The following is a 72,089-nucleotide window of genomic DNA, read 5'->3' on the forward strand; positions in this document are numbered from 1 at the left end:
AACGTTTCATGACCTCTACAAGCAAGCCTATCGTAAATTCTCGTTGTTCTCGAATATAAACCCTTTTCTAACTTGCATATATTTGTCTTTATGTAATATAGATGTGTGTCAATAAAAAAAATAATTAAAGATGTAACTTTATATACGATGTTTCTTAAAACAAAAACAAAAACCGATAACTCTTGAGACATTTAGGAATATAAATAAAAATATTTGGAGCGCCCAAAACATGCAAAAAAGAAATATATAATGAAAACCTACCTGAAACCGCTTGAATGAGATGGAAAGCCCCCTGAACTTTCAATGTGCTTAAAAATGAATTAAATTATAGACTCTGTATATATAAATGTTGTATTAGAAGGATTTCCAAGAATAATGTCGTCTTCGATATCTATGGAGGGCTTAGGTTGTCACTTTTCAGCTACATATCGTCAAAATTTTAGGACAAAGGGCACAGGGCAATGATTAGAGCCCCCTGATCTCTCAATCTTTCTAATATTATGCAGACATTTAGTTAATAGGTAGATACAAACATGATTAAAAGGAAATTGGGTACTCATCCTGTCTTCCATGTGTACGGAGCGCCCAAAGTACCAGTTGGATATTCAAAATATATAGTGAAAACCTACCTGAGACCGCTTAAATAAGGTTGAGACCCCCCTGGACATTTCATGTTTTTATATGTTCATAACGTATTTTTTGTCGCAGAAAGCTCGACATACGGAAAGTGACCCGGCGGAGGCGGCGTTAGCTTAGTTCTTAAAAGCTTTATATTTTGGAAGGTTGATGACCTGGATGATTCATACTTTGTATATTGACGCCTCATGTTACGAAGTTTCCCCCAGTCACATGTCCAATGTCCTTGACCTGAATTACACGGTTCAGTGATTACTTTTAATTCTCTCTTATTATAAGTAATAGGATAACTAGAATATTTGGTCTGTGCGTACCTTATAAGGTCCTCATACTCGATCGTCAGACAGTTTTCACTTGAGCTTGACCTTATTTCATGGATCAGTGAACAAGGTTAAGTTTTGGTGGTCAAGTCTATATCTCAGATAGTATAAGCAATACAAGTAGTACATGTATATTCGGTGTATAGAACGATTGTTAGGTGAACGTGTCCAACTGACGGGTGTCATCTGAACTTTGCCTCATTTTCATGGTTCAGTGGTTATAAGTATGTTTTTTTTTGTTTGATCTTTTTTTCTAATACTATATGAAATAGGTCTACTATATTTGGTGTATGGAATGGTTGTAAGGTATAGCTAGCTGGCAGGTGTCATCTGACCTTGACCTCATTTTAATGGTTCAGGGGTTATAGTTAAGTTTTTGTGTTTTGGTCTATTTTCATTATACTGTATGCGATGGGTGTACTACATTTATTGTATAGAATGATTGTAAGGTGTACATGTCTAGCTGTCCTGTGTCATCTGACCTTGACCTCATTTTCATGGTTCAGTGGTAAAGTTAATTTTGGGAGTTCTAGTCTTTTTTCTAATATTATATGCAATAGGTCAACTTTATTTGGTGTATGGAAATATGTTATGATTTATATGTCAGTTGCGCAGGTTTTACTTGACCTTGACCTAGTTTTTACAGTTCATCGGTCAGTGTTAAGTTTTTGTTTTTAGGTCCTTTTTTCTTAAAATATAAGCAATAGGTCAATTATATTTGTTGTATGGAAGAATTATTAGATGTACATGTATGCCTGGCATGGTTCATCTGGCCTTGACCTCATTTGCATAGTTCATTGCTTAATTTCAAGTTTTTTTAGTTAACGTTAAGTTAATGTGACAGTTGTAATGCAGCTCTATGTTTAGGACTATCAACATAATATCAATGATAAGTAATAAAGAAGGCGAGACACTTCAGCGCGTGCACTCTTGTTTAATATTGGCATGCATATAATTTATATTTGTAAAAGTCTAAATATTGCATTTCAAATTTCATTTCTAAAATATTATTATCTTCAGAATAAACAACTCCTCGTCTCTTATACTAATCCATTTATTACGTATTTGTAATACATTAACTTTAATAAGAAGGTCCAATCTGTTAGATGGCATGACGAAACAAACAATTCAACTTTATAAATATTTGACTTCTTTTGACCTGAGTTGTTTTTGTGTGTATTGTCGTACTATGTTTGTATATTCTACATTGTTTATATAAAAAGGAGGAGGAATACGCAATTTGGCGGCTGTCCAAAGTCAGGAGCCTCTGTTCTTTGTGATTTCCTACAAATGTTAGTTTATATGTAACTGAGGAATGACGTTCATATTCACTAAACTAATACCTTTTTTGTTTAGGGGCTAGCTGGAGCCCGTCTCCTCTTACATCCACTTTTGGTGGTTAGTTGTTTCATTGCCAATCATACTAAATCTCCTTTATCTATAGACACAATTTAATGTTCTTACCTTGTAACAAACTATAAACATTGAAAAAATTATTGCAACAGCTTGATATTTTAAAACTTGAAAAATCAGTCTCTTATTTTAGATGGAATATGATAAAATATTTGTAAAATAATATTGAAACGTAGTTAATGATAACATTGGCATTCAAACGAACAACAAATGTATAAACAAAAAAGGTTTTATCTAACCAAAACTTGTATTCAAAATAAGGTGTTTTTGTAAAATACAACTTTTACTGTAGTCGAACTTAACAATGTCAGACATTTCAAATTATAATTTTAGATAATTGTTCACATCATAGTTGATTGTTATACGCCAAAGAATTAGTACTTTGTGCGCAGTCTCCATTCAAATGGATGACCGCATCATAGCGTCTTCTGATTCCTGCCATGAGTCGACTAGTTTGTTGCTAAGGTAGCAGCAACCATTCCTGGCGAAGGGTATTGTTTATTTTATGACGTGTGTGAACTGAGGTGTCCTTTTGTGCACTGTACACCCAATAGTGTTCCAAATATTCTCGATATGGTTCAAATTCGAGCTACTATCGGGCACAGGAAGATAAACCGAATTCCATTGGAACAATGGATCTTCCTCCACGATGCTAATTTCCAACTTTGGCGAGCTCTGCACTATATTTTAAACGGGCAACTGTGTGTTTGTTCGTAGGCAAAGGTCCCAGAATTGATCTTTTCGCACGATAACAAGTAGCGATGAGCCGATCTCGAATAGTTCTTGTTTAAAGGCTCCTGTATGGTCATCACCCTCTTTGTAGTATTGTATTGTTTGTAATGGTTTCCTTCTGAACAACCTTCATATATTTGATTTTCCCTAGCAGATGTTATAGAGGGTCTTCTTGATATCGGAAGGTCTTTACATCGTTTGTTGCCTGATTTGTATTCTCAAAACGACTTATAGTGGAATGGTGATAACCAACAATTGTCACAGCGACATACCTGTTTCTCTCATGCTGATTATCTGCCATCTTGCTGCAGTTATGAGTTGTGGATGACCAATTATAAGGTGCCAATCACATAACTTTATAAACTTGGTTATTTAAAGTGTTGAAAACAATGAGGATAAAAACATCTGTTTTATTGTTTCCGAGTACAGTAGCTGAATGTGCAGATAAGAACTTATCGAGTCGATATTTATTGATTAAACTCAGTGATATTTAAACAATGTTTAACTAGTTCTATTTCAACAAATTATATCACAAAAAAATAAAGAGTGTTTTTTTAATTTGAATTTCAATTTGGTGTTGCAATACTTTTTTCCATGTGTATATGCTTAAATAACTATTGTAAAATGATAGATACATGTACACCATGTTAAATTTTCACACTTGTAATTGTTTTTTGGTTTTTTTGTGTTTTTTTTTAATTTTAGCGAAATAAATTTTAAGACCTTTAAATTTGCGGTTTCTTAAAACGATAATATACATTAGGCACGCATGAGATGTCGAAAAATTAGCAGTAATGAGATCAAATGAATACTTTATAGATTTGAAAAATGAAAAGAACGACAAATAAAATAAGACATTCAAAACCCAAAAAACGAGTACAGATGATAGAAGAAAAACGATAACCAAAGGTAAACATAAATTATAATTCAGACCACGAAAGAATACCATGAACTGCAACTGTTCTATAAGACGGTTTATAATATATGTCTTTTTGTAAAATAATTGATCAACATGTTAAAATTGAAGTAGTTACATTTTAACACTTAATTTCCATGAGGGTCTGGATGTCATTTATTTCTGTGTTCTTTTTTAAGCCATATTTCTAGACTCCAATCTTAATTGACTAGGATTGCCAGTTTTCCTATCGAAGGTCGGTGGTTTTCTCCGGGAACTCCGTCTTACTTCACCAATAAAAACTGGCTGCCATAAAATAGCCAAAAGTTGGCGCGTAAAAGTGGCATTTAAACACCAAAAGGCAAATCAAATGTATTATTAATGCTTCTTGTCTATTATTCTCTATTCTTTTTGGTCGATTTTTCTCTTTTCTTTATATGTTTTCCCTTTATTCACTCTTCAGTAAACCACCATCCACACCCTCTTTCAAATTTTATCAAAAGTGTAGAATATTTCTTAAAGAAATCTCAATAGGAAAGTATTGTTGAACTGCGCTCGTCATAACACATAACCTTTGTATTGCATATTATACATTAGAAGGTGTGGTATAGTTAACATGTGTACAACAATTCAAACGAAAAAACTAAAGGCCTAACTTGTGTACGAAATAATGAATGAAAAACAATACCAATCAGTTCTTCAGTTATTTGTTAGATTACAATATTGGTATCTGTATATTGTTGAAGACTGTGTTCTGCCCCTGACAGTCCTTTGTGTATTTGTTGTCGTTTAGTAGCTGTCTCATCGATGTAACTACACATCTTATGTTATTGTTAAATAATCTAGTGCTACATTGTACATAGTGGCTTTGAAAAATACGTTTTTTGTTCATATAGTAATAGCACTATTGCAGGAGTTAACAGTTATATACTGAAAGCTATGTGTGGAAGAACAGTAATATAAGGCATTGAAGGTGGAAGTACACTAAGATCTAAGTTCCTAAAATGCCGACTAGTCGATTCTGCGTTTATAACTATAACTTGAAAATCTTAGAAATAAAAGAAAAAAAGAACAATTAACAAATTAAATATAAGTGTCAAGATATGTTAATAAACATGATATAATTAAGAAGATGTGATATGAGTCTTAATGAGACAAATCCCCATGCAAGTCACAATGTTTAAAAGTAAACATTTATGTGTGAAAGTACGGCCTCAACATGGACCCTTAGCTCACACCGAACAGCACGTGATATAACTGGCGCCAACATGGATGAAGAATTCTTTATTTAACACTAACATTCACAAATGTAGTGTACTCAATGAGCTTTGTGGTTTATTTGACCTTTTTGACTTAAAACAAAAATGTTATTTTCACTGATGATTATAGAAAAAAAAGATGACTGTGGAGTGCTTACCAATGAAACGACTCTTCACAAGAGACCAAATGACAAAGAAATTAACAACTATAGGTTAACGTACGGCCTTCAACAATGAGGAGTTAATCCCATACCGCATAGTCAACAATACAAAATGACACAGAAATTAAAAACTATAGGTTAACGTACGGCCTTCAACATGGAGGAGTTAATCCCATACCGCATAGTCAACAATAACAAACGACAACCACTGAATTACAAGGTCATGAGAAAGGCACACATATATAATGTGTGTGTGTGTGGGAAGGGGTGGTAAACATATAAGCGGATTCCCCCTTAACTGGGAAAGTGGTTCAAAAGTACAACATAAGAACGAATTATGACAATCAATCCGTTGAAAAAGGCTTAACTCATCAGATGGATACATGTACAAGAAGTGCATCTAACAAAAATACGGAGTGGACGTGGCCGAGTACTTGTACACTCTAACAACAAAAAGACATTAGGTACAGATCTAAGAGTAAGTACTTGCAGTTACTGGCAGCTAGTTCAAAGCCACTAACAACTAATAACAAAAAATCATCTACTACACGAAACCCGCGTCTGGCGTAGAAAATTGAAATTCTGATACATTATTACTTTATTGTACATAATTCTAAATCAAACATAGATTTGTATGAACAGTCTTGAAACTCTTCAACATATTGGGCATCAAATTGTTCATTTTGTGCTACAGTGAAGTGTTTTTTCCAGTCTCCTACTATTCCTGAAACATAGTGATAATGAACGTATTTTCATAAAATATAACTTTGATTAATGAACATAAGTAAAGTGGATTTTTTTTAAAGGATAACATCACCATTCTTTTTAGTGTAGTATATGAAGAAAGTCTTAAGGTACCTTGCACCTATTCAGAATACATTAGCAGTCAAAATTTTTTTTTTTTTTGTTAACGATTAATTCTGGGTCGTCGTTTCGGTCGGCGTTCAATTCTTGTTGTTCTTATCCGATGGTTTGGAAAGCAAAAAACTTCTATTATCATCGTACGTTTATTTCTTATAAAAATGGAATTTTAATGTTACACGTATTCTGATTGGCTTGAAGTTTTTTGTCTATTAGTTCATAGATTGATTGACTTTTGGTTGATTAACGTCCAGTGTCTTCCAGTGTTTCTCTAACTAATAGACATAATTTTGTCATATGTCCGTGACGTCATCAACACTTTGCCAAGATGATACCGTTAAATATAGAATTTAGAATTTAATGAATAGAACTGACTGTTATAACATAACCTAAACAATGTGGCTTTGTGGGTTATTCAAGGTGCACACATTTCTTGATGTTATTTCTTCATAGCCAGAACAAATAGTACATGTACAATCATTACTTAAATGTTAGATTACAGGATAAATTATATATTAATCGTACATTGTAAAAAAATAGGAATTTCGTATATTCTCGCTATGAAACAAGAAAAACGCTCGGCAAATCTCCGTTTTGATTATTAATTGCTTACAACTAAATTCTACATATTTTCAGTGAACCAACAGGGCTTATCTAGCACATGAAACTGCAGTTTATTATTATTGTGAAGTTCGTTCAAAATAATCATTAGAAACCCAGAGGAATGGCTTAGAGATGTTAAACTAACAGTGGAACATGTGGAAAATATTACATACATATCAGGATAACTTTTTAATGTGATATCAAAATAGATAGCTTTATATTGAACGCAATGTATTAATTCGAGTAAATCTAAAAAAGATCTGCTTATCTGCAAACCCGAATAATCCAGTCGTTATATTACGCTTCCTATCGGTCACTACATTCCTCGAAAGGTAGAGAGAATCGGAGACGGTGAGGGCTTGAATTATTCGAGTTACTTATCTGCTCAAATCAAAAGATATTATCCTACTCGTTTGTAGTTTGTTGGGTTCAAGTTGCGGAGTTTTTAGTTTTCCATGTAATGCTTTGTAGTTTGCTGTTTTTTGTTTCGTCGTTAATTGTGTTTTGTCATGGTGATGTTGATTTTTCTTTTCATCCATTTTCTTAATTTTAAATTCTTTTTCATCCTTTATGATGTAAGCCTTCTCTGATTTTTTAACTTAAATATTGATAGGAATAGACATAACACTAGAATTACATGTACTCTTATTTTTTTCTATATTTGCATGTCTAGCACAAACACAACTGAAATGAGTTTTTATTAATGAAAATGTTTAATGTTATAAAAGAATATTTAAATTCGTGTTATATTGACTTCATGATTTTGGGTGCATAACATAACGGGAAAATGTTACTTTTAAAAGAAATGTCAGCAACGATATTAAATTTAATGCACAAAAATACCTTCAAGTTGCTTGTAAGATTAAATACTGAATTTCCAAATATTTTTCATTTATTAAACGATTATAATAAAAATACAGATTATTTAGAATTGGAGCAAAACAGCCTATTGCATACTCCGAAACAGTGACAATGTACATGCAGTCTTTTCTCCGAACCTCTGTCTTATGTAAATTTAGCGAAGAAACATCGCTGCTGTTTCAAAGTTAGCATGCGCCAATCAAAGAATACGTATCTGGCATATTTTTGACAAATATATTTAAGTTTCCTTTTAGATAAAAAGGAGTATTAAAGTTACCTTTTCTATATATGAATGTTATTCCGTCCTCAGCTTTTGAAAAATCAATCTTCTTTTCTTTCATGTTCTCAAATGATGTTGCTTTTACAATGTCTTCTATAAGTTTATCTGTGCATTGTACTTCTAGGAAGTCGGCTAGCTTTCTAATCTCTGTTTTGGGGTCCTTTATTATCCATTAAAAAAAGTAGATAACCATTAAAGTGAGAAACACAACACGTTTCAAGCTCACATGCACATACATTTTTTAAGTGTACTTCAAAATGACTGCATGTATGTATATTGAATTAAATATATATCATTGTGTTCAATTACTTATAGCCAGATATCAGTTTATGCATAAAAAATAAAACATGACGAACAGCATGTTATTTAAGTTTTTTAGAATTCATATCCAGCTCAAAGAGTTCTAAATACATAACAATATATTGTAAACTTAAAAAGAGCCGTCTTATTACGCGTATCTCATTTTGAAAATCTTGTTACATGTAAATCAATGAATTACAATAATGAAACACACAGTTAAAATTTTGTCGGGGCGAGAGATAATGTATAAGAATATATTGCTTTCACTACTGTCATCTGAAATAATGAACAGCAAACAATCGTGCTTTCATAAAAAAACAATTCTAACTGAGTGCAGATACAGGTTACATAATCATTTATCGACATCTTGTATGTGATTAGGCATAAACCAAGAATACAAACTAAGGTTATATTTGGTTGGAGATTAATTTATATTGATTATAAAATATACAATCACAAACCTTTTTCATTTCCTCATAAGAGCAAGTGAATATCATGCCAGGATAGTCTTTCTCTGCTTGTTCTATACCCTTTTCATAAGTGTACCATGATCCATATGCACCTACAAATATCCAATTGTATAAGGCAATCAAAATGCACTTATTATGTATAGTATCCACCTACATATAATTATTTGTAGTAGAAAATGCCTGCGAATTCGCAGTTCATTTGTAAAAGTAATGAAACAAAGAGTTTTGAAATTTCGCGAGTGGTACGTCGACTGCATGAACATGCACACAAGCGACATCAGGAACCTCCTGCCTTTTGTTAGTCTTGTTTTAAAAAAAATTTTGTTAATTAATTTCGCGGAATTTTGTCTGTCAGTGTCTTCCATTTTTGCTGAACTAATATATAGTCTTGTTAAGGGGTCACATGAAAACTAATTGGTGGCCTTTTGTTGTTTTCCGCTCTTTGGTTTGGTTGTTCTCTATGTTACACCTTCTCTGTTTCCATTTTCAATATATCACTACATTGTATCTGTCCGCATAGCAGTCACTTTTTTTTTTGGGGGGGGAAGGGGGGAGTAAAGCCAAGGTACCAAGAATTAACCACTGTCTTCATAGATTTCGATCAGTGTACTATAATAATTGCTAACACATTCGCAAATACAATTTTTATTCTTTTTATTAATGTATCAATAACTTACATTTTGCCGACATCCACAAGTCGAAAAACTCATTCCAAGTTCCAAAGAAGCTAAGAAATATATTGTCTTTCCTCGAATGGTGATAGTACGATGCGCATGTGTCTTTCGGGTTTCTAATCATGTGTATTATCTTGCCCCTTTGTACGATGTGTCCCTTCGGAAGATACCGGAACTGACAATGAGTGTTGAGTAGTCTAGGCGATGGAAGGTCATTCGTGACAGAAAAGTCGGAAATGGTTTCCAGCATCGTCGTAGCTTTGTCTTTATTATCGAGTTCTGCTGTTTTTCGGATTAACATACTGGTGATTTCGTTTATCCAATGTGTTCCTGGGAAAATGGATATTAACATCGTTAAATGCATGCATAATCATAATCTTTCAGTCAGTTTAATTGAAGTCTGGAGCTGGCATGTCAGTTAACTGCTAGTAGTCTGTTGTTATTTATGTATTATTGTCATTTTGTTTATTTTCTTCGGTTACATCTTCTGACATCAGACTCGGACTTCTCTTGAACTGAATTTTAAGGTGCGTATTGTTATGCGTTTACTTTTCTACATTGGTTAGAGGTATAGGGGGAGGGTTGAGATCTCACAAACATGTTTAACCCCGCCGCATTTTTGCGTCTGTCCCAAGTCAGGAGCCTCTGGCCTTTGTTAGTTTTGTATTATTTTAATTTTAGTTTCTTGTGTACAATTTGGAAATTAGTATGGCGTTCATTATCACTGGACTAGTATATATTTGTTTAGGGGCCAGCTGAAGGACGCCTCCGGGTACGGGAATTTCTCGTTACATTGAAGACCTGTTGGTGACCCTCTGTTGTTGTTTTTTATTTGGTCGGGTTGTTGTCTCTTTGACACATTCCCCATTTCCATTCTCAATTTTATGCATGTTTATTAAACTAGACAACATACAACAAGAGCTGTCAAAATGACAGTAAACCGGAATCTTTAACATTTGTTTGTGTTCTGGCATTTATCAATATTACAAGGACCAAAACTCCTAATAGGAAATTTTAAAAGGTTTGGTTGAACGGTTCATGAGTAAATGCACGGACACAACATTTTTTAAACTTTCAAGAACCGTAACTCCTGAACGGTAAAAGTCAAAATCGCCATTATTGAACTTGACCTCCATTTTGTTGTCAGTAACAACATATTAAAATTTTAAAAGGTTTGGTTGAACGCTTCATGAGTAAATGCACGGACAACATTTGGTTGCCGCCTGCCCGCCCTACTGCCCTACTGCCCGCCCGCCCGCCGTACATACCCAAATCAATAACCGACATTTTTGACACAAAAATCCGGTTAAAAATGGAAAACATATCTGTAAAATTTCAATAATAATTTCACAAACAACACAAAATGCACACAAAGCGCGTCGAGTCCGAATATAATACATGAATATTAACTCATATGACTCGAGCTTAATTTTAATCATTCGTGTTTGTTTAATGTTACAGATAAATACCTGACTTTGCATACGTGCATATCATAATGTCTGTATCTCTTGACTGGAAATTAGTGATATCTTTTAAAGCTTGTTCGGCTCCTTTCTCTCTGAATGGAAGGAAAGATGGATAACCAACTCCATCATGTTCCGGTAAGGGAACAGGTTTTAAACTCTCTCTAATTTTCTTTATTTTTTCCAAATCGAATGCCATATTTTAAGTAATATAATTCTGCAATCAAATTCAAATTAATTAATTTCGAATGATTTATTTTTTTATGAATAATATTCATTATATATCTACGGGGCTCGAAAAAGATACATGTAACTGTTGAGTCTATTGCGAAAAACATAATGTTACGTAATTAGATTGTTCGCGGTGTCAAGCTAGTTTGTGTTAAATTCGTAACTTCGTGCCGTCTGCCTACACTTGCAGAACAAAAATGTGAAGGAAACTAAACGGTCTTTCAAGCTAAAGCGTCGGTACTAAACTGACAAAGCAACGGCTTCGAAAGAAAAGGCCAAACAAGAGTACATAATACACAAGATTGATCAACAATGACCCTACATAAAACGGGGGGATATCAGATGGTAATATATTGTATATGAAAAGCAGATCCAGTTCCACACGTAAAAAATGGTGTTACAATTCGTGAAACCTTGAACAATACCATACCAGAAAATAAGAATATAATATTATAATCATGATAATGGTGCTATATATTAGAACCATAAAAACAACGATTGCGTCACTCTGTAAGATTTAAAGAGACAGGGCAGGAAAAACAAAAAGAATCCGTGTGTTCACAAACCTTAACTCGTGTCCAGACTAAGCCAACAATGTCAAAATGAAAACCAACTTGTAAACTTATTTACATACAAATAAAAGGATTACTATGAAATATTACGTTCTAGATGTTGACATAATTTAGTATGACTTATTATCACTTTCATAGGTCACGTTATCAAATGATAGGTTATGTAAGGTCAGTATATTGTAACTAAACTATGTCCTAAAACAAATAGTAGGTCATTAGCCACATAAGGACGCAAGGATACACATGGTTATTATCAATTGATCCAATGCATTTTATCGACTTTCCCACATCATTATTTTTATATTATACTTAAGCTGGGGTCACACATTCACGATTTTTACTACCGTCCTTGACAGGACCATTCCCGACTAAAATTTATTAAAAGTTTGATCAAGATCCTGTGAATCGTGGATGGAAATTCAAACTTTAATTAAAATTTGTTAAAAAAATAATTTGATCACGACAACAATCAGATAGTTTTCAGGAAGCGTCGATATTCAACCGTTTCCAAGCGAATATGTCCCGATAATCTCGTTCTGAATCCGCTTCTTATGCGATTCGTATTTTTCGCCAAGTAAAATTCGACCGAGTCTGTCACGACTGCGTCCCGACTCTGCCGAATGTAATTCGACAGAGATCAGACAGTGACCCGACAGTGAACCGACGCTGACGGAAGTTATCCGTTCAAAAACTGTCGGCATATTCGGGATGCTCAAGTACTGTCGGAACGTAATCCTATCACGGTCCGCTGTATCGCATTGCAAACAGCTTTGTACGGTCTCAGTCGTATTGTATTCTGTAATTGTCGGGACTCTGACGTGGGTATCATTGACGAATTTCGTATTAATAACGGGACTGTTTCGGAACGGTTTCGGCAAAAAACGGTTTGCAATCGACAAGATCTGGATGCAATCTGGACTCAATCGGCAGAAAAACAGCTATGAAAAATTACTCCAGATCATTCCCTTTCCACAGGACACCGGCCAGAATACACAAAACATTGTTCGGAATTCGATCCGATACAGCAGAATCTGTCACGACATAGCCACGATTGTAATCCGACTTGACAAAATCGGCTGAGTTGCCCCGAATGCTACGGGACGCACCTAAATGTCGGGGTGCTTTGCCGAACTATTCGCCCTTCCCGACCCGTAGGAATCTGTTACGAACTAAAACGACTGCATTCCGACAATGATAGGACATTCCAGATAATTGAGGATACTAATCCGACTTTTTCACTTTTCGTGTCGTATTGCTGTCTGATCTCAAACGGGAGCAATAATCGGCAATGTGTGAACCCCGCATTATGGCATTTTTAATACAAGGTATGGTCACAGTTTAGGCGTTATCCGTTTCATAAAAAAAGTGTATAAACTATACAAAACAATATGAAATTGTCAGAATTATAGTAGAAGACATCATAAATAGTATCATATTTTGCATTAAGATTTCTTAAAATAAATATACCTACAAAGTAGATCTAGAGCAATCTGATATGTCGGCATTATAACATCTTGGCCGACATTGCATTCTTTAATTATAACATGTTCAATACAAAAGAGTTTCCGCGTAAAACGACATTTGCAAGCAAGCAAACGAGAGATAAGCGAGATGTCGGAAAATAGCATTGCTTACTTACTACTTAATTTTCTATCGAAATGGACAAAGTAACATCAGAGTTGCTTAAATGCTTCCTACTACATTGTATATTATAAAACTATACATATATTGAGGTCTTCTGTCTAACATAGTATGACATTATACACACTCAAGCACGTGCTATTTGATTACTGTTTGCGACAATAGTTCTCAATAGTTAAGCAACTACCCAATAGTGTATAATGTCGAAAGACAAACACATATATGATAATATAAATGTATACAGAATTTCAAACCTTAATTTGATGACAATCTTATTGGTTCCAAAAAAGAATCATTTCTGTGTGTGATTATTTTAGGGTATGCTTTATCTCTCTTCACATTTAATCTATTGTGTGAAGCAAAGTTATAAGACTTACCTTGCAGTTACTTTTAAACTGATTTGAAGTCAGCACAATTGTTTTTAATCCAAGCTAAGTAGACGTCAGTGGTTATAATACGTGTTTTTTTTTTTTAACTTACAACTCTCGTTTCATGTGTTATAGTGTTATCTCACATATGTAAAAAGGTCAATTATAGTATGATTCGGGTATTGTACCTTGTATTTACATCGGACATTCTGATATTTAACCTCCACAAACTCTCGTTTCATATGTTACAGTGCTATCTAATACATGTAGTGATGTTGGTGGTATAATATGTCGGGTAACATATATGGTATTTACATAGGACGTTCTGATATTTAACCTTCCCAATCTTGACCCTACTGTATTTTCTCGTCAAAAACAACGATAATATAAGACATGGTTCACCTTTCAACGGCGTTGTTACAACTTTACTGCATTCTTTATATCTTCTTGTCACATATTTGTAATAATGAAAGTTAACATTTAACCAAAAAGTATACATATTGTATACCTTTTTTAAGATAAAATATTTAACATTTTCTTTTTAATGAACGGAATAGTAAGTTATATTAAATGAAGAATGAACTAAAATTAATGTTATTTCTTTAAAACAGAAAATACAAAAAAAAAAAAAAAAACCCAAAAAAAACAGATAAAACAAAAATCCCGAACAAAGAAAATAAAATTATCATTAAATTCTATGTCTTTTTTTCTATGGCATGGTATTGGTTGCAAAAATTCGATATTTTTTCATTCAAATGCAATATTTTATATTTAATTGGTATATTTCTTCATTGAAATGCAATATTTTTTTCATTTGAATGGTATATTTTTCATCTAGATGCAATATTTTTTTATTTAAATGGTATAATTTTTCATTTAAATGATATATTTTTTCATTTAAATGCAATATTTTTTCATTTAAATGCAATATTTTTTATTCAAATGGTATAATTTTTCATTCAAATGGTATAATTTTCATTCAAATGCAATATTTTTTATTCAATTGGTATAATAGGTTTTTTTTTATTTATATGCAATAATTGCATTATGGGAAATTCTTTGACGTCTTAAGGTCAAATTTGCAACAACGTTTGTGATTGGTCGATAATTGTTTGGATTTCTCCCCTTTCTTTCTAAACATGAGTGACCAATAATTAAAAAAAACGCTTCAGAATATCGCCCCTCTAACTAAATCTGGCGTTCGTGCGAGTCTTACACTGGCTGTTTCATTCAAATCTTGTGGTCCTATCTAGTATTTCTATTGCAAAATTTCGATGGTCATAACGTTCGGGACACTTTTCAAAAACTTCCATTGTATAAAGATATATATGCAAGTATACCTTTTTCAAAAGTAGATTAGACTTTAAATGGTTTTACACTAGTCATTTTTTTGGGACCCTTTATGACTTCCTGTTCGGTTTGAGCCAAGGCTGGATGAAGAGTTGTCTCACGGCACTGATACCACATCTTCTTATATCTATATACAACGTAAACTAGACGTTTCTCAGGCTGTTTTCTTTTTTTTTTAATCCTTTGCCGCGCGTGTTGTGTACTATTTGAGAGCTAAAGATTTGTTTCAGTTCTAGTTGTTATTAGCTTTTACTCGCGGCAAATTTCCAGTAATTGCATGTCGGTGCTTTGTGTCTATTGTCTTAAAATTAGTTTGTTTGTCTGTGTCTCGTTTCGATCTTTTAAGTTAATCTAATTGCAACTGATTGTACAGGTTGTTATTTTATTGTACTGTTATACCACTGTCCCATATTCGGGATGCATTGAGTGCTCACAAACATGTTGTACTGTTACACCGCTGTCCCAGATTAGAGGGAGAATTTGGGATCCCGCTAACATGTTTAACCCCGCCACATTCTGTGTGTATGTGCTTGTCCCAAGTCAGGAGCATGTAATTCAGTGGTTGCCGTTTGTTGCTTTGTTATACATATTTGTGTTCGTTCATTTTTTTGTGCATATGTACATTTATTCGGCCGTTAGCTTTCTCGATTCAATTGTTTTACCTTTGTGATTTCGGGGCCTTTTATAGCTGACTATGCGATGTATGCTTAGCTTATTGTCGAAGGCCGTATGGTGACTTATAACTGTTGAATTCTGTGTCATTTGGTCTCTTGTGGAGAGTTGTTTCATTTGCAATCATACCACATCTTCGTTTCTATATCAACCCTGCCATAGTCTTTGTTTACCTGTCCAAGGTCAAGAGTCTGTAGTTTAGTGGTTGTCGTTGGTTCATGTCTCGACTCATATTTGATATTTTGTATATTGTTTTGTTATATATAATTAGGCTGTTAGTTTTTTCGTTTGAATTGTTTACATTTTCATGTCGGGCCTTTTATAGACGACTTTATACAGTATCAGGTTTTTGTCATTGTTGAAGACCTTACGATTGTCTATAATTGCTTACAACAACTTCATGTTTGAACTCCGGTGGATTACAAAACTTTTAAGAATTTTGGTCCTCATTGCTCTTCAACTTCGTACTTTATTTGGCCTTTTTAATTTTTTTGGATTCGAGCGTCACTGATGAGTCTTTTGTAGACGAAACGCGCGTCTGGCGTATATACAAAATTTAGTCCTCCTGGTATCTGTGATGAGTTTATTTACATGTTTTTGCAATCACATTCCAGCTCTTCGTTTTTATATTATATACCTGACTTTTTAACTCGTGTTTTCATGAACAAGCATGAAATATTTGTCACTGGGTGTTAAAATTAGCAACAATCAATCAATTTAAACTTGTGTTACAATTGTAAATAAGAGCCATTTTATATTTATATATTTGTTCGGGTGGGGACAGAGGGATTTCATTAATGAATATGGTTGCCTGGTAAGGGCTGAAAAATTGGCATGATAAGCGACAGATTGAAATGAATAATAATGCCCTCCCTTCCCTTCCCCATCCTTCATTTATAGATTTAAACTGACCAACACGGAATAGCCCAATAGTGTTGAAAGTAGCGTTAAACACTAATCAGTCAAAAACCCTTCCCTAGAATACCAAATAATTGTCCCTTAAGGATGTTCGCTACTCTGTTAAAAAATAACAAGCTTTTTAAAAGACTATCATAAATTGATAGTATATAAATAAAGTAACTAAAATAGTAGAAAAAAATGAAGGGTCTGTGTGCTTGTTTTCGAGATATAAGCCATTGAAAATTTGGCGGGAAATAGTTCTCTCTAGATTTTTCATATATTTAACATTGGCACCTTATTTGTTTCAAAAACTATGAAAAAATAACAAGAATTTTATAAAATTTTGAAATTATCGTTTTAAACTTTATGTAATAAAATTATGAAAAGAAAAGTAGGGGTTAGTGGGCAAATTTTTTTAATGACAATACATGGATAAAACCAGAGGAATTCGAATATCTGGCAAAAAATTAAAAAAAATGGAGGAGCAAACATCCTTAAGAGTAATTGTCCGTGTAGTTTTTATATTTATCCAGCTTATCGTCCTACTGTCATACCATAAAAAACGTTTATAAAACAGCTCACATTCTAATACTGTGGCAAATATTTCATGTATATTACGCTTTGGATTTCAAATATTTTTGCCACGAGCATCACTGAAGAGACATGTATTGTCGAAATGTGCATCTGGTGCAAGAAAATTGGTACCGTTTATTTTATAACTACCACTGGGTCAATGCCTCTGCTGGTGGACTATTAGTCTTGAGGGTATCACCAGTCCAGTAGCCAGTACTTCGGTACTGGCATGAAAATACGGATTTTTGGTGTTATTAAAATTTGCTGTTACAAAATGATATAAATTATTATAAATTAAGGAATGTATCTCCCTCATGCAAAACTCTGATTCCTTTCACGGATTTGGCTATACTTTTTGGACCTTTTGGATTATAGCTGTTCATCTTTTATATAAGCTTTGGATTTCAAATATTATGACCACGAGCATCACTGAAGAGACATGTATTGTCGAAATGCGCATCTGGTGCAAGAAAATTGGTACCGTTAATTTTATTGAACACAGAGAGAATTACACCGGCACCCTTTGCCAAAAAAAAAAAACCCTTCTTTTTCTCATTTGTGCCTTCGGACTTTATGTTTGGAATTGTAGTTTCACTTTCCATATTCGGTGTTTACTCTAATGTAAGCTCCGTGTGGTAAAAATCACATGATGCAGGACTATAGTATCTTGGAGTTAGGCTATTTCTTTTTTTTTCGGGCGTATACTCCAAGCAAACAACATGCATGTGTATAACGGCCCTGTAGATTTTCGTATTAAATAAAGAAAGTTGCCGGTCAGGTACATGAACAGATTGGTTAGAAAGCAAGGTTTTAATTTTGATTAGATTGGAAAGCTTAATTCGAGGGTTGAAAATAGAGAGCACAAAAAAAGGGGGGGGGGTCCACAGGGAATATTTTTATCTTATGAACACTACATTTGAAAGGTTTATTTTTCTTTTTATTTAATTAAAAGAGAAAAACGAATGTAAAACAAATTGTGAATGGTCTTTCTACCTTTCTCCCATGCCAAGAAATTGCCTCCGTTGAAATTCTGCAATCACCCCATAGAGCAAATTACATGAATGATTAATATTGACCATTTGGTATATGGCTGTGTTCTAAGCGACACGTACATGAATGTCATAAATTAATAATTTGTTGAATGAAATCAAATCTTTAACTTCTAATGGGTGCCGTAGGAGGTCGACCGGAATTTTTAGCTAGGATTTCTTGGCATGATAAATGAGAGCACATATTATAGATAGTATTAAATATGAAGTTCACGCCTCATACAGTGAAGTCATATATATGTCATAGGACTATTGTTGTAACATGGGTTAGTAACTGGTTCCAATTGATCCTGAATTGTCTTTATTAAAGAATTAGTTCCGGAGCTTAGGTCTCTACTTGTCACGTCGGAGTCTCTGCTGGTTCTAATGTTGTAATTAGGTGATTTTTTTTCTTCATGTAGCAAAAAAGAGGTGGCTTAGCTCAAATAATTATAACGTCCTGGAAGGCTTTTTATTCTTTTTTATGTTTGCCCTCCTGCAACGTCTCTAAGGATCAAGAAAAGTAAAAAAAAATAATATACATGTAGCACAAAAGAACGTCATAATAACATGTATCTGGACTTTGAGGGGGAGGGGGTACTAGCTATATATTTTTTCACTTCAATGTGAAGACTGTAGGGGAGTTTCTTCAGTAAGGGTTTTTATTGGAGATGTTTTTGCAATGCATGCAGGTATCTGTTTCTATCCATGAACAAGTTGTGTGTCAAATTAATTATTATTATTTGTCACTCGCATTTTTTGCTCTGCCTGGCCATTATTGGCATAAATTGCCAGTGAACGAGCTCGCACGAACGCCAAATTTTAGTTAGATGGGCGATATTCTGAGGCTGACGCGTTTTTTTAATTCTTAGTCACTCAAGTTTAGAAAAGAAAGGGGAAAAAAATCCAAATACTGAAATACCGACCAATCACAAACGTTGTTGCAAATTTGACTTTTAGCAGTCAAAGAATTTCCCATGATGCAGTTATTGCATAAAAATAAAAAAACTATTATACCTTGCTGATTGAATTAAAAATATTGCATGCAAATGATTTTTTATACCAATTGAATAAAAAATATTGCATTTGAATGAAAATTATACCATTTGAATGAAAAATTATACCATTTGAATGAAAAATTATACCATTTGAATGGAAAGTTATACCATTTGAATGGAAAATTATACCATTTGAATACAAAATATTGCATTTGAATGAAAATTATACCATTTGAAGGAAAAAATTATTCCATTTGAATGGAAAATTATACCATTTGAATAAAAAATATTGCATCTAAATGAAAAAAAATATACCATTTAAATGAAAAATTTTACCATTTAAATAAAAAATATTGCATCTAAATGAAAAAAATATACCATTCAAATGAACAAATATTGCATTTAAATGAAGAAATATATCAATTAGATATAAAATATTGCATTTAAATGAAAAATATCGAATTTTTGCAACCAATTATACCATGCCATATTTTTCTAGCTGTTTTCGTACATATTTATTAATTGTACATGACTTTTTGTATTAAAGTGTGTGTTCATGTTCAAGCGCATTTCTATGACAATGTTCACTTATTTTATTTTCTTTTTGAATTATTTTAAAGCCAGCCTGTAATTTGAATTGCTTCACGTTTTGTCATGCATGTGCCTGTTATAGCTTATTATGCGGTATGTGTTTTTCTCATTTGTGAATGTCTTGAAATCGTAAAACATTCAATACAAATAAAATAGAAAACAAAATGAAAAAATGTTGTCCATTCAACTCAATATGAGTAAACGTTTATGGATGTCGTTATGTTGCTCATTTAAGAAAAATTAAACGATTTACTCGCATTAATCCCTTTTGCTAATATATTTTTTTCTGAATTCTTTTGTGTGCATTATACCGGCAATCTACGAGGGAACACTATTAGTTTTGTTTTACATATCGTTTTGGTATACACGTAAATATTGTTTTCTTTCAAAATTTGCATCGATGAACTTAAGCCCTTTTCAACTGAATTTTTATAGCTTGTACTTAGGTGGTACTGTAACACAACTGGCCCAGCAGTTATGGGGAGGACTGACGCGCCTTTAAACTAGTTTAACCCCGCCACATTATACATGTGCCTGTCTCAAGTCAGGAGCCTGTAATACAGTGGTGTCGTTTATGGGTGCATATTAATATATTCGTTCTATATTTTATAAATCAAGCCATTAATATAAAAAAGAAGATGTGGTATGACTACGAATGAGACAAATCTCCAAAAGACACCATATAAAACAGAAATTAACAACTATAGATCACCGTACGACCTTCAACAATGAGAAAAGCCCACACCACATAGTCAGCTATAAAAGGCCCAGATTTCGCAATGGTAAAACAATTCAGACGAGAAAACGGACGGTAATAATATCTATATTTCAGTATGGAAAATGCTTTGTAATCAAACTATACGAAAAATGTAGAAGACATTCGATATAACTCATTTATTAGTACCAATTTGCTTAGTTCAGTAACCATCCAGAAAATGTTGTTTTACCGTATGTATTACTGTTGATATAACCTGATCCCTCGTTGGTAGAGTGTATACGAACGTAAACACTATCACCCTTCGACGCATGTGCAACAACGGTACCGCTAACTGTACCATCGGTATGTCCGTTGCGGAGGTAAAGGGATCCGTAAACGGAATTATTAATCATTAACTCAGTTGAATGTCTTGCAGAATACAATCTAACTACCCACACAAACACGTAGATCCCAGTCTTTGGACAAGTAAATACGCCTGTATGACTGTTATATCCACTTCCCTGGTTTGTTTTTGCTACATCAAATACCAGTCGACGACCAACTCTCGGGTTTCTTAATAGTTTTGACATGAAGGCGTAAAATGCAATTACTGTTGATTCGGGAGTTTCTTTACTGTTTTTACTTCGGTAATTTACAGTGACATCATACCGACCTACAATTAATTCAAAATTGCGTCATTTAGATTTTAATTATTGAATTCAGACACATACATTAAGAAAACAATGTTTTTATTTCTTTTATGAGTGAATCCTTTTTGTCGATTAAGACTTTCATGTAAAAATAAATGCAAATATCTATAGTTAAATTGAGAATAGAAACGAGGAATATGTCAAAGAGACAACAACCCGACCAAAGAACAGAAAACAGCACAAGTCCACCAATGTGTCATAAACACAACTGGAAAATCCAGTACCTGGAAGCAGGCTTCAGCTGGCCCCCTAAACAACATGAAGCTACTTAAAGGTCAAAGTTATATTTTGTATTTTCATTCTGAACTGTCGTTGTACTCAAGTGATATTAATAATTGCAGTTGGATACTCAAAAAATGATCAAGATGCATAAAGCGAAGGTTATATTGTATTTTCGGTTAAGTACGTGTAAGTACCGATTATCAGGTTTTCTGTATATTGATAATGAAATATCACAGCTGTGAGTCATAATTAGAAGTGATTGTGTCGAGTCAGTGAAGCGAAATTGTCCAAAAAGGCGTTGAGATTTTTTGTCGAGCATCTGAAATTTTACAAAATCAATATGATGAAAATCAGATAACCGATTTATTGGATTGTTTTTGATTGTTTTTTAATTAAGGATACAATGCTTTTTTGCAATTATATTTGAATGTAAACGGTAAACCAGCGCACATTTTGTTTAAAACGCGACAGGGTCTTATTTTAAAAGATGCGTTAATATTTCAAACTTTTACAATCATATAAAATTACAATAAAATCTATTTTTTTAATTACTTTTATATGCTACAAACATTATATTGTGAATTACTTTAGAGATTTTTTGAGATTATCAGATTGATAGAAGTTCAGAGAAATCCTATTCGGATCACTAAAGTACAACAATACTAAGTACTCATTTTATCTACCTACATGTACATAAAAATAAAGGGATGCGGTAGGATTGCCAGTGAAACAACTATCCTCCATAGTTCAAATGGATTGGATGAAAGCAATTATAGGCAGCTATACGACCTTCAACAGTGAGAAAAATCCATGCGGTATAGTCGACTATAAAAGACCCTGGCATACAAATGTATATAACAATTCAATCGAGGAAACCAGCGGCCTAATGTACAACACAACAATGTATGAAAAACAAATATGATAGGCAGGACCCAACGACAACGACGGAACTACATGCTCTAGAAATGGGACAATACAAGAAATGTGGCAGGGTTAATCCTTATATCACCATATGAAGGACCACAATCCAAATAACCAACATGCTTGTTAAAGATATAACAACTGACAAATTTTAGCGTGATCTTTTATGGAACAGCTTTTTATAAGACTTTTTTTTTAATATGATTCTAAAAATGACTTGTATTTTGCGTGTTGATGCTTTGCAATTTGAAACTGAGAAAAATATAGAAAATCTATTTTCGGTTTAGTCTAGTACAAACTGTGTAAAGTAAATAGCATTACCATGATATTTGCCTCTAGACTTAAAACTGTCATCACTTTATCAAATATCTGTAGAGTGCCAAAAAGTATGCTTTATATGTAGTCATCGTTATACAAACATGTGTACTAAGATTCAAATTGATTGGACTTCAACTTCAGCATAAACAACATTGATCAAAAACTTTAACATGAAGCGGGACAGACGGATGGACGGACGAACGAAGGAACGAACACAAAGACCGAAATAAACACCATTATGCGCTTCTACTATCGTAGGTGGAGCAAACAAAAAAAATAAAAACAACACCAAAATACACATTAATGTACTCAGATTAAGCACACAGCAAATATTACAGAGATTTGCATTTCGCATAGGCGATTATTCCAGGAAAATATTTAAGTTTTCATATTATACTATTTCTACAAATACAAATATGTGCTGTTGAATGTATTACAGACTTCAAATTTCAATTCTCCTAAAGAGTGACTGGAAAATAGAAAAATGGGCAGTTTGATTTCTTTCGACTGGCAGTGAAACCCTTAAGGTTTATACATATTTATTTATAGTGGATTGGGAAACAAGTTATTGCAACTTAAATTAATCCCTTTTCACTTTGCGGGTGCAAGTGATACCTTGTAGCGGCATTAGCCTGCTCTTTTTCGAAATCTACAACGTGTTTTTTACGTGCAAGTGAAACCCTTGACAAAGTGGGTTGTCTTATGGATGTGCAGGATGTCCAAGTACATAGCCACGTCTAGTCAGAATGGGGACTTTAAATATAATGCCTTGCACGCTCTCTGCATTTCATGAACCAATGCAATATCTATATTCGGGGTCCGTAGGTGTCGTTTTGCAAGGTAAAATATCGGTGCCATTAAAATATACCCTCATTTTTCAGTGGCAGACCAAATTTCCCCGACCTTCATGCGGACAAAATTTACTGTATTTATTGTATATTGCTCTCATTTTGAACATGTCTGACCAATTAGGCTTTGGACGTTAAGTAACCAACGATCAATATATTCTGTTAACTCGTTCCTCAATTTACATAGTTCGTTAAATTATATTCTCAATATGTTTATTTGTTCCTGACCTAGGAGTGTTATTCATCTTTAAACCGTATAAAACTTCAAATATCGTTATCATCGTTACATGTACCTATTCCCTTTCTAACACGTTATCTCAAACTGAACTGCAAGGTCATCACAGAACTGAAGATATTTCAGGACAAACGTCATCAGAGTGAGTAACATTACTAAGTTTGTATTTGATGCCTTTTAACCGTTCATCACATATTTGAACTCTTTATCTGTGATATACTGGAAATTTCACCTTCGTAATTGCAGCTTTATTTTGCGTTCAATGGACTGTGATATTATTTGTTTTGACGTTTCATACATTATAACATTTATTCAACACATTGTAAAAATTCTTTTTGTATTTTCAGCTTTTTACCATTTGTTAGATTGGTTCTTGATTAAAGTTTCTGCACCTGGTAGTCTTTTCCGTTTGTGCTGAATCGCCGGTATTCTTAATGGTCAGACCATTACAGTAAAAAGTCTACGACTTGCCGGGTGTGTCTCACAGATTACGCCACTCCACGTCAGTTCTAATCTACAGCCTTCCTGTTGTGCCCTGCAATAAAACGTCATTCCTCGGCGTGCAGTAAATTGACGATAACCTGTCCATACATATCCAGACAAGGAACGACAACGTAGCAACGTTGTTAGCTGTTACATCGGCAGTACGCAACACAGTTTGTGTGTACCAGACAGCAAACCACTTACGTTGGCAACAGCTTACTATCCGTAAGTTGATTAGGAAACATGGACTATGATCACGCAGAACGCCAAGATGACCCTTAGACGAAACAGAGCTCAAAACAGTGGCGCAGCTGCAAATAGATGGTGGACAGCCTAGCGAAAATCCGTCGAATGTAGATGAAAATCCCGCCAGTGAACATTCACAGAAAAACGTGACAGGTTCTGTCAGGAACTAAAGACCCTCTGGTTAGATATAGAATCCCAGTTATTAGAAGTCACCACGCCTCCTAACGAGCTCCAGCAACTCTCAACAGCCCAGGACAAAGTTGTAAAAGCCTGTACTAATTATCGTAGGCTCACAGATGAATACCAGAACTTTCTGAAAAGGACCAGAACATTGGTCAGACTAAAGGACATTGACGCATGCACTCTCTCATCGGATACATTTGCTGTCCAAAGTGGACCTAGCCATGGAAACCTTATACGAACATCGCCTTGCCATGACACAGGCTAAATCCACAAAAAACGGAGACATCTAAGGGTGAAGAAAACCTCCCATAGTGGAAGCTCAAATGTCTCCGACATGTCAAGCCTAGCACAGAGTACGAAGCCATAGCAGAAGCTGCTAAATCTAAAATAGTCTTGGGCGAAATACATGCCTTTACCCTTTAACAGGAGGCCGTATTAAAGGACCAGGCTCTGTTTAGACAAACTCAAATGAAAGCCAAAATAGAGCAACAAGCCATTCAAACAGAAAAAAAGCCTTACGTAAAAAAGTGCAAATGGAACAAGAAGCCTTACGTAAACAACTTCAAATGGAAGAATAGGCTGCATAAAGAAAAGTTCAACTAGAACAATAGGTCATACGCACAAGAAAAGCTCAACTGGAACAAGAGGCTGCATATGTAATTCGGGAAAGGGCTGAACTTAAGAACAATTTGAATCTTTTCGAAGCACAGAGAGAAGCTACAGACGCAGAAGCCGATGCTTGTGTCCTGGAGGACAGCCAAGCATTATACGATCTTCCTGACGAGACGGACGACCCACTCGAAAGTTTGTAAGCTTTCGTCAATAAACATCCTGAAATATCTGCCGTACAGGAAGTGACAGTCCCTCAATAGAAAAACGCAAACTCCGGTTAAGGTTGAGCTTAGTCATGAAGCCCCAGAGTTCGTGCCGTCCGTGGCATTGAACTTGCCTTTACAAACACCTGATGTCTTGCTTACAGATTTTGATTTTAAACATATATTACTCATTCAAATATGAAAAGGATTGAGCAACAGGCACATCCTATAAAAGCTCTCTCCATATTACATGTTCAAGGTAAAATTCAATTATAACAACTGTATTTAAAATAATGCAATATAGTGGAACATGCATACTACTTATGAGTACACACGAGGAAATATATGTTTACAGTGTTACTTACTAAATGCAAAATATATTTAAGTATATAGGCAATCACTCATCATGTATTCAAGAACCTTGAAACATGCAAATATCCTTTATAAGTCATTAGAAATATATATATATGGCTTGAAAGAGACACTATGCTTGCTTAGTGGATAAAATGAATTAATGTTTAAGTGGAGGAGAAAAAAATAAAAAATAAAACTAAATGAAACAAAAAATAAGTAAGTTTCAAACAAAACGTTGAGTGTCACTGATATATTTATGAACAGATTTAGAAATAGCAATATTCATATCATATGAAAATAATCTGTTTCCAAAAAGTAATAATTCAATATTTCTATCAACATTATCTGCAATGGAGTTGATGGAATCAAGAAGGATCTGTCTTGCTTACATCGTTGTACTTAGGACAAATGAAAAAGAAATGTTTGTTATCCTCAACAGGTTGATTACAGTTTGCACAACAAGTGTTCTCGGATACGAACTGATTAAACAGATGAAATTTTAGGTTGCTAACATTATTTCTGAGTTGACAATGACTTATATTAAGTTTCCTTATCCCATAGTAGAAAGGTTTAAATATATGATCAGTCCTATAAAACTTTTCCAGACCACTTCTAAATATACCCAAACTTGTGGATTTTTGTAAACTCAAAGGAAGACTATTCCAAAGTCTTATAGTGGAAGGAATGAAACTATTAAAATAAGAGCTAGTTCTAGCAAGAGGCGGATGAAAAGTGTTATTTTCATTCCTCAAAGTATAAGGGGTTTGTCTGGGGCGATATGGCTGGACTAACTCGTATAAGGATGCAGGTGTCATCCCATTTAATATTTTGTAGAATAGTATAAGCTTATGTTTATTACGTGTATTCTCCAGAGTTTCTAAACCTTATTCTATATACAGTTTTTGTCTGGAGGAATTACGTCGTAAACCTGTAATAATTCTAGCGGCTTCTATTTTAATATATTCAAGAAGCTCAGACTCGTCCTGGGAACAATAGCCCCATACAACATCAACATACTCTAATATAGGTATAATAAAAGCATAATACATACGTATAAGTGAACTCCTATCTAATAAATGTTTAACTTAACGAAGCACAGATAGGCGAGAGCATGTTTTTTTATAAATAATACCAATATGTGAGTTCCATGAAGCTGATGACTGAAATGTTATCCCAAGATGACAGTGAATATTTATTTTCTCAACCACTTCCCCGTTTATCCTAAAAAATACAGGTGGGTGTTCCCTTTCTCTTCTAGTAAATACAATATTTTTAGTTTTCTTAGAGTTAAATTGAACAGCCCATGATTTTTTTTTTTGAGATAACATCCAAGTTATCAGTCAAAGAAGCAGCTGCTTACAGATACTTAGTAACCAGAATTTACTTTATTCCCAGATCTGGGAACAGTAACTGGCATACAAAAACAAGGCGTTTTAGAGGAGACCCTTGCTGTACACCAAAAACAGGGCGTTTCAGAGGAAATATCTGTTGCAAACCAGCAACAAATCAATTATACATCGGCGATAACTAGATTTCTCCAACGTAAGGACCTGTTGTTCTCCCGTTTAACAAGCTTTAACGACCGGGGAGAATCCTTGTTTTTTAGTCGTAAACTTTCTCACACGTATCTAAAACTGAACTGTAAGGTTATCACAAAATTGGAGAACATTTAAGGACAATCGTCATCTTGGACACAATTTATGGCTAATCACAGAGTGATTTACATTAATAACTTTGTATGTGATGCCTTCAAACCGTTTATCACATATTTGAACTCTTTATCCGTGATATACGGGAAATTTCACCTTTGTTATTGCAGCTTTGTTTTTGCGTTCATTGGACTGTACTAGTATTTATTTGTTACGTTTCCTACATTATAACATTAATTCAACACATTGTAAAATTGTATTTTGTTTTGTATTTTCAGCTTTTTACTATTTGTTAGATTGGTTCTTGATTAAAGTATCAGGACCTGATAGTCATTTCTGCTTGAGGCTAATCATCGGTTATTCTTAATGGTTAGGCCATTACACAATCAACCAAACTGAATTCAATAGACAAAATACACATCAAAGTTCATCAGGAATTGATGGTTACGCATGTCATTATTGCCATGTACATGGAAAAGGCTAAGAGAATAAATGAGACGTCGTCAACGCTGTAAAAAAATAACACAAAATAAAATACTCTTATTATTGATACACTGTTAGGATTATCGATTTGAAAACTTGTAAACGGTCAACATCCCCACCCCTAAACCATATTTATTCCTGTATGGGACAACAAGGCTAATCAAATGAAATTAAAGGGAAGTTCCTGGGGGTCGCCCCCACCCTGTTCAATTTGAGAATGTGCTATTATTTTGTAAACGGTACAGATCCCCACCCCTAAACCATATATATTCTTGTAGGGGACAATAAAACAAATGAAGATGAAATAAAAGGGAAGTCCTGAGGGGGTCACCCCACCCCCTCTTGTTTAAAACCTAGTAAACGGTCAACATCCCCACCCTAAACCATATATATTCTTGTAGGGGACAATAAAACAAATGAAATGATATAAAAGGGAAGTCCCGAGGGGGTCATCCCACCCCCTCTTGTTTGAAAACTTGTAAACGGTCAACATCCCCACCCCTAAACCATATTTATTCCTGTATGGGACAACAAGGCTAATCAAATGAAATTAAAGGGAAGTTCCTGGGGGTCGCCGCCACCCTGTTCAATTTGAAAATGTGCTATTATCTTGTAAACGGTACAGATCCCCACCCCTAAACCATATATATTCTTGTAGGGGACAATAAAACAAATGAAATGATATAAAAGAGAAGTCCTGAGGGGGTCACTCCACCCCTTCTTGTTTGAAAACTTGTAAACGGTCAACATTCCCACCCCTAAACCATATATATTCTTGTAGGGGACAATAAAACAAATCAAATGAAATGTAGGTAAAGTCCCTGGGGGTCATCACCACCCCCTCCTGTTTGAATACTTGTAAATGGTGGACATCCCCACTCGTAATGGCCATAAAAGTGCGAGGTTTGGCATGCCACAAAACCAGGTTCAACCCACCATTTTTTCCTTTAAAAATGCCCTGTACCAAGTCAGGAATATGGTCATTGTTATATTATAGTTCGTTTCTGTGTGTATTACATTATTACGTTGTGTCGTTTGTTTTCTCTTATTTTTGAGTGTAAATTCACATTGCGATAAGACGTGTCACGGTACTTGTCTATCCCAAATTCATGTATTTGGTTTTGATGTTATATATATATGTTATATTTGTTATTCTCGTGTGATTTTGCCTATATGTGTTACATTTTAGTGTTATGTCGTTGTTCTCCTCTTATATTTAATGCGTTTCCCTCGGTTTTAGTTTGTTATCCCGATTTTGTTTTTTGTCCATGGATTTATGAGTTTTGAACAGCGGTATACTACTGTTGCCTTTATGTAAGCCATATATATTCTTGTATGGGACACAAAATCAAATCAAATGAACATGGGACCATATGAATGGCGAGTTATTTATTAATGGGAGCTTTGTTTGGGAGACTTCGTAACAGCAACCTGTTACAATTACTTCTTGTTATAGATTTGTTTTTGTTATTCAAAAGAACACAATTACGTTAATAAAAAATAACGGTCATTCGATATAAACATAAAATACATGTACATGAGCGATTTGTATAAACAAGACATATGTCCGTTATGAGGAAACAACAAAATAGTATTATAAAATCCTTCTATTTACGACACTTGTAAACAATAGACTTAAGGTTACCATCTAATGCGTCAATGTACAATTTTTTCAAGTTTTTGGTTGAATAATTTGTTCCTCCTCTACCTTCATAATTTTTGGAAACATTCGATAGAACAGTAATATACAAAAATTAATTGAGAGATAGTGTGTAAACGATTCGGTCATATAGCTGTATCGGAAACTTATGATGGTTTTTGAACTCATCTTATTCTGGGCACCATGATTCTAAAACACTGAATTTTTCAGGATCAAAACAATACAAAAGTTAACTAGCAACTTATCTAGTCAAAATAATCAAGCCGTCTGCTGAGGATATTTTTCGATTTTGATATATATTTATAAAATTTTATTTGATAATTATTGCTACAACATACAGTTGATAAATATAAAACTAAGGAAATGTGTTAAATAATTGTGATACATCATTTTAGATAAGATGGATGTTTTCTCACTAATGCATAATATCCATTTTCGTTGGGCAATACTTAGTTATAAAATGCGTATAATAAAAACAATTCGTACGTTGTCAGATTGCTACTGCACGTACGGAATAAGATAATCTCATGTAAAGCAACAGTCGTAAAGAAGGACCAGATCTTTATTAGAGGTGCCTATTTGCCGAATGTAGGGATCGACAGACCAAAGTTGCTGGTATCCACGTCATATGGTCTTTTTGATATTTTGTCATTCACAATCATATAATTTCTCTTTAGTATATATGTATTGTATGAAAACAAAAAATGTTAAAAATTTGAAAACATCAAAATAAGCATGCTTCTTTATTTTAAGCAATGTCTTATGGGAAAAAATCATTATCTTTATTATATCACGGTACATTTCTTAAAAATAAACAAGAAAAAAAAGTATAACAAAAATACAGAACTCCAGAACATGAGTATCGATCGATTATTTTAATAACTTGTATAGTATGGTTACTCCATATTTGTATATATACATATTGTGTCATTCTGTTTTTCTTTTGACTTTGTAAAAGGTTAAGGTCATCATTGTGAAACCTGACAATTGAAATGCGCATAACAACGATAAATATATGTTGTTGCGGTTTACATGATCAGGAAGACTGAAGTATATATGTGCATACGCTAGTTTTAAAAGCCTTCGCCAGAAGAATATACGACATAGAAAAACATGTTTTTTTGTAATTTTACCTGGCAGAGTAAGCCTTTTAATGATCATTTATTGGCTAGTTCGATCTTCGCAGAAATCGAAATAATATAGAGAATACTTTTTCTCTTATCAATTTACATGTATCATTGTGTTAAGATTTGCTGGATATTAATTTTTCGATTGTGCTATAACCATATAGTATTATCCTGCGGAATCATTATGGATCGTTTTGATCTAATAGTATTAGTCCTAGCTTTGCAGATAGTTTCCTATGATGGGTTTACCTTCATGAAAGAAAAAGTTGACTGTCTTGGTAATCACGACAATAACGGTGAGCCTTGTCCTACTGATACGGAGTTTGAAGAGTACAGATGTAAGTGTTTTTTTTTTTAGATTATTCGTATAATGAATGAATAAGTACATTTATAGTTGTATGATAGATTGATAGTTTATAAATTATCATAAAACAATACAAGTGCAAATGTTACAGAGAAGTTAAAAAATAATAAACATGAAAATAAAAATGCATTAAAATGCATAAAATTTCGGATGAGATAACACATAATATATGTATATTCTTTTATGAGTTATATCATCCGAAATTTTATGCATTTTTAATGCATTCTTATTTTTATGTTGATTATTTTTTAACTTCTCTGTAACATTTGTACTTGTATTGTTTTATGATAATTTATAAACTATCAATGTAGTTATCATGAGCAATTATCAATTGTTACCATATATGTTAATTGGTAAATGTAATGATTACATTATTTACTACATATCTTAATACATTAAAGTTTGCTTACCATAAAAGATGCATGAACTTCTGTGTTGCCACGAACTATCATTGATATGATTTTTTTTTATTTTATAAAATAAACTTAGAAAACATTTAATTGTTGAAATAACTAAGGATTTTGTACCCCAGAAATTGATAAGCTTAGATGTATTTGGCTCATTCGGTCTGAAATCTTCGGTCCATAATGCTCACTTATTTCGTACTTTGATTGTCCTTTTACATTGTTGTTTTTTTACCACCTTCCGTACATACAATAAGCCTCGTTTTTCTATTTATTATGTTGTAAAAGATTGCATTCAACTTAGGAAGTCAGTTAAAATATAAAATTTAAGCATTAAATTATTCTTTTGGGTAAAAAAAATAGAAAGTGTCTAAATAATTCAATATCTTAAACAATTAATTTACAGAAACGGAACATATCAATGAAAAATTATGTTAACACAAAACATGTTAAAGGGCTGACTACTAGGTTGATGGTTGTGACATTGTATCAAGTGTGGTACAGTCTCACCAAAGAAACCCGACTTGGCGCACACGACGCGCATTAGAACATTTGAACGACAACTAACCACATTATAAACATTGCATTATGTTTGACCACGGTTGTTCAAAAGGAAGATTTATGAAACGGAAATTTTTACTCTTATTATACATTCTTCTATATGCATATAAATTACATTTGGAACAGTGGTGGATTAAATAAAAAAATACTTAGTTTTGTATACACTATGAATATATTGAATTTGATAGCACCTCCTTAAAAGTACAACATCCTATAAATTGTACATGTTTGTTTACATGGAGTCGTAGATAAATGTAATTCAAATTTTATTTTGTCTCAAGTTTTGTAAAAAAAATTGCTTATTATTAAGTGAATAACACACATTTTAGTAGGACCGACGGAGTTGTATATCATATTTGTAATCATCAGACTAGTCCAATCTACGCATCAGTACCATTGACAAAAAATGTATGAAATATATATAATTTTTAACCAAACCAATTCGAATTGTTCTCTTTGAATTTCACATTTCGTGGAATTCCACAAATTTTTGCTATGTATTGCGCATCGAAATATCACAGTAAAATTGACCGCTAACATTGGTTACTAACGTATTTTGGCAACAAGGTCTATGGAACTGCAAAAAATAACGGACTATTTCCTTTAAGTATTAGAGCATGATATTAATAGTTACATGGTGTGTTAGTGACCTTATACGATGAATATGGCCAATGGGGTCAGTAAATCCAATATGGGATGAGAGCGAAGAGAATCCCCATATGGAATTTACTGACCCCATGTATATCGTATTAGGTCACTAGCACACCGTGTAACGGATTAATCTTATCGACTGTCTTCATATGTGGTATTTAGACTATCGGCCTATCAAACTATAGTTGCTAACCCTATATGGTAATAAACCATGTATTTTAGGGAACTCTTTACTTATATATATAGTCATCACGTATAGTTCTTTAACCAATCATATCCTTATAAATCTATAGGAGGTAAGATAATAGTTCATATGAAATATATTTAATCCACAAAATACGAAATGCATTGATGTTTGGGGATTATGATGTTGTTTATTATTTTGTATAATGACAATTATTGAATAAGGATAATAATAAATATCAATTACAGCAAAACAACAAAGGATTCAAGCAACAGTTAATCAAACCATTCAAAAATTTCTACGAACAAAATTGAAACCCAATTTTTCGTCTCCTCATGGGATTGTAAAAAGAGCAGATTCGATTGGTCTATTCAGAGACTTACTGATAATCTTAGATTCGTCTGGTTATCTTGGATCCATGTACTTTGAACATGTAAAACAGCAACTAGGTGATCTTTTAAGTCTGTTTTGTCGTCCACTAGATGCTTTTAATTCAAACAGTCGTTTTGGTTATCACCGAGTAGCACTTATTCAGTTTTCTAGTATAGTGAAGGAAGAATTTGACTTTGATGATAACAGAAATATATTAGAGATCAAGGCAGCATTAAAGTCAGTGCAATATCTAGGTTCCAATACTCGTACATGTACAGGAGATGCATTATACAAGGCTATACAGATGTTTAATTCGTCAAAAGGTAAGATTTCTTATTTAACAAGTTAAAAGGGGAAAATACCAATACTGCAGTACCAGTCATCAGTCAAAGAATGAAAGATAGCTCAGTAGCCATTAGATACAGAGGAACTGACAGGCATTTATGCACACAAAACAAATATTAAAAAATGATTCTCTATTAATTTATTTGTTTTTGTTTTACTCTTATTTGACTAATGTGCGTGTGTGTTTCTCCTGTTAAATGACGACTTCCATATGTTTTCATATCAACAATGTATGTGTGCCCGTGCGTGTGTGTTATGATGATGGACGTGTCAAACATGTTACTTCAGATTTTTTTCCAATGGTGTTTTTAATGTATTTATTCTTTGTATGCAAAGGTTTTTGTTTTTGTTTTACAAGAAACAAAGAACTGTAATAAAATATTATTCATTGATCTTTTCAGGCATGCGTGAAGGTACCAAACATGAAGTTTTAATTCTAACTAACAGGAGAGCTAACTGTGGGAAACCTCTGTCAACAGTATTGCCAGCTTTACATGCTAAAGCAAATGTATTTGCATTAACAATTGGTAGCTTTTCTGCGAGTGGCAACGAGGAATTGACATCGTATGTTAGTAAACCTACACCTGCTCACATTTTTGCCGTTAAAAACTTTCAAAATCTACAAAAACTATTGCATTTAATAAAAGCTGAGATAGGTCTATCAATGCCATGCATTCCATTTGATCTATAAAAAAATAAATAACATGCATTAGTTTAACTCCACGATATTTAAAAGTCAACCAGTAGGGCCCTAGATCAGATTTGGGGTCCTAATTTGATCGTTATAACGCTTTGTTATATATGTAATATGCAATAGAAATTTATAGACAATGTTTTGTTTGTTTTGCTTTCTGTACAATGCCATAATGTATTAAACCAATTAATCAAATACACATCCATGCTAGTAAGGATACGTGCAGAGATGCCCTTCTTGGAACTAATAATAATTCCGTTTTCCATGAAAGTTCGTTAGAATTACATAAATCTTCTAAATAAAATATGTTTCATATTTTTCTATTATGTTTCTTTATTGTAGTGTCAAAATGCTGAATATTTTATGCAGTTTACACATTTGAACAATTAATTTGAGAAAATATAATGGAGACTTTTTTATGGATAGCATACACTATTTTATTATAATAATAAGTTTTTTAACGACTGATAATTGGATATCGTTTGATATCAACTCGGAGTTATTTAATCTGAATTTTTTTTTAGATCAGATGTGGTTTTTATTTTCATCCCTTTTTCTTTACATTATAAACATTCTTAGACCTTATTAAACAATTTATTATTTGTGTATTTTGTGTGTATAGAAGATAATTTACTACAAACATCATATTATTGGTGTTCAGATTCAGTGCACCGGGTTTTAAATTGCAAACAAGATTTAGTCAAAATAAAATATAATCTCCCAATATGTTGTCGACTTGTTAAGCGAGAAGAGTAGTTGCAAAAACTTCTAGATTTGGTCTATAAAGCTTTATTCATGCTAATAAAGGCAAAGTAAAGCTTTACATGCCTAACTAACAGCTTTTGAAAGAGGGACGAAAGATACCAAAGGGACAGTCAAACTCATAAATCTAAAACAAACTGACAACGCCATGGCTAAAAATGAAAAAGACAAACAGAAAAACAATAGTACACATGACGCAACATAGAAAACTAAAGAATAAACAACACGAACCCCACCAACACTACTCTTCTCGATTATATTAGATCAGACGTATCCTTTATATACGTGTGTTCTTTTTGTACCATAGATACTAAAAAATAATCGATATAGCGTCCAATAAATTCTGTGACAGTATCAATCTGAGATATGATTGGCCGACATGGCGGCATTATGTTATCAATGTTAAACCCATATTTATTGATTTTTACTAATTCCGATTGATTTAATCGGTGTATTTTAGGCAAGATATGCATATACCCAGGCCCATAATCAATTTGATTACCATTCTTAAGGTAATTAAATGTGGAGCAATCTATAACACCTTTGGTGTACATGCCTTTGACATGTGTATTGATATTACATCTAAGTGCTTTTAGGTCAAAGTTTTCCAATTTGGTGTAATGTTGTGTATTTAATTGGCGATCGCCTTCAAGAAGGTAATTGACCTTATCTAAAATAACAACATTGTAACTTTTATCGGCTTTCTTAATGATTAAAGATTCATCATTTAACAGAGAAGAAATGCCGAACTTCTGTGAAAGACTTAGATTGTTTCGAAATTTTCGAATTTGCATTGAAGATAGTTCGTGCTTTGTATTGAACACACACTAAAAAAAATTACAAATTACTTAGCAATTTTTCTTTACTCATTTTGAGTAATTATAATACTTACCTATTTACTTACTATTACTTACAATTACTTACTTTTACTTAGTTTTACTAAATATTCTAAAGAAATTACTTGAAACTACTTAATTAATTTTTTCACTTGATTTAAGTAATCCAAATAGTTTTAAGTAAAAAATGATTACTTGAATTTAGTAAAACTATTTCAAAAATTACTTAGTTATTCATTTTTACTTAAATGCGGTAAATGATTTACTAAAATTACTTCTGATTACTTGAAAAAAAAATCTTCTCATTACTAGGTAGTATTAGACATGTTAGATAAACTACTTAAAATGATTACTATATAATTTTACTCTATATATTTACAACTTCTGAAATAAATATTGCGTCTAGATAAGATTTCAATTTGATTGAAATCAATTTGGTGTTTGGTATCTAGCCATTTGCTGTAATAATGTCTTGATTGTGAGTTTAGGTCTTGTAAATTGATTTCTTAATACAAATTGCCTATTATTATTTGTTTTGTACAAATTCAAGAATTACAATGTATTTGACGTGTATACATGTACATCTGTATATATATGAATTACTTCTGATAACATGGATATAAAACTTGTTATTACTAAGTAGGTTAAGGCACTATATCATGTTGTCTTCTTGCATAAGGCTTATTATATATAATAATAAATGCTTCCTATGAAATTTGACTCAATAATTTAACAATGTCAACAATTGTTTTCATATCAAAATATCTTCAAATTATTATTATCTATTTTCAATATAATTTTTATAATGTAAAATAACATGACTTAATTTTACTTAAATTAAAAATTAACTATTTATTATAAATGTACAAAATTGTATAATATTTCCTGTGTTTTTAATAAGTAGTTGCTCATCCTGACTTTTTTTATTTACTCAAAATTCCTGTCCTGTCTTTTTTGGCCCGGTAAGACCCCATTTTGGCCCCAGAATATAGAATTTTTACAAATTTGTTTAAAAATATAAACTTTTAGCTATATTTGGAAATTGAAATACTTTTGTCACATAAACATTGTCGTTTTTGACAATACAAAAATGAATGCACATGCATCAGATACTAGCATCCTTAACTCAAACAAAATTACTCTAAAATCTTAAAATATTTAGCATTTGTGCTAATTTTAAGACTTTTTTTGTCTAAAATCGAAGTGGCCGCATTTGTGTTCAGTTTTAATATCTAAATATATGTATTTGGCAAAACTTTTAGGAATTTTGGTCCCCAATGCTCTCCAACTTCGTACTTTATTTGGCCGTTTTAACTTTTTTGGAATCGAGCATCACTGATTGGTCTTTTGAAGACGAAACGCGTGTCAGGCGTATATATACTAAATTTAGTCCTAGTATCTTTGATGAGTTTATTTGCATTTGTTGATTATACATAACATATATAAAGGTTGAGACTGATCATGAATGCGGCCACTTACATTTTTGACAAACACCATCTGAAAGGTAACTTTATATGGGGTATTTGATAGATTTTTCATATTCAAGGTTGAAATTGAACGTCTTGAGGACCAAATCAGTTCAAATCTTTCACATAAACTAATTGAATTGACTGAAGTAGACACGTAAGTGTTTAAAAAATGTCAAAAATCTTTCATGAAATGTACTTCAAATCTTTAGGACAAAATTAGCCCCTACCGGACTTCTCCTTTCATCCTAGACCCCCCTATAAAAATCAAATGGTAACTCCCTAATATTGCATTTTTGTCCGTTGTCCAACAATTCCAATAGACTTTTTTCATTTAACCAAATTTTGACTCCTGAATTTATAATTTTTAGACAGGATACTTACTCTGTGGTAGGACATTCAGGTCTTTGGTCAAGTAAAAACAACGTCAAGAATGAAAATAAAGCTTTCAATCTGTACAAAGTTGTTGGTTTTTTTTTGGGGGGGGGGAGGCATTAACTGTTTCATGTTTTCTATACACGCGACAAAATCTTCGAAGAAAATTAAATTTTCTAGTACCTAAATTGCACCGATTAAATTTTTTATTTTAATTCTTTTGGTCGCTCTGACTTGACCGAGAACCAGGATGTCCTACCACAAAGTTGGTTACCTGTCAACAAATTATATAATCCGGTTCCAAAAGTCGGTAATATGCAATACGTCTGTTATAAATGCATCCAAATACATTTCTAAATTTACAGGTTTACTGTAACATGTGTTACTACTTCCTTGTTCCAAACATACATTTGTTGAATTCCGAAATATATATGATTTTCAAGATATTATTCTATGTTATAAATGGAATACTCAGTTGAAACGAACTTTGAAAACCACTTTGATTAAACAGTCACTTTATATTTTAACCGTGTGCGCGTAGTTGTAACTAATATAAATCTAGCCACATGTACGATCTTACGTTCTACCTTATGAACTTTCAACTTTTTGTTAAATATATAAACAGTTATCTCATTGTAATGTCTTACTGATATGATTTATTTTTATTTCAAATTAAAGCTTTTGTAATCTTTTATTTCCAACCTGTTCATGTGTGTACATGGGTTACTATGTGTGTTTCCACCTTCAAACTGTATTTTGTGCATGGTAGTGAATATTTATAAATGATGAATATACACTCAGGCATTGCATTGTAGTACGTACGTAGCAAATATATAGTCTATGGATACTGTGTGTGTTTTTTATGGGTAAATAACTTAACCTAATTTGTTACAATCATGACAATAGCTACCTGTTAAAAACAGTAATGTAAAACGACAAACACTTGTATTTCGATACAGTTGATCAGGCATTCATTAAGTAAACAACATGTGTACTGATAAAACCACACTATGTTACGGAAGCCCATTTAGGACCTTCTATAAATATAATTTGAATTCAAGAACACGAATTCAAATCGTTAATTATCTTAACAGATTAAGTTCGTGAAAACGTAATATCGTAAAAGTAATATAGCAATGTTGTTTCTATTTTCAATCATTCTAAGGGCAAAAGCTACAACAACATGAACAAAATATTCTCCATAAATCTAATTTTTTAAACATATGTTCAAAACTGGTTTACTTAGAAGATGCTGTTCCTGTGTTTGGCGTTAAAACATTAATTTCCATCATCACCAGATTATCAGTTGCAATAACAAAGAAATATATATACCAAAGCACTTATAAATCATATGGCACTTTTAATGATACTTGTAATTTCTAAATGATAACCCCGATTTGGACCTACTAGAAAACTGTGCCCAAAATCAGAAATCTAAATACATGTTTAGATTCATCATATCAAAGAACCCCAAGAATTAATTTTTGTTTTATGAAATCAAACAAAGTTTAATTTTGGAACCATTGGACATCAATGTGGACCAATTTAAATTCAAACTCGAAATACACGGTTAAATTCAGATATCCAAGAACTCCGGGAATTCATTTTTTTAATCCAACAGTTACGATAGACTCTTCACTATGAGTCAAGTTCACCTTTGATCCAAACAGTGTAACAAAATTTCATAGAAATTATATTATTTGTCTCCCATTTCTCAAAGATTACTTAAAGAAAAAGAAAAAACAACAGCATACAAAAACCTAAGCAAACTAAACTAACCGAATCAATTAAGATATACACTCCGCCATAAGTTAAGCACCACCCAATTAAATTTCGGAATAATTATTTTCTTAATTATTTTTTTTTATAAAAGAAATACTATATATTAAACCTGTAAACAATAGGTAACTTTTGGATACAGGTAAAATGTCAATCGATTACATTTTGATTGTTCAAAACCAGTTTTAACAACCTGTATTGTATGTTTTTCACGTTACTGTTTTTGACTAAACACAAATGATTTTAGCACGTGTATTTCGCATTTGAATTAGCCATTGATATCAAACTTTTAAGATGGCAAGACGAAAACTGAGTATTGCGAAACGCTGCCAAGTTGTAGGTATGGCAAATACAGGTCTAAGTTGCCGTAGAATAGCGGTCCATTTTGGTGTTAACCACACTGTGATTATCATGCTAGTGCAGCTAGAAATAAGGCTAGACAGGGTCAGTTGAAGACCGCCCTGGAGCAGGCAGACCACGTAAAACTACTCCCAGAGAAGACAGAAATCTTTCCCGGCAAGCAAGATTGAAACCTTTCTCGTCTGCTGATCAGCTTCGTAGACTTTGGCCTATTGGGGGTAGAGTAAGGGTGCGAACTGTGATACGTAGGTTGCATAGTTTCCGTCTAAGGGCTCGGAGGCCAATAAAGCGCCCGGAATTAACTTTAAGACACCGTAAAGCAAGACAACAGTGGGCTAGGCACCATCGCCGATGGACTTTACGGAGAAGAATTCACTGGTCCGATGAAAGTCGTTTCTTGCTGAAGCCCGTCGACGGCAGAACACGTGTTTGGGGGGGGGGGGGGGGGAAGAAACACCGCATATCGGGACAATAACATTCTTGGTACAACAGCTTTCGGTGGCGGCAGTGTAACAGTATGGGGATGTTTTTCCCATGACTGTAAACTTGATATGCATGTTCTTCACGGTACTAAGAATGGACAAAGGTACCGGGATGACATCCTGAACACCATTGTATCGCCTCATTTTGACAATCACGCGTAAGCTGATAGACCGGTCTTTCAAGATGACAATGCGAGACCTCATTGCGCACGAATTGTCAACGCATACCTGACGGCGCAATTAATAGACACTTTACTTTGGCCGGCCATGTCACCTGACATGAACCCCAATTGAACATGCATGGGACTTTATCGGCCGTAAACTTAACCAGAGACAACCAAAATGTGCAACAATACCAGAATTGAGGGTCGCCTTGGTACAGGAATTGCAGAGATTTCCACAGTATAGGCTACGACGACTTGTGCAAGGAATGAGGAGACGTGTATTGAATCTCTACCGAAAGCGCGGAAACGATACACGATATTGACTTTATGAACCTTTATTGACAGTAAATGTATACTTGATTGTTTTCCAAAAAAGTTAAAAAACTGTATCATTATTTGAAATTAATGAAAATGATCAACAAATTAAAACATTTTATAGGGATTTTAACTTGTTGTTTTTAACGTAAAATTGAAAGTTCCATTCACACAGCAGAAAGCATAAAAAAAACCTAACTTTTATTTTTTTATACTGCACAATATTTACATTTTATTTAACCAATGTCAACACGATTAACTCTCTTTCAAAAATATTGAATTTTTGGATTTGACAATTTCTTATTGATAAAAATATGGGTGGTGCTTAACTTATGGCGGAGTGTATATATGAAGAGAGAACTTTATATTGAGGGTGTTTAAACTATGGAACGGCACATGGAAGCTTTGGATTTTTTTCAATATATTAAGATTAGTCCGGGCCCGACGTGACCAAAAGTGAAACAATCTAAACAATAAAACAAAAACAAAAACAACTGTAAATTTTTGACAAAACAACAACCTAAATATAAATATGACAGACAGCAATCAGCGACAACCACTTAAGTATACAGGTTCCCGACATGGGAATATGGCGGTGCAAATCACAATTTTGAGTGCTTAACTATCCTTAATTTGGGCCATTGGTGTAGCAGCACAACACACACACACAGTTTTACAATTTATTGGAAAATGTTTAACCCATCAAATCTTTTATGAATTAGTTATTTCAAATTATCAACGAAACAACAAGGATCGTATATATATATAGTCTAGCTTTATTAACAGCACCACTGTAAACATTAGGATGTGATATCCCGTTTGTAATAGCTTCTATACAGAATTGTTTCTGCCGAAGTCTCTGGTTCTCACCGGACACCCCGGTTTCCTCCCCCTATACAAACTGACTTCCTTGAAATATCCAATATTGCTGAAAGTGGCGTTAAACATCAATCAATAAACTAATCAATCAATGATCAAAACCAAAGCATAAATATATGAAAGAACTAAGTAAAAGTTTGAAGTAATAATGAAATCCATGACTTAATAATTTACTCGCTATACATAGATTGCGTCTATTTGTCACTAAAACATCACTATAGACATTTTTTTAGAAAACGAGTTGTGAAATATATATACCATGAGAAGGTAAAGAAGGTGGCAAATGAAAATTAACAACACATCTCTTCTATTTAGAAGATATTACAGTATCGTGAAGTCGAAGTCATTCATTACGTATGTTGATTATCATGTATTTCACCTTAATAATCTTAAAGCAATAGGAAAACTTGTAAAAGAACCTGATCTTGAAGTTTGCTTTTGCATATAAAGTATGCCTTTTGTTTTTCATTTTACGGTGATCTTCAGGGATTTGTTTTTGTTCATAGATCACGCTTTTTCTGATTCATTTTACAGAAATCATTTAATAAGTTTACTGTGAACATTACTTTACCGAATGTGACCTACCGAATTCGACTATTTACCGGGTTTGTACTAACATGAGCAACACGACTGGTGCCACATGTGGAGCAGGATTTTCTTATCCTTCCGGGGCACCTGGGCTCATCCCTATTTTTGGTTGGGTTCGTGTTGCTTAGTCTTTAGTTCTCTATAATGAGTTTTGTGCATGTACGATTGTCTGTCTGTTTGTCTGTGTCAAAAACATCTCAAAGACGCATACGCAACTCACAAGAATTTCAGAAACACGAGGTACAAAATACTTACAGTCCTATTGTTTGTAATTTTTGTGTGACTAAAATGATTATATACTTTCACTAACTTTGAGACTTTCTGGTTAGATTAAAGTTACACCTCTTAAAATTGTGTGATTTGCACCTTAAAGTTTGCCTTGAAAATCAATATAAAACAATTAAAAACAAATAGCAAATTTTGATTTCTTTCTGTTACGTTCTTTGCTACCTATTAAACCTTTCTGTGTTTATTTCTCTCCAAAAATCAATGTTCATCCTGTTTCGTAACGTCCAATTAAAAAAGGTTATATGCATATCACATGCATCAATTACGATGAACAAAGAAATCATTTACGGTTACAATAATTAATTACGTCTCTAGATCAAGCTGATTTGAAAAAAAAGGTTTCATGAACAACTAACCAATGAATTTAAGTGAATGGTGTTAATTGCATATATATCTAAAATATGTGTTTTTTATCAGACTATACAGAATATCTGTCAGAATCAGTTCTATGGTAGCACTCTCAGAATCAGTTCTAGGGTAGCACTGTCAAAATCAGTTCTAGTATAGCACTGACAGACTCAGATCTACTGCAGCACTATCTAAGAATAGCACTGTCAGAATCAGTTCTAGGGTACATTTTTTGTAGCACTGTCAGAATCAGTTCCAAGGTAGTACTGTCAGAAGCAGTTCTAGGGTAACACTGTCAGAATCAGATCTAGGGTTACACTATCAGAATCAGTTCTAGTATAGCACTGACAGACTCAGATCTACTGCAGCACTATCTAAGAATAGCACTGTCAGAATCAGTTCTAGGGTACATTTTTTGTAGCACTGTCAGAATCAGTTCTAAGGTAGCACTGTCAGAAGCAGTTCTAGGGTAACACTGTCAGAATCAGATTTAGGGTTACACTATCAGAATCAGTTCTAGTGTAGCACTGTCAGGCTCGGTTCCAGGGTAACACTGTCAGAATTAGTTCTAAAGTAGCACTGTCAGAATCAAATTTCAAAGTTCAAAGAAAATAGGCCTCTGTTTCTTCAATAAGGATTTTGAATTCATCAGTCAACATTTGTTTAACTGCTATAGCTATTTTTGTGATATCACTGTCACTAATTGGTTGGTAGCTGCCATGCTATCTGTAGAGCTATCAAGGTCAGTACTTCTGGTAAGATTTTTTTTATGGAAATCTGTGTATTTTGGGGGATGGCCTGGCTGAGTTTCTACGTCTTCGCTTTTTTGTATTTATGGAATCAGTATAGGACACAAATATATTATATCTCAAGTTTGGATTTTGATGATGGACACTCGAGTAACATAGTCTATATCATCATCGGAATGTGTGTTTGTTTATTTTTAAAAGGTACACTCGTATGGTACTATTAAAACATTATACCTGTTCAATGTCACATCTTAGTTTTACATTAAATATGATTCAAAATTTATATAGTTGATGTCCGTAACGTACAAACACTGAACCAAAGGCATTCAAGCATGTTAAAGTCACACACGGAAGGACTGTCAGACTCAGTTCTAGGGTAGCACGGTCAGAATCAGTTCTAGTGTAGGACTTTCAGAATCAGTTCTAGGGAAGCATTGTCAGAATCAATTATAGGGTAACACTGTCAGAATCAGTTCTAAGGTAGCACTGTCAGAATCAGTTCTATGATGGCACGGTCAGACTCAGTTCTAGGGTAGCACTGTCCGAATAAGTTCTAGGGTAGCACTGTCAGACTCAGTTCTAGGTAAGAACTCTCAGAATCAGTTCTAGGGTAACACTGTCAGACTCAGTTCGAGGTAAGTACTGTCAGAATCAGTTCTAGGGTAACACTGTCAGAATCAGTTCTAGAGTAACACTGTCAGACTCAGTTCTAGGGAAGCACCGGCAGAACCAGTTCTAGGGTAGCACTGTCAGACTCAGTTCTAGGTAAGAACTCTAAGAATCAGTTCTAGGGTAACACTGTCAGACTCAGTTCTATGTAAGTACTGTCAGAATCAGTTCTAGGGTAACACTGTCAGAATCAGTTCTAGAGTAACACTGTGAGACTCAGTTCTAGGCAAGCACCGTCGGAACCAGTTCTAGGTTAGCACTGTCAGACTCAGTTTGAAAATAACATTGTCAGATTCAGTTCTAGGATAGATGTAGCACTGTCAGAATCAGAAAATATGTATATTTTATTTGAAGTTGAATTGTATTTAATTGCTTTCATGTTCCGATACCAGATCTTTCACGATCCAATAGCAATGCTTGACCACCGTAACTTACTCTTTCGTGGTCATTTTTCTCGATATACCGATGAAAAGCCGCGAGTAAACGAACAGCACAACGAAAGTGGCAGAGTGAAATTTAACTTAATTTGACAAAGCATGTTTCTTTTAAGTTATTCAACATTAATGATTATGCTAATTAAAAGGTACATTTTTCTGAAAATGTAACTTTACAGCTGCAGTTAAACCTTCTGCACACACTGTTCGTGAATTATTCTTATTATTAATTCTAATAATTTCTTATTATTTTTAAAAAATCATAAACTTGTTGTTTGTTTATTTATCATTCTTCATTAGAATACATGATTTAGCAAATTTACCTTACCATATCGGGAAATAAATTTTAAGTCGGATCTTAACACGTACTTGTGATTTGTTTAAAACCGGTTTTGATAAAAATAAACGAAGAAATGTCGAAATGTTCAGGACTTAATTAAATCCGTATTTCGGTAAGATGGTGCAAGCATACGATTTTTATTGCGTCTTACACTTTGAGAAGCGAATACTCTTTATCACTTTATTCAAATATTGTGTAAAAACGTTAATTATGAGCTATGAAAGTCAATAGTTATCAAAGGTACCAGGATTATAATTAAGTACGTCAGACGCGCGTTTCGTCTACATAAGACTCATCAGTGACGCTCATATCAAAATATTTATAAAGCCAAACAAGTTCAAAGTTGAAGAGCATTGAGGATCCAAAATTCCAAAAAGTGGCTCGAGCATTTGTCTGAGGAAGTTTTAAAAAAATTGTGAAGAAATATTCTTACGGTGGGTTAGCTTTCATTAGTCTTCACTATCTATAGATTAACAACTTTTGGTTATATTTATAATTTAGAATCATCATTGAAGGTGGAGCACGATTGCACAGTTAATTAATATATTGATGTGTCATTAGTATGCAAGAGTGACATACCGTTTCGAAACAGTTATGCGAGTATTGTCTCCCTTTAACAGGTTCATTATTTTATAATTAAGTTTAGGTTTCTGATATAATTTCAGTTTTTTGTTATTGGTGTTTCAAAAACATTGATGTACGAATATAAATTTGAAACGTTTAAAATGAATACATACCAATATAAAGAACCGTTCACCATTTTTGAAAATGACTGAATGAAAATCGAATTATTTATCTTCCCTTAACGATATATTGATTTGGAAATGAACCAGAGTTATCTAATGGTAATCACAGAGAGGGACTAGCAAGCAATTTATAATTGTAGCTTATTCAACGTTAAAACAATTTTCCACTATAAACGAATATTACTTTATACAAATATAAGTACTTTGTTTGCTAAATCTACAAATTTTATTATATATTATGATTTTTTATTGCAGTAGAGTAATATGCTACGTTGTGTTTCTTTTTGTTTATTTTCTCTAATATTTGAGTGTGAATTCACATTACTATAAGACGTTTCACGGTACTTTTCTATTCATGTATTGAGTTTTGATGTTATATTTGTTATTCTCATCGGATTTTGTCTAATGCTTAGTTCGTTTCTGTGTGTGTTACATTATAATGTTGTGTCGTTGTTCTCCTCTAATATTTAATGCGTTTCCCTCAGTTTTAGTTTGTTACCCCGATTTTTTTTTCATCAATTTATAAGTTTTGAACAGCGGTATACTACTGTTGCCTTTTTTCATGGTTTAAAACATCAGTATAAAATTTTGCTTTGAATTTTCTTTTCTATTAGCAATGATTAGGTATTTAACCTTGTTTCACAAAAAATTATAGTTATATGTATCTTTTTTTCTTATGATAATAATACAGTTTTTTTCATGCCTCCTTAATTTCATCATTTATCCACTCATTGTGGTAGGCATGTTGAACTCGCTGTTTTTCATTCGCTCTCTCACTGTTTCACTCACTCTCGCACACCACACTCTCTCATTCTCGCACACAATCTCTCATTCACGAACTCTCTCATCAACGCACTCTCTCATTCAACCAATCACTTCTCATTCACCCACGCACTCTTCTCTCATTCACCCACTCACTCTCTCATTCACCACTCACTCATCTCTCATTCACCTACTCACTCTTACCTACTCATCCACTCACTCTTACCCACTCACTCTCTCACTCTTACCTACTCTCTCATTCACCTACTCTTACACATCCATGCAACCACTCACTCTTGCGTTCACCCATTCACCCACTCATTCACCCACTCACTCTCTCATTCACCCACCCACTCTCATTTCTCATTCACCCACTCTTATCTCTCATTAGGGGAAGAGCAAAATCAATAAGGTGACGTGAAATACTATATTTCAAACAATATTATGTATGTTTTGGTATATTTGCAATTGATTTCTTGCAGTTTAATTTTCCTGAAGAAACTTTGTGTCGTGTTGCTATTATCTGCATGATGATTGTTTAGCGTCTGTTTACTTTTTAAACTTGATTTACTGAACATATTTTGAATGATGTGTAATTGAGAAAATTACAAATAGCCATATTAAAGGGAAGTAAGTACATTTTGTTAATGTAAATTAGTATATACCAGTCAACAAAAGAAAAGATACGCAAGTTTGAACTCCAATTTATCATTAAATATAATAAATATGAAAAACTGATATCTTATCCAATGAAAAACATTCATTCACAAATCAAATGCATATGATTTACAGAATCGGAGCAAATTGGAAAATTAGAAAATAATGAGTTACATGTATTGAACACAGGGGGAAAATTTATTCAGCGGGAAACGATGACAATTTCAAAAATGAGTATTCAGTTTTCAAATATTTCCAAATGCATTCAAAATTTGAGGTTCATATATCGATTTTTTTTTTTTTTTTTTTGGTTAAAATTACGGTTTTTAAAATTACAAAAATTAAAATAAAAAATGTTCGCGTTTTGCTTCAAATCAATGGTTTTAATACGAATATAACACTCTGTTAAAAAAAGACCAATTTAGCAGTTATTTACCTTAGAACATTGTGTACTATATATCAAGTTTCATTATTAACAAATGTCGGGGGGAAAGTCCATATTTCATTCTTTAAACTCCTTAATTTTTCAACCTAGATCATAAATTGGCACTTCAGCGAAAACAAGCATACATATGCAATTTTTGAATTGCTTGATTTATTTGATTTTTTTTTCTTACCAGCAAACACTTTTCAAACCTCAAAATATTTAGAGGCAAATTTTCATTACTAGATTATTTGTCGCATTGTCTTTGTTTACATTAGTGATGCTTCAGATTTACATGTCCATGTATATCATAAATACATAAATAGATGTTTATGTCACTCGCAAAAGAGTTATGAGAGACATCATTCTATAAATAGGTAACCGGTCAAAACAAAAGAGAATTTCATTTAAAACAGCCCATACTTGATGTGTGTAAAGTTAGCAGCCGGTTCGTTATTCGATATTCGATATTCAATATCCAAACGGCTGCTAGCAGTCGGTTGAGTCGGTTGGATATTCAAACTTTTGTTCAAAATCATAATGCCCGCGTCACACTGTCCCGATTTTTTTATACGATTGACTCCCGAATGCGAAAATTGTAAGTTCGTACGAAGTTGGTCCCGATCTCGTTAAAATACCAAAAAGTGACCGAAGCAAGTACGATGAATAACGAAGTCTATACGATGATGCCGAAATTATATACGATAGCAAAAGATGGACATACGAAGGTTAACCGAAGACGGGTATTTAAGCTTCATATCTCAGCCGAAGCCAACACGATGGATCACGGAGGCTACACGATGGATTACGAAGGCTACACGATGGATTACGATGATGGCGCGATGGCCATACGATGTCTAAAAGACGTCGTGTACAGCTTACGATGCATTTAAATTATATGCCGAAGGCATCTCGCTTTTTAAATTGTTTGATCAATATTGAATATATATTATATTGTACATTTAATTTCTGGTTTAATCATAAGACGGAATACCGTAGGCTTGAAGGGTAAAACTTGACTCTGAGTCTCTGCATATAATGCCACCAAAATCAGGGAGAGGAAAAGGAAGAGGGAGGGGTATGAGTCTATACAAGTCTGCCATGCATTGCGGGAAATCGATCTTTTTGTCTAATTCTTATAAAACTTAGTTTATTATCCCCTCGCCTACAACATGTAAGTTGCGTGTAGATAAAATTGTTATGGATACTCTAGAACCAAAATGCTCAAAACTTGGTATGGTGTTACTCGTTAAGAATATCTTAAGCGCTATTGACTTTAAAGTTCAAAGATCAAGGTCACAGTGGCAGTTGTAATACAAAGCAATATCACCCTTGTGGACACTCTAAAACCAATATGCTTCAAAAGATTTTAACCACATTTGGTATATTGTTCCTCCTTGTAATGATCTGACATTTTTTACGTTCAAGACTAAAGGTCAAGGTCATGCATATGGACTTGTTTTTTCTCCTTGAAATAGCATAATACACAGGAAATTGGTTGCTCATTTTTTTACCTGCTGGTTCTAACGACAATATTAAAGGTATTTCCAGTCACTGAAAGTTTTGGTTGATTTCTAAAAAAATAGTTTATGTATCAAATATGCATATTCAATTTACCATTTTCTGCATGTGTCATATACAAATATAGTGTCCATATTTGTCCCCAATATGTTACATACGAGGGGTTGCCACGCTCGGCATTGCCTTGTTTGAACTGTAAAATGTGTGCACTAGTCTGAATAATCACCAATAATTATGCCCATGTTTACTGATCTATCTTAAAGGTAAGGTAATGGGTTCGTTGATCCCTTTTATTCAAAAAGAGCTCTTTCCAGGAGAATATCATAATAATATAGACAAAAGGAAGGATGTGAGGAAAGCAACAAATGCGGCAAAATATGACATAGAAAACAAAATGGTTATGGAGTAAACATTCGTGTGACAACAACTCAGACGATACATAAAAAATCAGAATAACGAAGAAAAAGTTGGTTTCCCTATATACGTGTACCTGCAGTGTTGGTGTACGAGGCGCGTTTATGATTTTCATTATGTTACTTGATATGAAAAATTGACAAACAATAATATTTTACTTGTAAAAGTAAATCCTGAGCCTGTGATAGCTGCTCTTTTTGTTCCATTTGAATTAATAGAAACAACGCTGTCGCCTTTCTTGTTCTCATAGAATCATATGATATGAGCTCCATATTTTGTGAACGTCTTTCTTAACTGTCGTATTAGACTGACCAGTGCATATCGCGCATGGCACTTTAAATGTATTTTAGCGCGAAAATTAACTTACGTTTAGCTTGATTTATTGCCGTCGTAGTTCCATCTTGTCGCCTTCGTACTTTTATTCGATGGCAACACGACGGGATTACGAGGTCTTCACGAAGTCGTGTTGCCATCGTAAGACCTTCGGGTAGCTTCGTGATTCATTCGTGTAGACATCGTAATGTCAAAACTGCCCGATGGAAACGATTGAAACACGAATGCAATACGATGTTCAAAGATGCATTCCCGGTGACATTACGATGGTGAGGATGGTGATACGAACTCAATACGAACCCTCAACATCGGACGCACCTTCGGGGATTTTTTAACATGTTAAAAAATTTAGAACCCTTCCCGAAGTTGTCCCCGAAGGCTAGAAAAGTGGCCGATGGTTCTACGATGGTTAAAGATGGCACTACGAATAGCCCGATCTGGATACGATCAGTCCCGATTTTGAAAATTTCCATAATCGTGTTGCCATCCGCGTAAAAATCGGGACAGTGTGACGCGGGCATAACAAAAGTATAATAATACTTAATAACATTAAAAGCATGATTTTCATAGTTAAGAGAACTGATAAGATACGTAGGAAAACGTTTCATGACCTCTACAAGCAAGTCTATCGTTGTACTCGAATATAAATCCTTTTCTAACTTGCATATAGTTGTCTTTATGTAATAAAGATGTGTGTCAATAAAAAAAAATTAAAGATGTAACTTTATATACGATTTTTCTTAAAACAAAAACAAAAACCGATAACTCTTGAGACATTTAGGACTATAAATAAAAATATTTGGAGCGCCCAAAACATGCAAAAAAGAAATATATAATGAAAACCTACCTGAAACCGCTTGAATGAGAATGAAAGCCCCCTGAACTTTCAATGTGCTTAAAAATGATTTAAATTATAGACTCTTTATATATAAAGGTTGTATTAGAAGGATTTCCATGAATAATGTCGTCTTCGATATCTAGGGAGGGCTTAGGTTATCATTTTTCAGCTACATATTGTCAAAATTTTAGGACAAAGGGCACAGGGCAATGATAAGAGCCCCCTGATCTCTCAATCTTTCTAATATTATGCAGACATTTAGTTAATAGGTAGATACAAACATGACTAAAAGGAAATTGGGTACACTTCCTGTCTTCCATGTGTACGGAGCGCCCAAAGTGCCAGTTGGATATTCAAAATATATAGTGAAAACCTACCTGAGACCGCTTAAATGAGGGTGAGACCCCCCTGGACATTTCATGTTTTTATATGTTCATAACGTATTTTTTGTCGAGCCTGCAATTTTTGTCGCAGAAAGCTCGACATACGGAAAGTGACCCGGCGGAGGCGGCGTTAGCTTAGTTCTTAAAAGCTTTATATTTTGGAAGGTTGCAGACCTGGATGATTCATACTTTGTATATTGACGCCTCATGTTACGAAGTTTCCCTCAGTCACATGTCCAATGTCCTTGACCTGAATTACATGGTTCACTGATTACTTTTAATTCTCTCTTATTATAAGTAATAGGATAACTAGGATATTTGGTCTGTGCGTACCTTACAAGGTTCTCATACTCGATCGTCAGAGAGTTTTCACTTGAGCTTGACCTTATTTCATGGATCAGTGAACAAGGTTAAGTTTTGGTGGTCAAGTCTATATCTCAGATAGTATAAGCAATACAAGTAGTATATGTATATTCGGTGTATAGAACGATTGTTAGGTGAACGTGTCCAACTGACGGGTGTCATCTGAACTTTGCCTCATTTTCATGGTTCAGTGGTTATAAGTATGTTTTTTTTTTGTTTGATCCTTTTTTCTAATACTATATGAAATAGGTCTACTATATTTAGTGTATGGAATGATTGTAAGGTATAGCTAGTTGGCAGGTGTCATCTGACCTTGACCTCATTTTAATGGTTCAGGGGTTATAGTTAAGTTTTTGTGTTTTGGTCTATTTTCATTATACTGTATGCGATGGGTGTACTACATTTATTGTATAGAATGATTGTAAGGTGTACATGTCTAGCTGTCCGGTGTCATCTGACCTTGACCTCATTTTCATGGTTCAGTGGTAAAGTTAATTTTGGGAGTTCTAGTCTTTTTTCTAATGTTATATGCAATAGGTTAACTTTTTATGGTGTATGGAAATATGTTATGATTTATATGTCAGTTGCGCAGGTTTTACTTGACCTTGACCTAGTTTTTACAGTTCATCGGTCAGTGTTAAGTTTTTGTGTTTAGGTCTTTTTTTCTTAAAAGATAAGCAACAGGTCAATTATATTTGTTGTATGGAAGAATCATTAGATGTACATGTATGCCTGGCATGGTTCATCTGGCCTTGACCTCATTTGCATAGTTCATTGCTCAATTTCAAGTTTTTTTGGTTAACGTTAAGTTAATGTGACAGTTGTAATAGAGCTCTATATTTAGGACTATCAACATAATATCAATGAAAAGTAATAAAGAAGACGAGACATTTCAGCGCGTGCACTCTTGTTTAATATTGGCATGCATATAATTTATATTTGTAAATAGTAGTAAAGTCTAAATATTGCATTTCAAATTTCATTTCTAAAATATTATTATCTTCAGAATAAACAACTCCTCGTCTCTTATACTAATTTATTTATTACGTATTTGTAATACATTAACTTTGATAAGAAGGTCCAATTTGTTAGATGGCATGACGAAACAAAGAATTCAACTTTATAAATATTTGACTACTTTTGATCTGAGTTGTTTTTGTGTGTATTGTCGTATGTTTGTTTAGTCTACATTGTTTATATAAAAAGGAGGGGGAATACGCAATTTTGCGGCTGGCCCAAGTCAGGAGCCTCTGTTCTTTGTGCTTTTCTACAAATGTTAGTTTATATGTTACTGAGCAAAGTGTGACGTTCATATTCACTAAACTAATACCTTTTTTGTTTAGGGGCTAGCTGGAGCCCGTCTCCTCGTACATCCACTTTTGGTGGTTAGTTGTTTCATTGCCAATCATACTACATCTTCTTCTTCTTCTTTACTTAACTTTAATTCAGCACTCCATCAACATACTGATGATAACGTGCCGGGCATTGATTTTACTATGCCGCGCTTGCGTGGGATCTAATTTTTATTTACAGTGAATAATATACAAAAAAATAAAAATAAAAATTCAACGTAATTTCTTTTTCTTCTGTTTTTGTACTATACATTTTGGTTAAAACTATATACATTGTAAGATTTATTTAAATTTTTAGATATTTATTGAGAACAGATATTGGAATTTGTTCTCGGAAGCTTTCAAGAGTAGTACATTGACCTGCAGCTACTGGGAGAAGGTTCCATTGTAAGATTGTTCTGGGGTAGAATGAGTACTTGTATGAGTCTTTAGTGGTTTGTATTGGTCTGAAAGAATAAATATGTGAATGTTGACGTGTTCTTGTATCGGATTGTGTAAGTAGGTCTGTCGGGTATATGGCTACAAGATGATGTATAATTTTGTAGAAGAAAATGATGCGGGTTCTAATTCGCCTTTTCTCAAGTGTTGCCCAATTTAATGTTTGCAGCATTTCAGTGACTGAGCTTGTGTTATGGTATCTGTTGCAAGTGTACCTTGCTGCTCTGCGCTGGACCATCTCAAGTTGATGTGTTTATGAGTTGGTATGTGAGTCCCAGACGCAGCTGTTGTATTCTAGCTTTGGTCTTACTAGTGCAATGTATGCTTTTTCCATGACTGTTTTAGAATTAACTTTTAAATTTCTTTTGAAAAAGTTCAGCTTTTGTGTGGCTGCAGCTGTAATATTGTTTACATGTTTGTTCCATTTTAGGTCAGTTTGTAAAGTTATTCCCAAATATTTTTGGGATGTTTCTTTTTGTAATACATGTTGCATTGTGTTGTTGGAGAGTATAGTCAAATTTTATTGGGTTTTTCTTGGTTGTTATCTGAAGGACTGAACACTTGTCTGGATGGAATGACATGAGCCAGTCCTTCTCCCATTTTGCTGCTGATGTGAGGTCTTCTTGCAGTTTTTGTGTGTCTTCTTTGTTTCGAATTTTTTTATAAATTATACTATCATCTGCAAATAATCTGAGGGTACTGTGTTTCATGTATTCATTGACGTCATTAATATATACAAGGAACAGGATCGGACCCAAGACTGTACCTTGGGGAACACCAGATGTTACGTTAATTTTGTCCGACTGAACACCATCAATAATGACCGTTTGTGTACGGGATGTGAGAAAATCTTCTATCCATTGTAGAGTGTTGTGATCAATGCCATAATGTTTCAGTTTGTAGAGAAGTCTTTTGTGAGGAACATTGTCAAAGGCTTTGGCAAAGTCCATCACAACTATGTCATTTTGGATGTTACTGTTGTTATTTTTGGCTAGTTCTTGGATGAATGATACTAGTTGGGTTTCACATGATCTAGATGCTCGAAATCCGTGTTGAAGGTCGTACAAGATTTTGTTATTTTCTAAGTGGTCCATCATACTACTGGCTATGATGTGTTCCATGATCTTACAAAGTATGCATGTGAGAGATATGGGTCTATAGTTTATTGCGTTGTGTTTATCACCTTTTTTAAAAACAGGACAGACGTTTGCATGTTTCCAATCTTTTGGGATTTTTCCTGTGTCGAGTGATTTTTGGAAGATGTAGGTGATTGCAGTTCAAATGTCACTACTAAGTTCTTTAAGTACTGTTCCGCAAATTTGATCTGGACCAGATGCTTTGTTAGGATTTATCTTGTCCAGTAATTTTATTACACCCTTCTTAGAGATGGTGATCTTATTCATTTTTGGATAGTTTGATTTCCCTTTATCCGGAATAGGTTCACTTGTTGTTTCTTCGGAAAATGCTTTTTGAAACTGACTATTTAGGATATTAGTTTTGTCAGATGTATTGTCAGTAAGTTTACCATCTTTTCTAAGAGCAGCAATGCCTGTATTGTCATTTTTCATACGTTTTATGTATGTAAACAAGTTCTTTGGTTGTTTTTTTCTGATGTTGTCATCTGGTTCGTCTACTGGTAGGTCAAATATCATTTTTTCGATGTAATTCCAGTAGGCATTACGCATTTCTTTTTGTAATGTTCTTTTCAGGTATTTGTATTTTTTCATTTGATCTGGACTGTTTCTGCTCTTTTTATGTAGTCTTTTAACTTTGTTTATCATGATTTTTAATGTTTTATTAACCCAGGGTAGTTTTTTCTTGTTTGTGATTGTCTTCTGGGGGATGTTTTTCTTGACTGATTGAAGTAGCCTTTCTGTAAATGTATTCCATAGATCATCAGTAGATGAACTATGATAATGACCTTTGATTTCTTGTGTGAGTTTGTTCACATCTTGTTTTATGTTTTCCCAGTTGCTTTTCTGTACTGGTAGGTTTTTCTTGGCATTGTCTTGTTGCGTTTTAGAGATAGTGCACATTCTGCATAGACGATATCATGGTCTGCATTTCCGATAGGAGGCATAGTCTCCACTTTGTTGACTATGCTTGGTATGTTGGTGAGAATGAGATCAAGTGTTCTGTCTCCCCTAGTGGGCTTTATCTATAGACACAACTTGATGTTAGGACCTTGTAACAAACTATACATGGAAAAAAGTTTTGCAACAGCTTGATTTTTAAAACTTGAAAAATCAGCCTCTCATTTTGGATGGAATATGATAAAATATTTGTAAAATAATATTGAAACGTAGTTAATGATAACATTGGCATTAAAACGAACAACAAATGTATAAAAAAAGGTTTTATCTAACCAAAACTTGTATAACAAAATGAAGTGTTTTTTGTACAATACAACTTTTACTGTAGTCGAACTTTACAATGTCAGACATTTCAAAATACATATTTAGATGATTGTTCACATCATGGTTGATCGTTATACGCCAAAGAATTAGTACTTTGTGCGCAGCCTCCATTCAAACGGATGACCGCATCTTAACGTCTTCTGATTCCTGCCATGAGTCGACTAATTTGTTGCTAAGGTAGCAGCAACCATTCCTAACGAAGGGTATTGTTTATTTCTTGACGTGTTTGAACTGGGGTGTCCTTTCTTGCACTTTACGCCCAATAGTGTCCAAAATATGCTCGATATGGTTCAAATTCGGGCTACGATCGGGCCAAGGAAGAAAAACCGAATTCCATTGGAACAATAGATCTTCCTCTACGATGCTTATTTCCAACTTTGGCGAGCTCTGCACTATATTTGAAACGGGCAAATGTGTGTCTGTTCGTAGGCAAAGGTCCCCGAAATGGTCTTATCGCACGATAACCAGTAGCGATGAGCCGATCTCGAATAGTTCTTGTTTAAAGGCTCCTGTATGGTCATCACCCTCTTTATAGGATTGTATTGTTTGCAATGGGTTTCCTTCTGACCAACCTTCATATGCTTGATTTTCCCTAGCAGATGTTATAGGGGGTCTTCTTGATCTCGGAAGGTCTTTGACATCGTTTGTTGCCTGATTTGTATTCTCAAAACGACTTATAGTGGAATGGTGATGACCAACAATTGTCAAAGCGACATACCTGCTTCACTCATGCTGATTATCTGCCATCTTGCTGCAGTTATGAGTTGTGGATGACCAATTATAAGGTGCCAATCACATAACTTTATAAACTTTGTTATTAAAAGTGTTGAAAACAATGAGGATAAAAACATCTGTTTTATTGTTTACGAGTACAGTAGCTGTATGTGCAGATAAGAACTTATCGAGTCGATATTTATTAATTAAACTCAGGTGACATTTAAATAATGTTTAACTAGTTCTATTTCAACAAATTATATCACAAAAAAATAAAAAGTATTTCTTTTAATTTGAATTTCAATTTGATGTTACAATTCTTTTTTCCATGTGTATATGATTAAAAAACTATTGTAAAATGGTAGACACATGTACACCATGTTATCTTTTCACACTAAGACTTGTAATTGTTTTTTTTTGTTTGTTTTTTTTAATTTTAGCAATTTGAAAATAAATTTTAAGACCTCTAAAATTTGCGGTTTCTTAATACGATAATATACATTAGGCACGTATGAGATGTCGCAAAACGAACAGTAATGAGATCAAATGAATACTTTATAGATTTTAGAAATGAAAAGAACGACAAATAAAATAAGACATTCAAAACCCAAAAATCGATTACAGATTTGAGTCCAAATGAAAGAAGAAAAATGTTAACCAAAGGTACACATAAATTATAATTCAGACCACGAAAGAATACCATGGAGTGCAACTGTTCTATAAGACGGTTTATAATATACATATTTTTGTCAAATAATTGATCATCATGTTAAACTGAAGTAGTTAACACTTAATTTGCATGAGGGTCTGGATTTCTTTTATTTGTGTTCTTTTTTAAGCCATATTTCTCGACTCCAATCTTAATTGACTAGGATTGCCAGTTTTCCTATCGAAGGTCTGTGGTTTTCTCCGGGAACTCCGTCTTCCTTCACCAATAAAAACTGGCTGCCACAAACTAGCCAAATAAAGGCAACAGTAGTATAACGCTGTTCAAAACTCATAAATCCATGGACAAAAAACAAAATCGGGGTAACAAACTAAAACCGAGGGAAACGCATTAAATATAAGAGGAGAACAACGACACAATACTAAAATGTAACACACACAGAAACGGACCAAGCATCAGACAAAATCCCAAGAGAATAACAAATATAACATCAAAACCACATACATATATTTGGGATAGACAAGTACCGTGACACGTCTTATCGCAATGTGAAATTACACTCAAAAATAAGAGAAAACAAACGACGCAACGTTAAAATGTAACACACACAGAAAGTAACAATAATATAACAATGGCCATATTTCTGACTTGGTACAGGACATTTTTAAAGGAACAAATGGTGGGTTGAGCCTGGTTTTGTGGCATGCCAAACCTCGCACTTTAATGGCAATGTTAAATATTATTGAAATTACAACATAATATTACAGGACTACAATACAATAAATAGGAGAACGTATTAGACAAAGAAACACATGATTAATGAATAACAAAAAAGCATCAGGTTAAAAAAAAAGTGGCGAGTAAAAGTGGCATTAAAACACCAAAAAGCAAATCAAATGTATTCTGTATGCTTCTTGTCTATTATTCTCTATTATTTTAAAATATTATTTTTGGTCTATTTTTCTCTTTTCTTTATATGTTTTCCCTTTAATCACTATTCTGTAAACCATCAACTTTCAAATTTCATTAAAAGTGTAGAATATTCTTTAAAGAAATCTTAAGAGGAAAGTATTTTTGAACTGCGCTCGTCATTACAGATAACCTTTGTATTGCATATACATTAGAAGGTGCGGTATAGTTAACATGTGTAAAACAATTCAAACGAGAAAAATAAAGGCCTAACTTGAGTACGAAATAATGAATGAAAAACAATACCAATCAGTTCTGTAGTTATTTGTTAGATAATAATAATGTCATCTGTATATTGTTGAAGACTGTGTTCTGCCCCTGACAGTCCTTTGTGTATTTGTTGTCGTTTAGTAGCTGTCTCATCGATGTTACTACACATCTTACAAAAATGTATGTTATTAGTAAAGAATCTAGTGCTACATTGTACATTGTGGCTTTGTAATTTTTTTTTTATATAGTAATAGTACTATTGCAGTAGTTAACAGTTATATACTGAAAGCTAATGTGTGGAAGAACAGTAACATAAGGCATTAAAGGTGGAAGTACACTAAGATCTAAATTCCTAAATTGCTGACTAGTCGATTCTGCGTATATAACTATAACTGGAAAATCTTAGAAATAAAAGAAAGAAAAAAAAAGCAATTAACAAATTGAATATAAATGTCAAGATATGTTAATAAACATGATATAATTAAGAAGATGTGATACGAGTGTTAATGAGGCAACTCTCCATGCAAGTCACAATGTTTAAAAAGTAAACAGATATGTGAGAATGTACGGCCTCAACATGAACCCTTAGCTCACACCGAACAGCACGTGATATAAATGGTGCCAAAATGGATGATGCATTCTTTATTTAACACTTACATTCGCAAATGAAGTGTACTCAATGATCTTTAACTTTGTGCTTTATTTGACCTTTTTGACCTTAAAAAAAAATGTTATTGTCACTGATGATTATAGAAAAAAAAGATGACTGTGGAGTGATTACCAATGAGAAGACTCTTCACAAGAGACTAAATGACACAGCAATTAACAACTATAGGTCAACGTACGGCCTCCAACAATGAGTGAATCCCATACCGCATAGTCAACAATAACAAACGACAATCACTGAAATACAAGATCCTCACATGAGAAAGGCACATATAGACATAATGTGTGTGTGGGAGGTGGGGAGGGGGGGGGGGTAAGCATGTAAGCGGGATCCCCTACACTGGGAAAGTGATTCAAAAGTACAACATAAGAACGAATTATAACAATCCGTTGAATAAGGCTTAACTCATCAGATGGATACATGTACAATAAGTGCATCTAACAAAAACACAGAGTGGACGTGGCAGAGTACTTGTACACTCAAACAACAATAAGACACTAAGTACAGATCTAAGAGTATTTGCAGTTACTTGCAGCTAGTTCAAAGCCACTAACAACTAATAAAAAAAAAATCCTCTACTACACGAAACCCGCATCTGGCGTAGAAAATTGAAATCCTGATACATTATTACTTTATTGTACATAATTCTAAATCAAACATAGATTTGTATGAACAGTATTGAAACTCTTCAACATATTGGGCATCAAATTGTTCATTTTGTGCTACTGTGAAGTGGTTTTCCAGTCTCCTACTATTCCTGAAACATAGTGATAATGAACGTGTTTTCATAAAATATAACTTTGATACTTTAGCAGTCAAATATTATTTTTGTGTTACCGATTAATTCTTGGTCTTCGTTTCGGTCGGCGTTTAGTTCCTGTTGTTCTGATCCGATTGTTTAGAAAGAAAATAACAAATGTGGTAGATTATATTTCTTGCCAAAAGTTCATAAACTGTCTGGCAGTATAATAAACAATCTTGAAAACATTCATAATAGAATTACAATTAAGATACCTGGACGACCCATCATCTCCCAATCACACAATACAGAATTAATTGGTAGATTATTAGACTACTTTCTCCAACTAGTAGTGAAACGACACAATACATATACTAGGGACACTACACAAATACTTCAAGTAATAGAAAATACTGTATGTCCTCATGATATAATTTTATGCACCTACGACTTAGGAAGCATGTATACCAATATGTACTACAATGAACTTATAAGCGCCATAGAAAATGCGTACACTGACATGAGACAAAGCGATTATGAAATCCCATTAATCAATAAAAATTATCTTATAAATATACTCAAACTAGTACTATATACTAATGAATTTGAATTTGCCGGAAACCATTTCGTCCAGAGAATTGGTTATTCAATGGGTGCAGTTCCGTCACCCTCTATTTGTGATGTAACACATTTATAAGCTCGATCTTGGAAAAATTTCCATTTAATAAACAAGTTATCTTACACAAAAGATTTCGCGATGACGGCTTGATTTTATTTTCTGGAAAGTTAGAACAACTTAAAGTGCTATTCGATATAGCAAATTCAGAACATGAACTACTGAAGTTTACTTTTGAATATTCCAAAACGTCTGTTAATTTCTTAGACGTCACAATATACAAGGGCGATCGATTTCAGTCCACTAATATATTAGATACAAAATCCTACATTAAAAAAACCGAAACGTATCAGTTTCTACATAGAACAAGTGCACACCCTATTGGAACATTTAAAGGTTTTGTAAAAGGGGAAACCCTAAGACATTTACGTTTAAACAGCAATCAATCTAATCTTGAAAATGTTATCAAACATATTGAATCTAAGTTATTAGAGAGAGGTTACTCATCCAACGAAATTTACAATTGCATAAATTCAGCCTTAAATACTAAAAGAGAAAATGCAATGAAATATAAAAAGAAATCTAATAACAAGGGCACCCCTTTAACTATGGTCACTAAGTACCATCCCTCGATTCGAAAGCTATCATCAGTATTACGAAAACATTGGTCAATTAAACTTAATGACCCTACTGCATGTAAACTATTCAGTTGGCCACCTATCATTGCCTACAAACGTAACAAAAATATGTCAGATATACTAACATCTGCAGTGGTCAAGGTCAATCAATTAACTTAAACTTCTACATATTGAAGTTTAATCAATGCAAGTATTCCTTAATTGATATAACATATTATAGTCTGCTATAGATAGCACATCACCTATAAATAAAACTTTAAAAATAATATCATAAAATACCAGGATTGATTATTATCACCATCCCTAACGGAAGCTAACTTTTGTATGTAGTTAAAACCTAATTATGTTCTAAATACATACTATAGGCGAATAAACACCTATCATTACATAAAACGAACTAATTCAACTATGAATATATTTAAGTAATTACATCTTATTACATGTAATACGCTCTTTTGTTTTCTCTGAGATGGGAAAGATATCGAAATCTTCTATAGATAAATTCACCTGTATATACCGTCCTTGAAATTAAGCATCTAACAAGAGTATCATAATGTTTAAAATTTTGGCTGGGCGGCTGATGATCGGAAGCCTTAGAAAAATCCGTGAAATATACATGTGTTAAAATAAATACGGAGTTGAATAAATAACATATTTTATGAATAAGTATGTGGAATTCCTACTTTAATGTAGTTAAAAAATATGAACTAGTTTAATAACATAAAACATATTTGTATATACATATATATATTTAACTAAACCCCTGATCATCAGCTATATATAACTATAATATAAATAGTTATCCCACACTATTTAAACTATTTCAATGATAAATGCTACAAGGACAACAAATACAGGTGTCGTTATAATTTAACCATTTTATTGATTGTGGCGTGGGCTCTGTTATTTTATAAATATCATTGTACGTTTAATTCTAAAAAAATGTAATTTTAAATGTTACACGTATTCTGATTGGCCGGAAGTTTTTCGTCTATTAGCTCAGAGATTGATTGACTTTTGGTTGCTTAACGTCCAGTGTCTTCCAGTGTTTCTCCAACTAATAGACAACATTTTGTCATATGTCCGTGACGGTATCAACACTTTGCCAAGATGATATCGTTAAATATAGAATTTAGAATTTAATGAATAGAACTGACTGTCATAACAACCTAAACAATGTGGCCAGTTTGTTGGTTATTCAGTGTGCTCCAACTTTTTAATGTTATTTCTTCATAGCCAGAACAAATACTACATGTACAATCATTACTTAAATGTTAGATTACAGGATGAATCATATATTAATCGTACATTGTAGAAAAATAGGAATTTCGTTTATTCTCACAATGAAACAAGAAAAACGCTCGGCAAATCTCGCGTTTTGATTATTAATTGCTTACAACTAAATTCTACATATTTTTCAGTGAACAAACACTGCTTATCTAGCACATGAAACTGCAATTTACAATTATTGTGAAGTTCCTTTTAAAATAATTATTAGAAATCCCAGAGGAATGGCTTAGAGATGTTTAACTAACAGTGGAAAGTATTACATACATATCAGGATAACTTTTTAATGTGATATCAAAATATATAGCTTTATATTGAACGCAATGTATTAGTTCGAGTAAATGTAAAAAGATCTGCTTATCTGCTCAAATCAAAAGATATTATCCTTCTCGTTTGTAATTTGTTGGGTTCAAGTTGCGGATTGTTTAGTTTTCCATGTAATGCTTTGCAGTTTGCTGTTTTTCGTTTTGTCATAAATTGTGCTTTGTCATGGCGATGTTGATTTTTCTTTCGTCCATTTTCTCAATTTTGAATTCTTTTTCATCCTTTATGATCAAGCCTTCTCTGATTTTTTCACTTAAGTATTGATAGGAAAAGACATATAACACTAAAATTACATGTACTCTTATTTTTTCTATATTTGCATGTCTATCACAAACACAACTGAAATGAGCTTTTATTAATGAAAATGTTTAATGTTATAAAAGAAGATTTCAATTCGTGTTATATTGACTTCATGATTTTACGTGCATAACATAACGGCTAAATGTTACTTTTAAAAGAAATGTCAGCAACGATATTAAATTCAATGCACAGAAATACCTTCAAGTTGTTGCTTGTAAGATTGATTACGGAATTTCCAAATATTTTTCATTTATTAAACGATTGTAATAAAAAAAGATCATTTAGAATTGGAGCTAAACAGCCTTTTGCATACTCCAAAACAGTGACAATGTACATGTAGTCTTTTCTCCGAACCTCTGTCTTATGTAGATTTAGCGTAGAAACATCGCCACTGTTTCAAAACTGGCAAGCGCCAATCAAAGAATACGTATCTGGCATATTTTTGACAAATATATTTAAGTTTCCTTTAAGATAAAAAGGAGTATTAAAGTTACCTTATCTATATATGAATGTCGTTCCGTCCCCAGCTTTTGAAAAATCAATCTCATTTTCTTTCATGTTCTCAAATGATGTTGCTTTTGCAATGTCTTCTATATGTTTATCTGTGCATTGTACTTCTAGGAAGTCGGCTAGCTTCCTAATCTCTGTTTTGGGGTCCTTTATTATCCATTAAAAAAATAGATAACCATTAAAAGTGAGAAACACAATCCGTTTCAAGGTCACATGCACATATATTTTTAAGTGTACTTCAAAATGACTGCATGTATGTATATGGAATTGGATATATACCATTGTGTGCATTTACGTAGCCAGATATCAGTTTATGCATAAAAATAAAACATGACGAACAGCATGTTATATAAGTATTTTTAGAATTCATATCCAACTCAAAGAGTTCTAAATACATATATTGTTAACATAAAAAGAGCCGTCTTATTAAGCGTACCTCATTTTGTAAATCAATGAATTACAATAATGAAACACAAAGTTAAAATTGTGTCGGAACGACAGATAATGTATAAGAATATATTGTTTTTCACTACTGTCATCTGAAATAATGAACAGCAATCACTTGTGTTTAAAGTTTCATAAAAAAGACAATTTGAACTGAGTGAAGAAACATAATCATTTGCTGACGTCTTGTGTGTGATTAAGCATATTAAACCAAGAATACAAATTAAGGTTATATTTGGTTGGAGATTAATTTATATTGATTAGAAAATATACAATCACAAACCTTTTTCATTTCCTCATAAGAGCAGGTGAAGATCATGCCAGGACAGTCTTTCTCTGTTTGTTCAATTCCCTTTTCATAAGTGTACCATGATCCATAGGCACCTACAAATATCCAATTGTATAAGTCAATCAAAATGCACTTATTATGCACAGTATCCACCTTCACATTATTTTTTATAGTAGAAAATGCTTGCGAATACGCAGTTCATTTGTGCAAGTAATGAAACAAAGAGTTTTGAAATTTCGAGAGTGGTACAAAATGTACGTCGACTGCATGAACATGCACACAAGCGACATCAGGAACCTCCTGCCTTTTTGTTAGTCTTGTATTTTTTTGTATTTTTTGTTAATTAATTTCGCGAAATTTCGTCTGTCAGTGACTTCCATTTTTGCTGAACTAATATATAGTGTTGTTAAGGGGTCACATGAAGACTAATTGGTGGTCTTGGGTTGTTTTCCGCTCTTTGGTTTGGTTGTTCTCTATTTTACGCCTTCTCCGTTTCCATTTTCAATAATATGTTTGTTTATTAGTTTTTTATATCACTACATTGTATCTGTCCCCATAGCAGCCACTTTTTTCTTCTTTTTTTTGGGACGGGGGGAGGGGGGGTAAATCCGAGGTACCAAGAATTAACCACTGTCTACATAGATTTCGATCAGTGTATTATAATAATTGGTAACACATTCGCAAATACAATTTTTATTCTTTTTATTAATGTATCAATAACTTACATTTTGCCGACATCCACAAGTCGAAAAATTCATTCCAAGTTCCAAAGAAGCTAAGAAATATATTGTCTTTCCTCGAATGGTAATAATACGACGCGCATATGTCTTTCGGGTTTCTAATCATGTGTATTATCTTGCCCCTTTGTACGATTTGTCCCTTCGGAAGATACCGGAACTGACAATGAGTGTTGAGTAGTCTAGGCGATGGAAGGTCATCCGTGACAGAAAAGTCGGAAATTGTTTCCAGCATCGTCGTAGCTTTGTCTTTATTATCGAGTTCTGCTGTTTTTCGGATTAACATACTGGTGATTTCGTTTATCCAATGTGTTCCTAAGGGAAATGGATATTAACATCGTTAATGACATTCGTGTTTATAAAACTGGACAACATACAAAAGTGGGAAACATATCTGAAAAATTTCAATAATAATTTCACAAACAATACAAAATGCGCACAATGCGCTTCGAGTTCGAATATAATACATGAATATTAACTCATATGACTCGATCTTAATTTTAATCATTCGTGTTTATTTAATGTTACAGATAAATACCTGACTTTGCGTACGTGCATATCATAATATCTGTATCGCTTGAGTGGAAATTAGAGATATCTTTCAAAGCTTGTTCGGCTCCTTTCTCTCTGAATGGAAGAAAAGATGGATAACAAACTCCATCATGCTCCGGTAAGGGAACAGGTTCTAAACTCTCTCTAATTTTCTTTATTTTTTCCAAATCCAATGCCATAGTTTTAGTAATATAATTCTGCAATAAAAAAAATCAGTATAAATTTCTAATGGTTGACTCTTTGAATAATATGCATTGTATATTTGCAGAGCTCGAGAAGATAACTGTTGAGCCTATAACGAAATTACAATAATTTCTACAGTACGCGGTGTCAGGCTAGTTTGTGTTAAATTAGTACCTATATTGTGCCTTCTGCCTAGACTTGCAAAAAAATAAAATGCAAAGGATACCAAAAGGACATTCAAACGAAAGAGTATTAATAAACTGACAAAGCCATGACTAAGAAAGAAACAGACAAAAGCAGTACAATTCACAACATTGAGCAACTATAATCCCGCACAAAACAGGGGGGATCAGGTGGTAATGCAGGGGAAAGCAGATCCTGCTCCACATGGGAAAATTGGTGTCAAATTTCGTGAAACCTTGAGCAATAGCATACCAGAAAGTTATAATGGTGCCATATATTGGAACAGAGAAAAAACGGGAAAATTCACACGAAAAAACCTACATTTACGTACAGGATGGGTTCTACTTTTGAACCATGATCTGCTTATTTTCCGGAGCACATGAGATCCCCCTCTTTTTCGTTTTTTTATGATGCTTTTGTTGCCTAAATTTTAGTTTTATATATACTAGTCAACAAAAGAAAACGAAACACGACTTTTTTTCAAATTTCAAGATGAAGTTTCCCGTTTAGAGGACAAATATCAAAGGTAGTAATACTTAATAACCATGGAAATATCAATCCGTTTAGAAAAAAAAATAGTTTTTGCTTTCATGACTTCATTTGGCTTAATTTGATTTTTTTTGACAAATTTACATAAAACGACAATTTTAATAACAGAAGTTCCAACTAATGATGCCAACCTCTCATTTAAAGGTTAAGACGGTGCTTCCCATCAATTCCTTTTTTTTTTTTAAATCGCACAGTTTCTTTGTTTATTTGTAAAGCAAAGTCCGGCCCCACAAGAAATCGTTAAAATGAATACATTATCCGTTGATTAACCATAGACAATATGTGTAAAGTGAAAATGAACCAATATTAAAACTTACCCGAAAGGTTCCAAAATAACAGTGCGTTGTTACATATCTAAAGCATTGATTTGAGACGATTTTTTTTCTTTTTTGCATTTTTTTGAGATTTCAAAAAACACTTTTTTTTACTAAAAATTAAAAAAAAAACATTTCAACCCATGAGTTACAATATGAACATAACTTGATTAGCATATTAAATATTTTTAAACAAATTTGAAAATTCATTTAGTATTTAGAAAATTGTGTGTCGATTTTTTTATCCAACTTTCCGCAAAATTAATTTGCACCCTATGATCGTTTACACGGAATTTTGATTCTTTCCGATAGGTTTTGATTTTCATTATCATATGTGCACACATTGCAAATGAAAGCTCTTTAAAATATGTATCTCATTTTGTTTTACATTTAATATATTTTATCTTGTATCGTTTGTTTTGTTAACTAGTATATATTGTGTCTTAAACTTTGGTTTTTGTAGTTGGTTTTTGTTTTTGACTGGACGTTATCAGTTTATTTTCGACTTATGAGTTTAAATGTCCCTTTTAGTGGAGACAAAAGTCGAGTGTATCCTTAGTGATTATAAAATTGAAATTGTTGATGATCCTTAAGTGTAGTTTTTACTATTCGTAATAGATATTGGTTTTAGAATACGGAAAAGCAGATATCAGTAAAACGTTATCTTATTGATAAAATTGTTAATACAAATGTTTCTGTATTTGACAGATTGATATTATCAGCATTTAAGATCACAGTTTAAAGTCTTTGTCATATCGTGGTAGCCACAACTTTTGTAATTGGTCTACTGTTTCCTCATAAAAATACCATTAAAGAAATATGTCATAAAAATATTTACAGAGGCGAAATGAATACTTACACATGTTAATGCATACTTAATTTTTAGCCAAGGCTCCACGTTGAAGGCCGTACATATACGGTATCTAACTAACATCAATTTGAATACGATATCTCATAAAGTATACAAAATGGCGAAGTACATACTAACTTAATAAGATCTTTTATAAAATTAATTAGCTAGGTATACATGTATCTAGAAATATGAAAAGGGCTTGCCATGTGACTTCATTGATCATGACGTTAGCAAACCAAACTCATTTAAGAAAAGCAATGACATTTTGATACTTGTAAGTACCTAAAGGAGGGGGTGCAAGATACCATAGGGACATTTAAACTAATAGATAAAAAAATAAACTGAAAACGACATGGCTAAAAAACAAAAAGACAAACAGACAAATAATAGTACACACGACACAAAATAGAGAAATAAACACGAACCCAACAAAAAACCAGGGGTGATCTCAGGTGCTCCGGTAGGGTAATCAGATCCTGCTCCATATGTGACACCCGTCCTGTTGCTCGTGTTATTACAAACCCGTAAATAATCTAATTTGGTAGGTCACATTCGTGAAAAGGGAACTGGATCGTAGTTACGACAGGAACACGTATCCGATATCATCTGTGAAACGGATATTCCATAACAGTGAACACACTCGTGATTGCGTCCGTAAGATTTAAGGAGACAGGGTGATACATAATAACATGTATATACAAACCTCAACTCGTGCCCAGACTCAGCCAACAATTTTACAATAAAAAGCATCTTTAAAGTTATTTATATACAATTAAAGGGGTTGCTATAAAAATGTTACGTTCTAGACATGCCTTCTTATCGCTATACTAAAGGTCACGTTATAAAATGGTAGGTTATGTAAGGTCAATATGTGTAACTAAACTGCACTATATCTGAGTATGAATGAAAAGGTCAATGACCAAACAGGAATACAATGCTATGATATACTCAATATTAACGCAACAACCCAAGTTTCTATTGTTGAATGAACATGATAATATACATGTATACAATATTTCGAACCTCAATTTGATGAGTCACATTGTTAAGAAAAAATAATAATTTATTTTAAGATTACTTGTGGAATATTTTATCACTCTTGACATAAAATCTTTTGTGTAAAGCAATGTTCTTAGACTTACCTAGTAGTTTTTTTATTGATCAATGTTCTTAGACTTACCTAGTAGTTTTTTTATTGATCAATGTTCTTAGACTTACCTAGTAGGTTTTTTTTTATTGATTTGACGTCAGTACATTTGTATCTAATCCAAGCTAAGTAAATGTCGGAGGTTATACTATATGTCTTACTAAAATGCAACTCTCGTTTCAAAAATCAAATCAACATATTGTTATTCGGGGGGGGGGGGGGGGGGGGGCAGGAGGATTTGTTTTGGATCGGTTATTTATTTTTGAAAGTTGAGAGGACAGGTTATTTGTTTTCTACACTATATTTAAAATATTTGCAAAGCAACCTACATGTTTTTGATTCACTAAATTTATACATTTATAGTCAAGTCATTATGTACCCTTTAATCAGAATTAATCATTATCCGCTGCAGAAATGAAACTTCTGAATTCCCAATATGCCATGTAAAAGTTACATGTATTGCATACATACATGGTGTCATCTTTTGGCTGTAACTGGTATTTTATAAAAGTATCGCCAAACATTTTTATGCCGAGTGGAGCGGGGATAAAAAAAATAATTAAGCAGGGATTTGGAGCCTCTAAAGGCTCTGAGAAGCTATAGAACAGATAATGCAAAATCATGCTTTCAAGACGTCTCTCGAACCCTTTCTTAATCTGAAAATGCAAGTACTGTTTTATTATTTTTTGACAATATCTTGGTCTCAAAACAAAATGTATAAATTGTCAGTAGAACAAGACAAAAATAATTCATGTATATATATATATATAGGTTTGGACGTAGTTTTCAATTTAGACTCGTTTATATATATAAACGCGTTTTGTTTAAATATACTTTTTCACTTTTTTGGTCTTTTGAAAAATGTTGTTTGTGCTGTATTGTGTTCTACAACGAAATTTGTTTTACATGCACACGTATAAAAATTGCGGTTTTTATCCAACGCAATCATAGTTTTGAACGTAGTTTTCAATTTAGACTCGTTTATATATATATATATATATATATATATATACACAAATATACAAATCATTAGAATATTTGAGTAAATTGTTATAAATCATTTATAGTCAAGAAATCAACACATTTTTGTTTAAAAGTGTCCAACATTTTATTTCATCTGGCAGTTTATTCCAAAGTATTGATGAGCTATATGCAAACAATTTCTTCATTGAATTTGTGTTCGGTCGTACAACAGCTAAATTATTATTTGCCGATGACCTTAGATTTCTACTATGTAGGTTTACAATTAGACAACAGAGTCCCTTTAAGTAATCAGGTGCTTTATCGTTTAGAATTCTATGAACAAGTATAAGTTTATGATATGAAACTCTATATTTGAAATTCAACCATTTTAGCTCTTTAAATAAATTAATACTAGGTGTTAGTATTGGTGCATCAAGAATAATTCTTACAGCTCTTTTCTGCATTTTAAGATTGTTTTAAAAGTTTTCAGTGTTATTTGTCTTATTGTTTTGCTTTTCTTGTTTTTCGATTCCCGGGTTTGTCTTTAATTTGTTCATTGATCGTCCTTCTTTATTCTCTTAGTGTTGCAATCCTTTTGTAGCTTAGTTTTTGTTTATCCTACATATTTGTCTTTTGATGTTGTCCCTAAAAACTAAACTCTTAAACTGTATCCATGCATTTTGTTTTCAGACCAAGATATTGTCAAAAAATTAAAAAAACAGTACTTGCATTCATGTTATTTGTTCTATAGCTTCTCAGAGACTTTAGAGGCTCCCAATCCTTGCTCAATTATTTTTTTTATCCTCGCTCCACTCGGCATAAAAATGTTTGGCGATACTTTTATAAAATACCAGTTACAGTCAAAAGATGATACCATGTATGTATGCAATACATGTAACGTTTACATGGCATATTGGGAATTGTAGTTAGCCTGAATATTGCATTTACCTAATATGTTAAAAACTGTAAGCTTTGTTATATTTGTACTGTTTGTTCTTCGTGAGGGCCTCAAGGTAGATTAGCGAAAGCTAATTGAGTCATCCTCTTTAAATAAAGTCATTACTTACTGAACTAACTGAAAATAAATAAATAAGAAACCTGAACACGAAAAAACCCCAGGGGTATGTCCGACAACAGAACTTTCTACTTACAACACACTCGCCGTGAAAACAATTTGTTTATGACACAAACTTTTGGTTATAACTTTTCACATGCCTCAATGTACATGTAGTTACAGCCCTGTAATAGAAATTGAGAAACTTGTTACAGAGACCGGTAATGAAACCTATTTTCAGACATTTAAATAATATCTATTCTTTAATAAGTAAAATAATTGGGAAGTGTTTCCCGAAAAAATAGTTTTGAAAAAGATGGATTTTATGAAGAATCTGGTCCCATCTCATACTTTTGAATAGCATTTATAAAACGGTTTGAAAGACCTGACGAATTATTTGTTTCAATAATTTGGACGTCAGATTATTTATTTTCAAATTACCACAGAACAAACCATTTATTTTTGTTATGTTCTAGGCTGATTCTTTATTTTCAAAATCCTTCTGCCCCCCCTCCCCAGAATATCAAATGGTTGTCCCCTTATACCTGGTATTTACATTGAAGGTTCTGATATTTAACCTCAACCTCAACCTCAACCTCTTTACAGTGTTATCTCATACATGTAGTGATGTCAGTGGTATGATTCGGGTTTTTATACCTGGTATTTACTTTAAATGTTCTGATATTCAACCTCCAGAAACAGAGGCGGATTAAGGGGTGGGGCGGGGGGCCTGGTCCCCTTTTCCGTATAATATAGGGAATCACTGAAGCATGACCGGAACGGGCCCTCTCTTAGGCAGTCAGTGGGCCCCACTTATGACAATGTCTGGATTCGCCACTGAGAAACTCTCGTTTCATGTGTTACAGTGTTATCTCACATATGTAGTGATGTCAGTGGTATGATTCTTGTATTATACCTGGTATTTACATTGGACGTTCTAATATTTAACCTTCTCTAACTTGACCAAACTGCATTTCCCCGTCACCTACAACAATAATATAATAATTGGGCGTTGTTCCAGATATATTGCATCCCCTATATATTTGTTAAGCACATATTTGTAATGATAAAACATTCAAAAGGAAATTATACACATTGCTTAATATGATAAAATAACATAAAATGTACCGGAATTATAATCCAACCAATAAAAACATAGATATTTATGCAGGTATTGTGTCCGTTCTCCTTATGACTTTTTAATGAATGGAACAGTAAGTTATATCAAATGAAGACAGAACTAAATGTAAACTTTCTTTTCAGATGATTTAAAAAATTCCGGACCAAGAAAATTGTATGTTTCTTTGTCTTGCTATTTTC

General features: G+C 33.3%; 1 protein-coding gene and 1 long non-coding RNA gene across 2 annotated transcripts; one reads left to right on the top strand and one right to left on the bottom strand.

Annotated features, from left to right (window-relative positions):
* Positions 1-5,996: 5,996 nt before the first annotated feature.
* Positions 5,997-13,896, bottom strand: LOC143081903 (sulfotransferase 1C4-like). The gene is made up of 6 exons (XM_076257554.1): positions 13,750-13,896; positions 10,935-11,145; positions 9,469-9,795; positions 8,783-8,883; positions 8,019-8,181; positions 5,997-6,140 (listed from the first exon to the last, which is right to left on the bottom strand). The coding sequence occupies exons 2-6, from the start codon at positions 11,125-11,127 to the stop codon at positions 6,010-6,012; spliced, it is 915 nt and encodes a 304-aa protein (XP_076113669.1). The 5' UTR covers positions 11,128-11,145; positions 13,750-13,896; the 3' UTR covers positions 5,997-6,009.
* A 16,935-nt stretch (positions 13,897-30,831) lies between these two features.
* On the top strand, positions 30,832-34,512 carry LOC143083526 (uncharacterized). Its single transcript, XR_012980764.1, has 3 exons — positions 30,832-31,141; positions 33,216-33,662; positions 34,086-34,512. It is a non-coding gene; the product is annotated as an uncharacterized LOC143083526 (long non-coding RNA).
* The last annotated feature ends 37,577 nt before the right edge of the window (positions 34,513-72,089 follow it).

Source organism: Mytilus galloprovincialis, chromosome 7, assembly GCF_965363235.1.
Source record: "Mytilus galloprovincialis chromosome 7, xbMytGall1.hap1.1, whole genome shotgun sequence".
Classification (NCBI taxonomy): Eukaryota; Metazoa; Mollusca; class Bivalvia; order Mytilida; family Mytilidae; genus Mytilus; species Mytilus galloprovincialis.

What these genes read in the sequence shown, in the direction of transcription:
- LOC143081903 (XM_076257554.1), bottom strand. Translation starts at nt 11,127, where the DNA reads ATGGCATTCGATTTGGAAAAAATAAAGAAAATTAGAGAGAGTTTAAAA. An exon ending in CTTATGAGGAAATGAAAAAG is followed by an intron (nt 8,182 to 8,782) that starts GTTTGTGATTGT and finishes TGGATAATAAAG; the next exon opens with GACCCCAAAACAGAGATTAG. An exon ending in AACATTCATATATAGAAAAG is followed by an intron (nt 6,141 to 8,018) that starts GTAACTTTAATA and finishes ACTATGTTTCAG; the next exon opens with GAATAGTAGGAGACTGGAAA.